Source organism: Mytilus californianus, unplaced genomic scaffold (genome assembly GCF_021869535.1).
Source record: "Mytilus californianus isolate M0D057914Y unplaced genomic scaffold, xbMytCali1.0.p SCAF_3, whole genome shotgun sequence".
In the NCBI taxonomy this organism is placed as follows: Eukaryota; Metazoa; Mollusca; class Bivalvia; order Mytilida; family Mytilidae; genus Mytilus; species Mytilus californianus.
In genome coordinates this window covers 88,822,980-88,895,068 of record NW_026262679.1, presented here as the reverse complement: position 1 = coordinate 88,895,068, position 72,089 = coordinate 88,822,980, and the positions used below count along the sequence as shown (strand labels likewise).

At 32.1% G+C, this 72,089-nt stretch overlaps 2 protein-coding genes and 1 long non-coding RNA gene across 4 annotated transcripts; 2 read left to right on the top strand and 1 right to left on the bottom strand.

The window, feature by feature from the left end:
- Positions 1 to 16,335: 16,335 nt before the first annotated feature.
- LOC127735346 (uncharacterized) lies at positions 16,336 to 22,221 on the bottom strand. The gene is made up of 3 exons (XR_007998323.1): positions 22,193 to 22,221; positions 20,071 to 20,248; positions 16,336 to 16,569 (listed from the first exon to the last, which is right to left on the bottom strand). It is a non-coding gene; the product is annotated as an uncharacterized LOC127735346 (long non-coding RNA).
- Positions 22,222 to 24,821: 2,600 nt separating this feature from the next.
- On the top strand, positions 24,822 to 45,826 carry LOC127735338 (uncharacterized protein C2orf42-like). Of its 2 annotated transcripts, none has more exons than XM_052245500.1 (9): positions 24,822 to 24,910; positions 34,293 to 34,989; positions 35,484 to 35,613; positions 37,002 to 37,163; positions 37,969 to 38,097; positions 40,076 to 40,174; positions 41,165 to 41,373; positions 43,172 to 43,328; positions 44,486 to 45,826. In XM_052245500.1, exons 2-9 carry the CDS (start codon positions 34,294 to 34,296, stop codon positions 44,662 to 44,664), a joined length of 1,761 nt encoding a protein of 586 aa, XP_052101460.1. In that variant the 5' UTR covers positions 24,822 to 24,910; position 34,293; the 3' UTR covers positions 44,665 to 45,826. The 2 variants fall into 2 exon arrangements, with proteins under 2 accessions (XP_052101460.1, XP_052101459.1); XM_052245499.1 differs by having other exon boundaries at positions 44,471 to 45,826.
- A 7,071-nt stretch (positions 45,827 to 52,897) lies between these two features.
- LOC127735334 (trypsin-2-like) lies at positions 52,898 to 63,814 on the top strand. The gene is made up of 8 exons (XM_052245490.1): positions 52,898 to 52,968; positions 55,077 to 55,136; positions 56,463 to 56,664; positions 58,177 to 58,234; positions 59,290 to 59,407; positions 59,871 to 60,020; positions 61,394 to 61,533; positions 62,364 to 63,814. Exons 2-8 carry the CDS (start codon positions 55,082 to 55,084, stop codon positions 62,523 to 62,525), a joined length of 885 nt encoding a protein of 294 aa, XP_052101450.1. The 5' UTR covers positions 52,898 to 52,968; positions 55,077 to 55,081; the 3' UTR covers positions 62,526 to 63,814.
- Positions 63,815 to 72,089: the final 8,275 nt, after the last annotated feature.

Below are 72,089 nucleotides of genomic sequence, written 5' to 3'. Positions count from 1 at the left end.
ATGTTGTGATGTTACACTATTGTTTCAGGTTAGGGTGAAGGTTGGCACCTATTAAAACGTTTAAACCCGCTGCATTTGTTTGTCCTAAGTCAGCAGGCGCGTAGCTACATTTACGTCAAAACGCCCGGGCGTACACATCAATTTTGGAGAAAAAATATTTTAATCTAAATCAATTAAAAGATCTGGCTAAAAGCACATGAGCCTTGTAGTTCTTTCTCCACTGACTTGTAATTGAATATAACAGTCGGAAGAAATTTACTTTTTAATCGAATGGTATCATATTATTTATTTGTTCGTTTTCTGTCAAAATATGAATCTACTGTGAATTATCCTCCCTTACCTATATTTTAAAGCAATTATCTTCTGAGATACGGTATGCAGTTTTGTCGAGCCTGCGAGACATTCCATAATCGGCGTTGGTGTCGTCAATATTTATGTTCAGCCTGTGGTTAAATTTTTTTTTTAAACATCTATAAATTTGTAAAACCTTTATGAAATTTTACAGAATATAGGCAGAAACTTTTTTATGATCAAAAGAGTATCCAGTACTTTTAATTTTTTCGCATTTTACTGAAAAGAACATTATTTTTATTGGTTAACAGTAGATACTGTTTTTGCGCATCAATTACTTTGTCAATACTTCATCGAATTTTATGTAAAAATGTTAACACCAACTGTACAAATTGTTTTGCACCAGATGCGCATTTCGACAATTAATGTCTCATCAGTGATGCTCGAGGCCGAAATATTTGAAAAAACCTAATAAAAACATTGGAAGAGCTGATCAAAATAAAACGTACCTAAAGTATAGCCAATTCCGGACAAAGAATCAGAGCTTTGCATGGGGGAGATATATTCCTTGATTTTAAAACGATTTCAAAACTTTTATAACAGTCAGCAAATTTAAAAATTATAAATTTTTTTTTTCATTTTTCAGTATTTTACCATTTTTTTGGGGGCAATTAACAGACGGTCTTGAATTAAATATTTTTCACCTGCTACATTTGTAAACTTTCATAGATTGTTATGAAACTTGGACAGGAGCTTATCTTCCAAGATCAAGAAAAACATTTAAAGAAAAGTTTGATTTCTTTTAAATCCTGTATTTGACTGATAAATAGATTAACTTTTTATAGTTTAACCGACAGTATCAATCCCAGGCGAAACACAGGATTCCACGGAACCCTTTGAGTATGTTTATATCACACCTGACCATCCATGAAAATTTATTATTGCATGCACTTGTCCATTAACGAAATTTGCGCATAAAAGGGGAGAAAACTAGATTAAATCATAGTAATCAAAAGAACGACACCATTGAAAATGTAGACTTGCTTTTTTTTATATTTCGAAGGGTTTGGATCTTTCGTCGATTGATTCTTTTACCCCACATCTCCTTTAAAACATATTTCATAGTAACAACTATATTGGCCATTAGATTCCAAATCAACACACTAAATAAATTATACATGAAAAAAATCAAGAAATTAGACTTTAAAGTATGTTGCTATTGATGATTTTTAATGACAGAAATAGTATCTCTCTCTCAATAAATCGTTAGCTTCCGTCGGACTCCTGCTGGGAGGCCCCTTGCCCTGTACCCGCTGGGGACCCTCAAACCCCTCGCCGAGGTTCGGGCGTTCACTTAAAAATGGCTTAGCTACGATACTGGTCAGGAACCTGCATGATGTTCAGTGGTTGTCGTTTGTTGATGTGGTTCATAAGTGTTTTATATAGATTAGACCGTTGGTTTTCCTGTTTGAATGGTTTTACACTAGTAATTTTTGGGGCCCTTTATAGCTTGCTGTTCGGTGTGAGCCAAGGCTCCGTGTTGAAGGCCGTACTTTGACCTATAATGGTTTACTTTTACAAATTGTGACTTGGATGGAGAGTTGTCTCATTGGTACTCATACCACATCTTCTTATATCTATATAAACAATTTTTCATGTCAACAGAAAAGTGCTGACTATTGGTAAAACTTTCAGGGACGAAACGACCCATTGGTTGTAAAACTCACTAACGGTACCAGGCTTATATAATATTTCACAAAGTGTTGTTGACTGACCAGTTCCCTTTCATATTTCACTATCACTATCAACGTATACATGTATCAATATTATTAGATACTTGCAACTAACCTTCCTTATTATCAAACATATTTCCTTCTGAATGGATGTCGCATATAACTAATTTCTATGGAACGCCTCAGCTGTCTTATGTGGAACTCTGATATAACTTTATGTTGTTTTATTATTACTTGATGATATTTTGTCTTTACTTAATATGGTTTTGACATTACGTAATGATGTTTTGATATAACTCAATATGGAATAGTCATTACTTAGTGATATTTCGATATTACACGATATGGTTTCGTATTGACTTGATATAGGTTTGTCATTACTCAATATGGGTTTGTCATTACTCGATGTGGTTTCACCATTATTTAATGTGGTTTTAACATTACTTGATGTGAATGTGACTTAACGTTATGTAGTTGTTTCATTACATGATGTGGTTTTGTTATTTTGTAATGATGATTTGCCTATTCTTTATATGGTTTTAACATTACTTAATGATGTTTCAAAATTTGACGATTTTACACTACATGATGTGTTTGTTTCATTATTTGATGTGGTCCTGTCATTCTTTGATGTGGTTATCCCATTACTTGATGAGGTAAAATCACGTGACCAATTCGGAAAAAACCTGTTCTATTTTTAGATAGATTTCCATGTTGTATGTGCCTTGGATGAGTGCGGCCATCCATCGAATTAGAGTTCAAATTAAAGTTAGGGTTACTGTTTGAGTAGAACTTTGAGTTAGTCTCCGATTCCGAATTCAAGTCATTATTAGAACTAAAGTTTTAGTTAGCATTGAGTTTCGAGTTGGACTTCAAGTTTGAGTCACATTTAAAGGTAGAGTTCTAGTTACACCATTAAATTTGGGTCACTTTTTGAGTTTGAGTAAGATTCGAATTTAAGTCTCATTTAGATTAATTAAGATTTTGAGTTGAAATTCGTGCTATCTTATATGAGTTCGTAATTAAATTTTCTATCGCGGAACAAGGACTTTTGCTCGGGATTCCGAAAAGAGGGCTCCGGGGTATACGTACAAAAGATAAACAATGTTATAGTATACAAAACGCAACATAGAAGTTGAAATAAAGTTAGATGTGGTGTGATTGACAATGAGACAACTATCCACCAGAGTTTAAATGCAGTGGATGTAAGAAATCATATATAGGCAACCGTACAGCCTTCAACACACCATATAGTCAGCTATAAAAGGCCACCATGCACCATGTGAAAAAATTCAAACGAAAAAACAAACGGTCTTATTTATATTTAAACAATCTACACAAAAAAAAATGACACACATTTATACAACGACAACAATTGAACTTCGTGCTCCTGACTTGGGGCAGGTACATAAAGAAAGTGCACGTGGCGGAGTTTAACATGTATGTGAGCGCTAAATCCTAACCTTACATCGGATTGTTACACTTGTGTAACAACACAACACGAGAAAAAAATGTAAACTAGACAAAGTGATGCCCCGCACTCAACTCATTTAACCGCTTTTACCCCAAAAATGACAAAAAAAAAGTTTAATTATCTCCCCAAAGAGCAAAAGATAATAAAAATAAAAACCCTGAGTATTTATAGATCGTTAGGTTTCTAGTTTTTTACATTTTTTCATTTCGGGACCTTTTATAGCTTACTATAGGGTATGGGTTTTGCTTATTGTTGAAAACCATACAGTTTTGTTTTAGTTAAATAAAACCGAATTAAACTGTTTTGACATGATAAATTTGTAAACCTCCATGAAGTGTTTTAAAACTTGTATAGGAGTATAGGAGTTATTCTTCAATTTCAAGAAAAAGCATGTACAGAAAAACATTTTTTTTTAATTTTGTTTTTACCGATAAATGTATAGATAAATGTACAGCCGATCAACCTGACGCTTTTACACTTACAGCAGCAATATCAGGCGAGACATAGGGTTCCGTGGAATATTTTACAAATTTATTACAAAAATACTGCTTCCGTTTGAGAACTTAGGATAAAAACAACAAGACAAAGTGGTTTGGGGATATCCCAATTATGTAAGAAATACTGTAAACTTTTTAATACTTTTTTTCTTATTATTGTCTGACGGTTACCTTTTTCATGCTAAATAACTCTGAACAACCACTCGAGCTTTAATTTGAACTTTAACTCAATGGATAGCGATACCCATCCAAAGCACATTAAACAAATGATATACTGAAATCTGTTTAAAAAAAGAACATATTTTTTTCCGAATTGGTCACGTGGTTTTACCTCATCAAGTAATGGGATAACCACATCAAAGAATGACAGGACCACGTCAAATAATGAAACAAACACGTCATGTAGTGTAAAATCGTCAAATTTTGAAATATCATTACGTAATGTTAAAACCATATAAAGAATAGGCAAATCATCATTACGAAATAACAAAACCACATCATGTAATGAAACAACTACATAACGTTAAGTCACATTCACATCAAGTAATGTTAAAACCACATTGACTAATGACACAACCACATTAAATAATGGTGAAACCACATCGAGTAATGACAAACCCATATTGAGTAATGACAAAACTATATCAAGTCAATACGACGAAACCATATCATGTAATATCGAAATATCATTAAGTAATGACTATTCCATATTGAGTTATATCAAAACATCATTACGTAAATGTCAAAACCATATTAAGTAAAGACAAAATATCATCAAGTAATAATAAAACAACATAAAGTAATATCAGAGTTCCACATAAGACAGCTGAGGCGTTCCATGGATTTCCTATGTTAAAGACGTTTGTAGTGTATGGATTAAAATAGTAGCTGGTGTTACAACTGATATATAGAAATAGTTTGGAAAGCAATCTAATTCATACATGCAGAGGTACAGATATCCCTTTTTACTTATTTTAGAATCTGCTCATTTCATTTCGTAATTATCCTTTTACCACGTCTGTAGACTTGTTGGTATAAATATTCCTCTGATTTCTCTTATTATTTTGAATTGGTTTGTGTGAGAAATTGCATTTGTTACTGAATGATTGATTGGTTTTACGACGATCTAGTGTCGATCTTCTAAAATTACCATTATGTTGTCAGTATAGGTATATTCGATGCATATGTACATTTATTTTCTATAACCGATTTGAATTACTATAGTATGACTAGAATCCATAGATAGCAATTGATCATCGCCTTGTCCAATGCCATATGACTATTGTTTCAAGTGTAAGCCCTCGCCTTTCTTTAGACACTCATGAAAATATCTTCAATGTCGCTGCAATCAAAAGAAACTAGAAGTATGTATTCAATTTTAGGGAAATATCAAGGATATGAAGCAAAACTTAGACAGCGATTGCAAAGGTTTACTTGAGGTAAAAGTCAGAAAGAAAGTATTGTGTGGTGTTTTTATTGGTATAAATATTATTTTTTTATTATCAGTAAATTGAAACCAAACTAAATATTATTGTCATAAACATATGCACATTCACGATTCTACAGTCTGTCGGTACCTATAGTTTGGCATTACACATGGTCATGTTTTTCTCTGACTGTTAATGACGTCTTTACACTAAATATATTGAAGATTGGAAGTGTACTGACTGGTATATTAGTAGGAGGGTTTGAAGCCAACACACATGCTAAACCCCGCCTCATCCTGTATGTGCCTGTCCTAAGTCAGGAGTATGTAATTCAGTGGTTATCGTTTGTTGCAGTATATCATATTTGTTTTTCCTTCATTGTTTTGTATATAAAATCTGGATCTTAGTTTTCTTGTATGAATTGTTTTACATTTGTCATTTCGGGGTCTTTTACGGCTTACTATGTGGTATGGATTGTACTCATTGTTGAAGGCCATACAGTGACCTATAGTCACTGTTGTAAACTTCATTTGGTTTCTGATGGAGAGTTGTCTCATTGGAAATCATACTACTTCTTCTTATCTTTATTGTAATTCATCAACACTATATAAAACCAGGAAATATATAAATAGATCTCCAGTAATGGTCCTTAGTCTTGACTTGATAAAAAACATTTTATTGTCCATAGTCTACACATGATCTTAATTAAGGAAATGTGGGCTTTAAGACCCCATATTGACCACAATTTCGAAAATTGTGAAAGTCTACTTATCTGATATGATTTGTTTATTTTTCCGTAAATGGTAAAATTGAGAATGGAAATGGGGAATGTGTCAAAGAGACAACAACCCGACCATAGAACAGACACCAGCAGAAGGTCACCAACAGGTCTTCAATCCCGCACCCGGAGGCGTCCTTCAGCTGGCCCCTAAACAAATATATATACTAGTTCAGTGATAATGAACGCCATACTAAACTCCAAATTGTACACAAGAAACTAAAATTAAAAATAATACAAGACTAACAAAGGCTAGAGGCTCCTGACTTGGGACAGGCGCAAAAATGCAGCGGGGTTAAACATGTTTATGAGATCTCAACCCTCCCCCTATACCTCTAGCCAATGTAGAAAATAAAACGCATAACAATACGCACATTAAAATTCAGTTAAAGAGAAGTCCGAGTCTGATGTCAGAAGATGTAACCAAAGAAAATAAACAAAATGACAATAATACATAAATAACAACAGACTACTAGCAGTTAACTGACATACCAGCTCCAGACTTCAATTAAACTGATTGAAAGATTATGTCTTCATCATATGAATATCAGGCACAATCCTTCCCGTTAGGGGTTTAGTATCATACCATCATAACATATATGAGAAGAACATAACCCGTGTCATGCCAACAACTGGTTTTTAAATAAATGTGTTTAGTGCCGATGCAAAGACCCTATAAGTGAATCAATATTAACGCCAAAATATGCAATCTTTAATGACCTGACAACAGTATCGTAACTATATCCCTACTTAATAAGTCTATTTAAAGGTTTTGTTAGCTTCAGAGGTGAATACTGACATTTTTGTGCTTTATAAAGAATATTTCCATAAAAAATTGGATGTGAAATACCTGAACGTATAAGAAGTCTGCATGTTGAGCTATATTTACGAATGATGTCCTTATACCGATGATAAAATTTAGTAAATGTTTTGACTAGTTTGTGATATCGAAAACCCTGGTGTAATAATTTTTCAGTAATACATAAATTTCTCTCGTTAAAATCTAAAACATTGTTACATACACGAGCGAATCGTACAAGTTGAGATATATAAACACCGTAAGATGGTGACAAGGGAACGTCACCATCTAAAAATGGATAATTAACGATAGGAAATGAAAAATCATCTCTTTTATCATATATTTTAGTATTAAGCTTTCCATTAATGATATAGATATCAAGATCGAGGAAAAGGCAGTGGTCATTGTTAGTATTAGCTTTATTCAAAGTAAGTTCAACAGGATAAATTTCTTTAGTATACATACTGAAGTCGTCATTATTGAGAGCCAAAATATCATCCAAATATCTAAAAGTATTATTAAATTTGTGTATCAGATGTTGTTTCGATGGGTCTTTGCTGATTTTTGTCATAAATTGTAACTCATAGCAATACAAAAAAAAGGTCCGCAATAAGTGGTGCACAGTTAGTCCCCATTTGAATTCCGATAACCTGACGATATACGGAATCTCCAAAGCGAACAAAAATGTTATCTAGTAAAAATTCAAGGGCATATATAGTATCAAAGCATGTCCAATTGACATAGTTTTTTTGTTTATTGCTACTAAAAAATGACCTTAAAGAGTTTGAACATATATATTCACATTCTGACTTTTTAAATGCCCATTTAATTAGGTGTGTTAATTTTTTCTTAATGAGAATGTGAGGCAATGTGGTATATAGGGTAGAAAAATCAAAACTTTGAACAGATTCAAAATCACCAATATATGCATGTAATTTATCAAGTACTTCCAACGAGTTCTTGACACTCCAAAAGTAATTAATTCCACTATTTTCGAAGGCCTTATTTGAACAATTTATTATCAGGTTTTTGATTGTACCAAGTGTACTGGTAAGAAGAATAGACAATTTAGTAGTGGAACAATGGCTTGAAGACGAAATAAATCTATATTTGTAAGGTGTTTTGTGTAGCTTCGGAAGCCAATACATAGTTGGGACTTTCATTGTATTTGGTTCTGCTTGTAAAGCGGTAGCTAAAAGTTTATGTTTGTTACAGATGTCGTTTTCTGAAAATGGAGTCAGTTGGAATGTTGGTGAATTGGTGATTTCTTTTTTCAGAACCTCAATGTAAAATTTACGTCAAACAATAATAATATTATTAGCAGCTTTATCGGCCGGGACAAAAACAAATTCCTTGGCTAGTTCTTTTAGTTTATGTTTGATACGAGAAATAGGTTTATTGTGGTTATTGTTAAGAGTAAAATGTTCTTTAAAATGTTGAATACGTATATCAACTATGTTCATGTCTGAATTAAAAAAAGAGTCCAAAGATTTTTTGTCAGCTTTTTCCCGTTTTATCCATTTCAAACAGTAAGTATGGAGTGAGTCGTGGATGATATTACGACACTCATTCCAATTAATAGTTGACGGGGGACGATATTTAGGTCCTTTACTGAGGAATGGTTTTAACTCTCGGTCTTGAACGATGTTAAGATCTCCTGTTATAACATGGGAAATGGGTCCATAAATGTATTCGGAATTACTGCAATTACATGAAGTAGGTGTATTTTCACTGATATTAACATCTTTACACAATTGGCTATCATTAAACACAAATTTCCGGGTAGATTTCTTGTAAATATAACAAATAAGAGGGAGCTCAGTATTATCAAAATATCCCGGAATTTGTTCTTTAACAGAATGGTCGTTAAAAATACCGGCAATATTTACAAAATCAAAACCTTTATTGACATACTTTATTTTAATAAACTGTTTTTTATGATCTTCAGGGCGATCAATTTTGGGAAACAGTTTAGAATAACAATATGCAATTATAATTTGAACGATTTCATACTTAGGACTGCTATATGAAATTGTGTTGCAATCCTCTAAAATTTTATTTAACTTATTAACCGGTAATGAACAGAGCTTTGTTAACAGATAATGTCTGCCGTTGTTTTTTGAAATAGAAATTAGGTCCGAAATATTGGTATGATTGGTCCGAAATTTTCTTTGATTGCGATTTTTTCTACGACCATGAGAACGGTTTTTACGAACAATTTTAGAAACTATATCCAAAATGTTAACAGAATCGGTTCTTGATATATTACCAATTCCCATGATATTATCATTAAGACCGAGAGGGTAGACTGTCTGTAATTTTTTAATCCAATTTAATTCAATTATTTTCCGTGATCGTACAAACTTTGAATGAGATTCACCAGGCTGCTTATTTACTACTTCTAAAGGTTGAACTGCTAAATATTTAATAGGATGATTGTGCTTCTTACGGTGTTGATAAATGATACTTTTGAATTTATTGGGTCTTTTAAAACGATACAGATGTTCTTGAGTGCGTCTAGATAAATATCGTTCAGTTTCACCTACGTACTGAATACCGCATCCCGGTTTGTTTCATGTGAGTAAATAAATAATACTGTTTGTTTTTCAAGTTATATCAGTTTCAAAATTTAAAGAAAATGTGCGACCATTAAACGTGGACCTTGCCGTATTGTTGGTGGAAAGACGGGGACATGTAAGTCATTTTTTGGCATGACACTTATCGATAGAAGGGTAACCACGATTTTTATTGTTAAAAATGTTAGCGATGGTTGTATTTTTAGATAAGCGATTTTGAAGATTGAGACGTGTAGATACCCTTTGAACGAGTTAAGTATTCAATATTTTTCCATTTCTAAGCTTCATATTTGTTTTTTGTTTGTGAATTATATTAGAAAGGAGCAAAGACTGGCGTCCAGAATATGAACCAGCATACAATGAATTAAATTATGTAAAAATGATAAATCTGTTCGGCTAAAGATGTCAAACGCTATCCATATTAATTACCCGAAAAAGAAAGGGTATATCAGGGTAGCGACTGACGTCTGACTAAATAGTAGAATGGGGCTGAATATTGAAATACTACTTTTTGATAAATATTCCTAAAGTTATGAACTAGACACACACTCCATAATCTAGTATATTATAAGAGCATAAACCTGAAGCACGGGGAGGCACTCTACTGTCTCCACACGGCACTAAAGACAAACTCTGTAAAAAATAAAATTGAGAATGGAAATGGGGAATGTGTCAAAGAGACAACAACCCGACCATAGAACAGACAACAGCAGAAGGTCACCAACAGGTCTTCAATGCAGCGAGAAATTCCCGCACCCGGAGGCGTCCTTCAGCTGGCCCCTAAACAAATATATATACTAGTTCAGTGATAATGAACGCCATACTAAACTCCAAATTGTACACAAGAAATTAAAATTAAAAATAATACAAGACTAACAAAGGCTAGAGGCTCCTGACTTGGGACAGGCGGGGTTAAACATGTTTATGAGATCTCAACCCTCCCCCTATACCTCTAGCCAATGTAGAAAAGTAAACGCATAACAATACGCACATTAAAATTCAGTTCAAGAGAAGTCCGAGTCTGATGTCAGAAGATGTAACCAAAGAAAATAAACAAAATGACAATAATACATAAATAACAACAGACTACTAGCAGTTAACTGACATGCCAGCTCCAGACTTCAATTAAACTGATTGAAAGATTATGTCTTCATCATATGAATATCAGGCACATTTCTATTTTAGAAAAGAAATGCTTATTTTAAGTATGTGACGTCGTATTGCAGTTTTGATACCAGTTCACGTGCATATTTGCTGGCTTTTCTCAGCTTTTTTCCTAATTTTACAAAGATTTTTTACGAAAAAAAAACTAGCGCACCCTCGCCCAAATAAAAAATCAACAACAAAATATCTAGACGTGATGTACTAGTTCATTTGATTGTTTTTAGTCCCGAGTCTCAGAAAAGAGGTAAATTAATTTTACCGGAACGGTCAAATTTTTGTCATCAAAACCCACGATACAAACAAAGGCAACTTTACTGACGAAGAGTGTGATTTTGAAATTTTCCGATCGCGTATTTGTGATCTCTGGCAGTATCATTTTCAGGGCCTGCGTTTTTCCCTGATAGGTGTTTCTTGCTTATTCGAACTTTATTAGCAGGATCGTTTTCCTTGCACAAAAACCGCTCCAACAGAGTTATGAGGGAGAACGACTGCAATCGACACTACATATTTTTACGGACACCATCACGAATTGGTGGAGCGATACGATCACTATCAACATATATATCTGTATTATTAGATAATGCAAATAACCTACCTTATCATCGACATATTTCCTTCTGAATGGATACCCCATATAACTGATTTCCTTATTAAAAACGTTATAGTTCATGGATTAAAATATGAGGTGGTGTTATAACGGATATATAAAAAAGTACAGACATCTTTGCATTATTTATCATATGTTCTTTAACCCTTTTTTACTTCTTCTACTTTTCAAACGAGAAAACGAACGGCTTAGTTCATGTACAAAATAATGAACGAAAAACAAATATGTAACACAGCAAGAAACGACAACCACTGAATTACAGGTTCCTGGTTTGGGACAGGCACATAAAGAATGTGGCGGGGTTAAACTAGTTTGTTGGCGCCAATCCCTCCCCTAAGCCCATTTCTACTGATTTTCATAGTTTGCTTGTATGTAGTACTGTTACACGACTGTACCAGGTTAGGGGAGGGTTTGGAGCCAACAAACATTCTAAACCCTGCCAGGTTCTGTATGTGCCTGTCCTAAGTCATGAGCCTGTAATTCAGTGGTTGTCGTTTGTTGCTGTATATCATATTTGTTTTTCTTTCATTGTTTTGTATATAAATCCAGATGTTTGTTTGTTTTTCATTTGTCGGGACCTTTTATGGCTTACTATGTGGTATGGATTTGGTCATTGTTGAAGGCCGTACGGTGGCCTATAGTTGTTAATTTTTATGTTATTTGGTCTCTTGTGGAGAGTTGTATCAATGGCAATCATACTACATCTTCTCATCTTTATTGTAATTCATCAACACTATATCAAACCAGGAAATACATCAATAGATACTCCAATTTCGAAAATTTTGAAAGTCTATTTATCTTATATGATTTGTTTATTAATCCGTAAATGGTATCTATTTTAGGAAAAAAATGCTTAGTTTAGTTTTGTGACGTCATATTGTAGTTTTGACAACAGTTCACGTGCATATTTGCTGGCTTTTACCAGCTTTTGTCTCATTTCCCAAAGATATTTGACAAAAAAAGTACCTGCCCTTCCTCGCCCAAATAAAAAAAATCAACAATAAAATTTCTAGACGTAATGAACTAGTACATTTGACTGTTTTGAGTTTAGCCGTCATGTGAGTAAATTAAAGTCTACACGTGGTATGAATTAGTTTTATCTTCCCAAGTATTAGACAAGATGTGAATTAATTTTACAGGAACTGTCAATTTTTGTCATCAAAACCAACGATATAAACAAAGACCACCTTATACTGACGAAATGTGTGACTTTGCATAAACAAAATCTGTTCCAACAGAGTATTGAGGAAGAGCGACTGAAATCGACACTATATACTTTTTACGGACACCATCACGAATTGGTGGACCGATACGATATATCTGTATCTAAAATCACTAGCGACATATTTTAACAATGAAAGATCTCTAGATGGCAGAAGAGTCGTCCAATCTGTAATTTTACCGTTTGGGTTTTTATATGTTATTTAAGCTGTTTAGATTAATAACCCCGGCTTGATATATATCTAAAATGGAAGTAACATTGACTATACATAAAATATTTGAAAGTTTAAAGAATAACTAACTTCAAACATGAGAAGACGTACCCTTGTTATGTCTCTTAATATACAGCTCGTGTCGATGGTGAAGAATAGCCCAATTGGTGACCGAAAAACAATGCGCGGGAACCCGATATGAATGAAAAGTTAATATAGGACAACTAAGCTGTTTCTGGTTCGATCATATGATGTGTATTAAACCAATTAAACGTGTGCACAAACTTCCTCTCTCGTCGATTGAGACCTTTAGTCTTAAAAATAAAACAAACAACAAAACAACGATGCATAAAGATGTATGTTTCATGTGCATGCTGTAGCACATCAGAAATTCCTTGATTGAAAAATATTGTAAATTGTTTTGGGCAAAAAGGGTTGTTATTTTACATAAGCAAATATGTACTGAACGTTTAAGGTTTTGGTCAATTAGATGGGGAAATAATGCTACCAGTTTTGTGACATTTAGGAGTAGACATTAGTTTCATCAAGCGATAACAGTTACAGTTTTCGTAGGGGTTCAATAGACAATGGATTTTTCTAAAACAATTAAGACAATTTATATGCATTTGGCAGTTTGGATCCTAATGTTAACATCCTAGTGCAGGGTTATATGTTATTTTTCAAATGTTTTAAGAATTTACCTTGGTGAGGTTTAGGAAATTTTGGTAAATGTTCGAACTCCTTGGTTTTTTTCCTACGATATAGGGTAAAATATTTTGCCGCATTACACCGATTTTTCTTTTCATATAAGACTTCAATAGCTCATAAAAGGTTGTTTACCAAAATTAAAGCAGATTCTAGATTTCTTTTCTTTCGATTTGATACTCAAACAATACCAATGCAAATATAAAGGTAAAAGTCCGAGACAGCCTTTTCCCGCCATTTAAAAAAAATTAAATATCCCCAAAAGGAGCTCCATAAACTATCAATATTTTTAGCTTAGTTTGTTCCTTAACTTATGCTCTTCTGACTTAAAGTGTCAATTTTAAATTTTAGATTTTTTTAATTTCACCTAAGTAAATCCTTAAATGCATACAAACTTTTGTGAAAATTCTCAATATTGCCGTTTAACGTATATGTTGCCTTAAATATAAGTAAAATGTGTGGTAATGTACGTTTATGAGACACAAACTCGACAACAACAAAAAAAAGAAAAGATTATTTAGCAAAATGTCTGGAATGCATAATATTTGCAATATTCTTTTGACATGTTGACCGACTTACATCTTTTATGAAAAGCTTTATTTAATATCCATAACACTCATACAAGGATCTTCCAATAAACGAAGGAGCTACGCATGCAATATGAATACTTATTTTTCACAAGCCTTGTCAATTTCCTACCAAGCCCATCTTCAAAAAAAAAGAAACAATGTCTGTTATATATATAAGGGTTCTGATTAATGTAACTTGCATTACCTTCAATTATTTCTAGATTTACTTCTGTCTAATTACTTGATGTGTTTTGTGTTGTAAGAAAAATCACAAAAGTTCTATCAAAAAATTAGTTATGGAATAAATTTTTGCGTATTACAAATAACCTAATACCGGTGTGTATGCATTTATAATTTAACACTTAAAAGGTTTCCCATTTTATGAAAATTTTAGATCACACAACAGGCCACACCAATCACGCACATCCGACTGCTTCGCAAAACGAACGTACTCACGAAGGAATGACGAGCAACAAATGGTCCAGAAAGTGCATAAAAAGTGGTTAGATTAAATCAGTGTTACGTGCATACCCCCCCCCCCCCCCCCCGCCCCTCTTTGCCTAACTAGACCATATATTGTAAAAGTAAAACACATTAAAAACCTGCGCTCTCCAGCTACCAACATAAAAACCACTTACTCGAACAAACGATAAAATGATGGTTCTTGATTTAAGAGGCAGTTTTAAAACGTGCTCTCTACTACAGGGAGATGCGAATAGATGGATGCAAGTCAGTTGATCACAAGAAGTGATTCGCTGACAGCGATCATGGTGTTAATCATTCTAATAAATTAACTCATCATAGATACCAGGTTAAAACTTTTTTACGCCGGACTCGCGTTTCGTCTAAAAAAGACTCATCAGTGACGCTCGAATAAAAAAAGTCAAAAAGGCCAAACAAAGTTCGAAGTTGAAGAGCATTGAGGACCAAACATTCCTTTTAGTTTTGCCAAATACAGCTACAGTAATTTATTCAGAAAATCCTTAGTATTTCGAAAAATTCAAAGTTTTGCAAACAGTTAATTCATAATTATGACCGTGGCAAATCAGTGATAATTCATGTCAACACAGAAGTGCTGATAACTGGGTTGATGATAACTCCGATTTTACAGTCGTTTCTGTATTTTGAAATTTCTCAATTTTGATATTGGTCCCTACTCACATTTATTTTGTTGAATTATTTATTATTTTGTGATTTTAGAAGTTAAAACATATATACAGATACTGTTTTATCTAAATTGTTCCTAACACAAAATTATTGTAGAAACTAGCTATATATATGTATAACAAGTAACACAAAAAATACTAACGATACTGGTGCCTCCTTTACATATACACCAAACGAGTAACCTTTCTTTTCTAATATATTTTGCGTTGTTTTGTTTTTTTTTTTGTTTTTTTTTTTTGTTTTTTTTTTTGTTTCGCTGTACGTTATATGATTGTCGTAGTCACCATCAAGTCATCTTTTCCTCATTCCGACATCACCAAATGAGACTTAATCATCATCGAATTTGTAGTACTATCAGCTACACGACGTTGCTAAAACTTAAAAGGATCTGCTTATCCTTCCGGATCACCTGAAATCAAGTGGTGGATTCGTGTTAGACAGTCTTTAGACTTTTTTTTTTATCTTTTCGTCGTTTTTCGTTTTTTGTCATGGTCTTGTCGGTTTCCATTTGACTTATAAGTTTTGATGTTCTCTTATGTATTTTCAACCTCTTTTGTTTGCATAAGTGAACACTATTCAAAAGGTTTCTGATGAAAAAAATTAACACTATACAAAATAACTATCCATTCTTGAAATATATAGCCTTTGATTAAAGTATTTACGTCACATTTTAACCCTATAAAAATAAGGAGATGTGGTATGATTGCTAATTAGATAACTATCCATCCAAGTTCAAATAAAGTGGATGTATGCAATTATAGGCAACCGTACGGCCTTCAACAATGAGAAAAAACCCTACCGTACAGTCGGCTATAAAAAGCCTCGATATGAAAAATATGAAACAATTCAATTAAGGAAACTAAAGGCCTTATTTATAACAAAACAAATATGACAGACATGAATCAACGACAACCACTAAACTACAGGCTCCTGCTTTGGGACCGGCACATAAAGAATGGGGCGGGGTTAAACATGTTTGTGAGCGCTCAACCCTCCCCTAACCTGGTACAGTGGTGTTACAGCACAACATAAGACCAAACTATAAAAATTAGTTAAAAAGGCTTAACTCATCAGATCGATACAAATTTATTTCCCTCAGATCATATAAAATAACAAGGAAATAAATGTTTATGCTCAAGTAGCTTCTATTTCAAATTTAAAAGCAAAATGTTCATAAAGTAGTTTTTAACAAAAGGTATGCATTTCTAATTTTAACACCAATATGACGAAGGTTATCTCTCTGTCCATCCAATTCTTTGCTCATTAATTCGGTGATGGGTTTGGTGGAATGACATTGGTGATCATCTCATCACCACCCGGAAGCAACAGAAGAAGCATGAAAAAGAGTTCTGAAACAAACAAACAAATAAAATTAATAGCCAGAATAAATCAATACTTCAAACAACAACTATGTTCTTACGACTGTATTATCAACAATGCTTCCTGTGTATGTTTTTATTTACTATATTTGGCATCCGAGTTAGCTTGCGACTATAAGTTATTTTGGAGTCAAAATTATAGCACTGTTATTTACTGACTAAAACTGTTGTAATTGTATGTAAGAATATGAGTGTTAAATTTGTCTGTTTGTTTACATAAAGTTATCAATCGTAATTGTTTGTTCTCAACTTCCTACAAGATTCACGTATATACTTTTATTTCAATTTTGATTTTTGACTTAGACACAGCTATGGTCATCGTTATTATATATAAAAACACTTCGTGATGTTTCTATAAATGACCTTTCTATCATATATACATGGTAAACATCCAATTCAAACGAAATGTATATGAATCGAAACCGTGAATAAAAGGAGACGTTAGATATACCAGTACGTGTGTGTGACTCGATATAGAAATGTATACATGTACTACAAAAAATACAAAGAAAAAAGTGCAATTTTAGGTAAAATATAAGATAAAACAAGACTGAGTGAGTGAGAATTCAAGTGTAAGTTGTATGTTCTGTATCTTTGTGTTCTGATAAAATGATTGTATTGACTAAAAATAAATGTGTATTTTGCTAAATGTGAGGTCTCCGTTACCATCCAATAGAAGTGAATATGAAATCACAAACAATGTATCTCTTGCTTCATTGTGGATAGACCACTCGAAAAAAAAAAAGATACAATCTTCTATAGGATTCACAGGCAGCTGCAAGCGGGATTAGGTTTGATATAATATATGTCGCAATGGTTTAAGAAAATATTAATTTTTGTCTCCGCAACAGACGAAGAAGGGTAGCTGTATTTAGTAAGTTTTCATCTTCCGTTTTAATATTTTGATATATCCGTGTGTCAAGATAAAGGCGACTGAATTCTTCATTAATAGAAATGAACAAATTTGTAGTCCAATATGATTATTGCAATTCAAATCTGAAGAATTGTTGTTCATTTTCGATGAACGTCGAATTACAAACTGGTGGAATATTTGAGAATTTTCTTCGATTATAATCCCTTGTAATAATCCATCTGAAGAATCGGATAGTGTATTGGTCATATTCCGTTCGTTAATATCCTACACTCATTTAAAGCTTAGTCAAAAGGTTTTCGTGACGTGACAATTCCAAAATGTGCTTAATATCTGCAAATTATAAGATTTTGGTTAACGATGTTCTTGGCACATGATTTTTGTCCAGTTCTACCCTATCACTTACACTCATTAAAAGCTTTACCGTATGTGCATTTAAATGTCGTAATTAATTCCAAATGGGACAGATATTAGAAGATTTTAATCATATATGTTCTACAAGGCTTAAAAATTGTGTACGCCAGACGTGCGTTTCCCTTACATGAGGCTCATCAGTTGCGCTCGAATCAAAACATTTGGAAGACTAAATCAAATACGAAGTTGAAGATCATAAAAAACCGAAATTGCCAAAAAATTGTGCTAAATACGGCTAAAGCAGTCTATACCTAGAGTAGGAAAACTTGTTTTTCGAATGATTCAACATTTTATCAAGAGTGAATTTATAGAAAATCAAAATGAACAAATAGAATATATTTCATGTCAACACGAAACTGCTGACTTATGGGCTGGTGGTACCATCGGGAATGAAACGACGACCAGCAGAAAACGGTGCATTTATTTAGCTGAGAAATTTATTTCATGGCATGCACAGTTTCGCAAGCCATCAATACAGAAATAAGTTCAAATAAACTTGGTCAGTAGTAATATTTAAATTCTATGCATATATATATACAGGCATATACCTGTCCTAAGTCAGAAACCTGATGTTCAGTGGTTGTCGTTTGTTGATGTGGTTCATAAGTGTTTCTCGTTTCTCGTTTTTTATATAGATTAGACCGTTGGTTTTCCTGTTTGAATGGTTTTACATTACTAGTAGTCATTTATAGCTTGCTGTTCGGTGTGAGCCAAGGCTCCGTGTTGAAGGCCGTACTTTGACCTTTAATGGTTTACTTTTACAAATTGTGATATGGATGGAGAGTTGTCTCATTGGCACTCATACCACATCTTCTTATATATCTATATATGGCATTTTAAACACCTGTTCGAATTTGTTTGACATCAAGATCTGAACTCATTATTAAATTCTAACCTTTTTATGACATTCAATATTTTTTTTATTATTATCTAGAGACAATTGTTTTATGGGGCTCTTCTGTGTTTTAGTCTAAGACAGCTATTATCATTCTTCTTCATATCATAACTTTAGGCATGATAACACATAGGCTAGTTTATCTAAAATTCCTTTACATAAAAGAATAACGTTGTCATATTTTGACATACTCTCTGGTAGCTCCATAGAATATAAATGGATACGTATGTGCATTAAGAACAGGAATTAAATTATAAATTGAACAGTTTTATATCCCAATATATGATAGAAGGTAATTGTGAAGTAATTTAAAAAGTAATTTCAATAACAGGATATTTAAGTCTGTAATTACTTACACTATATTTACATGTAATGGAAACTATTGTCGATTACACATAACTTTCAATTTCTTGAAAATGGTGATTAATTTCAGCTAATTACAATTACATTTTTCAATTATAATAATACTGGTCTAAACAGAAGATACATACCCAAACACATCGTTTGAATGCTAAGTTGTAAAATTTTAGTGTGCATGAGATTTCTTCGAAATACTGCTAAAACTTAGTTTTGATGAGTAATTAATCTCATTGTATTGTTCATACATTTATGTAATCATTGTACCTTATAGTTATGTTCTCTATATCTACTTAATTGTAGTTTTATGAGAAATAAAGTCATTCGTTTATTCATGCTTAAACTTAGTTTTGACGAGAACGGCTTGCCATAAAAAAGAGGCAAGAAAAAAAAAAAGACAACCCTGTTGCTAAAAGTTAAACGACGTTCAGACAAGTAGATTGCCCACTAAATACTACACAGCAATATAAAACACGAACGTGTTCACAAACTGCAGAAAGGTTATCCTACTCCACTAGTGGCACCTTTAATGTTTTCCATTAATGTAAAATATATAAAAGAGTCTCTGTGTATTATCATGTTCCTTGTCAAAACCACTAAAGATTCCATGGTCGTAATCTTGTACGCCAGACGCGTTTTTTGTCTGTATAACACATATATTGGCCTCGAGCATCACTGAAGAGACATTAATTGTCGAAATGCGCATCTGGTGCAATAAAATTAGTACCGTTTATGTTATCACCAGTGGCATTCGAACAAAAACAGTTTAAAAGCCAAATGAAATTAGAAATTGAAGAGCATTCGAAAGACAAATATTCCATATAATTGTGCCAAATGCGGCGAAGACAATAATGCAATTGGGGGTTGAAAACATAATGTTTTGAATAATTTAACAGTTAATATTTTAACCAATATTCATAATGAAATATGTTACCGTATTGTGGACCCTTCCGCAGAAAATAGCACTCATCAATAGGATAATAAGCGTCTGTATAATATGGAAATATTGGATAATCGAAACAATACGTCTTCAGTTGATGATAACCCGGTGTCATAAATACACACAACAGTATCATTGCAAAAATCCTCATTTCTAAAACCCGACTGACATTCTAGAATTATAAAAAGATAAATAAAACTAAATTTTATAAATGAATTTAAATGTGCATTGAATTAACATCAGTATTACTTTTGTATACCTCATGTAAATATTCAGCTTGATTCAGAAACTTGTATTGTATTTTCTACATCTTCTGATTTTCAGATGCATATTGCATAAGGTAGTTGTTTTCCATTGAAATACATATTTTGTTGTTATAGTTATAATAACGATGTATTTAGGTTTCCAAGTTGAGAATTCAACGAGATAAGTGTTTACCCCTCAGGATATATATACATGTACATCAGTATTATTCCATGTGTAAACGTGTAATAAATTTCCCGTCTCTCTCACATATAAGGTATTGATACATGTCAAAAAATATTGTACAATGTAAAGCGGTCTTTGGATTTTACTTAAACAATTCTGTAAACTACGCAGTTTTTACAGGTTAACTGTGAAAATTAACCTTGTTTATGAGAATGTTTCGGTCCATAGGTAGGTTAATGTATGTCTTGCCCATATAACTGATATACTGTTAGTATTCTCCTGTTACAATCATCTTACTCCGGTGATAATTCCTATTTTTGATAAAGTGGTATTATAGTCAATTTTTCCCTGTAATTCAAGTCGGAATGTTCATAAACCAAATGGCTTTTTCTAATATGAAAGAGATTCAAGCGTAACTCTAGACTGAGTGTCAATTGAATGTAATTTCTAGTAATTGATTGTCTATATTGCAGTGCTGTTTGCATTTTGTGAATTTAATGAATAAGTTTAACTACGATATGTGGGGTTTGTAATGTACACATAGTGATATAGAATTATACACAACGACCATACGATGAAGGGAATTCTTGCATTTTTAAATTATATTTCACTGCGACTTTTCTTTTTATTCACAAAATGACCAGTATTATCTACTATATGATACAACTCACTACATATAATATGAATGCATGCACTAATAGCAATATTATAGTATTAACAGATCGGTCATATAGCTCTCCAACTGGTTCGGTTCTATACACCTTTGCAATGGCATTCAAATACTATGTATTCGGCTTTGAGATTTCCTGATGACGTAAATCCAGAAAAGCGCTCCGGACGCGTTAAATTCATAATTTAAAGTATTGTTTGTAATTTTTTTTTCAAAACAATTGTTAAAAGGAAGCCGATTTTGTTTCGGTCTACTCAGTGACTAAAAATCAGAAAATCGTTAAAAAATTAAAACAACTCTTTCTAAATTTCATGTGTCGAAGCGCTTTTTCTGGATTTAAGCTTTATTTGGTTAAGATGTGATCATTAATCATATTCATTAACAAGTTTTTGTTCAAAAAAAAATAACCCATTCCTTATAAATCCGTAAATAGATATAGGAAGATGTGGTATGAGTGCCAATGAGACAACTCTCCATCCAAGTAACAATTTATAAAAGTAAACCATTATAGTTCAAGGTACGGCCTTCAACACGGAGCATTGGCTCACACCGAACAGCAAGCTATAAAGGGCCCCAAAAATTACTAGTGTAAAACCATTCAGACATACATAAATAAAGCATACATCTGGTACATATATGTATATGTTATAGTTTTGAAGGTTTTGAGAAAAGAAAACTTAGATTTTTATAAATAAAATTTCATGAAATGTTAACTGCCTTAAAATTAACTGAGTGATTGTTGGATTGACAAAACATGTATTTGGTTTCTCTGTGACATGTGGAATTGAAAATCAACAAAGTATTTTCTATGCTCTGAAATTAAGCGTTTATGTACATAAATTCGATCTTTAAATTAGATAGACGGATTTACACATATTGTTATTGTTTGGGGCCTTGTTTTCTTTCCCGTCTACAATCAACTAACTGTAAAATAAAGAACTCAAGGATGTATCTTGATTTTTTTTTTTAATATACTGTTTGTAATAAATTCAAATTCAAATTAAAAACTATACTTACGATGTCTAAGCAGCCGGTCGTTTGATGATATTGGTCAGAACTGACAAATTTGACCATATTATTCTTAAGGGTAAATATGTAAGTCAATACACATTATATGAACGGACATGGACTCTTATGTTTATAAGGTCAAATCTATAAAAACTCCTTAGGGGATTTATATACTATACCATTCATTCTTCAACAGGAAATATTCCATTCCTTGCAAATATATTTTTATATACAAAATCTAACGTTGGTATGTGCTTTGTTATATCAAATTCGTACTAAAAGCAGCTGCATTTTTTGTCTTGTACCATTGAAACAAAACGAATTACTAGGGTCAGTTTTAGGGTTCGAGATTGGAATCATTTTGATATGATCGATGTCGAATCAATTAAATTGTGTGATAAAATAAATGTAATAGGACTGTTATATGTGTTAGGACCGAATTAAGATAACAAACACAGTCCCATTGTCACGCGTGAATAACCGTCTCCATTTTTACAACCATTTTTTTTTTAGAAATCTGTAAAATTATAGAATTTCGGGTGACAAAGCAATTTTCTTTGCATTGTACTTATTGTTAGTGAACAGTTGTACAACCAATGCTAGGCAACAGGACTAGACATATCTCAAACAGGCAGAAATCGATTGCAAGTTTCAAATTTGAAAGGCATCCTGATTTATTGCATGTGCATGTGTTCTTCTATTTCCTGTACAGATAATTTATTGAAACTTGGTGCGAGGAATACCTCTTTTACCGGTGCATTCCGAGCAGTACTTCTAATTCTCTAAAAGGGCCTAAATAATTCGATATTTGACGATTTCTACTGACATATCTTTTTCGTAGCGACAAAATGTGCAATACCCACATGATGCCGACCCCAGTCCCCATATGTGGCATTGGACATAGCGGTGTGAATGTCGCTACAATAATAACCAAACAACCTGTCAGCAAAATTCGACATATAATCACTTGTGAATACAAAATGTATATGCTACCAAACGAAGATATTGTTTGCTTGTGTTTTTCTTGTACTTAAGTTATTATAATCTATCAAAACGAGGTTGTACACTATTATACTATTGTGTTTATTACTTGTTTTTTAAGGTTAAAAGGAGAAGGGTTGATCTAAAACAAATTGCAACATATGTTCATATATATAAATATAAGAAGCTGTGGTATGCTATAGTAAGCGCTAATTAAGTTTCTGTTGCAAGCTATTTTTAAAGTGTCAACAGTCGAGTTAAATATTGAATAATTCTGATTTCTTTTCCTGTGATCAGTTTCACAAATAAATCTTACGACTAAACAAGGACAGTCTATACTTACATAGAAAGTCCCTGGACTAAACTTGATCGTAAAAGTATACTGAATTTTTCATAAAAAAATACGATCAACTTAATTTAGTCATAAGGTTTTTTGTGAAACGGATCAATGAAGTATAAGGTACAAAGGATATTTAAATGTGTTTTCTTCGTTTCTTGGCCAGAACTGGCTAACTGCTAATATTTGTTTTACTTCAGTATCGATGTCTGCTGATGAAATATAGTTAACTTCAAATTTGCCATCACCTTGCCGTTGGCTTTCAGTTTATTTTCGACTTATGAGTTTGAATGTCCCTTTGGTATCTTTCGCTTCTCTTCTAAAGCTTTTTGTATGTCAACACCCAATGAGCAGCCTACCTGGGAATGCATACTTTCTTTGTTTTACTTACTTGATTTTATGAAGCCGTTTTTAACATATTCCGTCTTTTTGTTATAGATCATCCGGACTGGTATTGTGTACATTGAACAGCTTTCTTCCTGTTATTTTTTGGCGGTTGCATTTTGATGTATATGCTTCCAACATATCAACATTTATCTGGAAATATGCTTTGATCTTTAAATATCCAATTTGCGTTGCTTAATATCTACTTATTATATGAGAAATTTTGCAGTTATTGTTCCAACCGCTGTTTGTTTTCCGGAAATGTTCTTTATAACAATTTCTTTGTCTTCTTTTAAATGGGATATTGTGACCTTCTGTTGTGGTTACTTTTCTGTCTGATGTTGACTTTTGAAGTCATTTGGTGCGAATGCATATTTTTCTTCACATATCATTATGCGCTCTAAGCTGTGAAGATAGTTCAACAACTTTCATACAATCCATTGGAAATTTGATATAAGTATTGTTGTCCATGTTATTGCAAACACTTCATGTCAAACTTTATTTCGGGAACTCGCAGTCAATTACTTTAGTCAGTTCTTCTTTTGTTTTTACTTAAACTATTTAGTGTTGGTTTATGTTGACTTTCTTTATAAAAAAAATGGAACTTGGCAAATTACTTCAACATATATCAAATTGTATAAACTCAGTTACTATCCTCAAACTTGTGACATCATTGAATCTTTTATTTTGCCGTCAGAGCAAATTTTTGAAAAAAAATCGTTTGACAAAATTTTTGTTTTGATTTTTGATAAGTGACAACTTCCTTGTTTTCTTTTTGCATGCATTTGTGTGTGAAAAGGTTGGTAATATTATTTTTTTTCATTGATGACTTATCCGGAAAAAAAGATGCTTATCCGTCACGACAAGATATCCGTTTTTCCAGTCAATAATGATTATCCAATCAAATGAGGTCAAAGATCATGTGTTAAATTCTGACCAATGACAACAGTCGTCTTGACGATCTTTCGAGGGAGAAGACATCATGGCGGAAAATTTCTAATATAAATCTCTCCCCAGTTTAACAAGTAAGATAAAGGTTTTCCTCACTATTCTCAGTGTCATGCATCAAACCTAATTGCATGAGATCACTTTCATTCTGAATTTCAGTGGAATATTTCATTTATTTATAATTGGTATCTGCTTAACGCCCACTGGAAATGAACTATTTTGTAGCACAGCTCATATCAAGATGTGTTATAATTACATTGTTCCGAGTTCTTCTTCGAATTTATTAGTCCCTCTACATGAAGGAAAGCGTCAAAGATCAAATTGTAAAGCAGTTTTTAAATGAGATGCATATAAACCGGTCCGGAATAACCATTTATTGGTGGAATTTATACCTCAATTCACATATAATCCAACAGTCGGTCTTTTCACCACCGAACACCACCGCACACCACCGAACACCCAAAAAGACCACTAACCCTTAAGAAAAACAGTAATGTTACACAATAAAACAATAAAATCGATTAAATTACGTATAATTTAATCCTATGGTCATGTTTTTTCACATTTTTATGTGCATTATGGTTTACTTTTATAAATTTTGACTTGGATGGAGAGTTGTCTCATTGGCACTCATACCACGGATCTCCTGTAGTTGGTGATCGCAATACTGGTATACCAGTATTGTCCACAATACTGGTATAAAAATTTTGTACCAGTATTGTAACTTTTTTTTTAAAAACAGCAATACTGGTACATTACTGATATACCAGTATTGTAGTTGTATTGTTCACTATACTTTAAGGTGTATAATGAAAAATGAATTTTAAGCAAAATTAGATATTGAAGATCAAAGGGAGATTAAATGAACTCAAAAAGATTATAGAGGATAATTGTGAAATCAATTAAAAACCAGTTAAAAATAATTACTATACTTGTACAAATAAACTAAAGATTATTGTAATTAAATCATCTTATTCAAACAATTGCTAATTGTATAAATAATTGCTAATAATTTTATCATATTTCTATATTTTATTTAATTCAATTTAGATAAAATAAAATAAAAGCTTTATTATCAGAGTTATTATTTAATAAATTCAAGCAAATTATTACACTATAACTCTGTAAATTCAGCATTTACATGTATGCCATCGTATATTTTTTACAGATATTTAAATACATGTATACTAAGATTCTAAGCATTTGTTTGTCTTTATTTTCTTATTAATCTTTCACAATAAACATGATAAAAGATATCAATATCCATTAAACATAAAAAGTTGCTTAATAGGGGAACCTGATTATAATCAAATTAACTAGTTTGTCTACTTGAATGTTAAGGGTAGTTAAAGCAGTTGATTCAGAACCATGGGCAATACAATTTGTATATATAGCAGATATATCTACTGATACAAATACTCAAATACTAATACTAGACAAGAACTCCTACAGTAAGAGAGCCGTACAGGTGCTATCTAAACAAGCTTGTAATCTAGTAAGCGTAACAGAAAGTCCACAGACTGAATACCTAAATATCAATATAGGAAGTGGGGGTTGCATCTGAAGAAGAAATAAACAATACCAATGCTGATGATACAGAAGCTATTACAGCATTAATGTCAATATAAAATTCACTAAAATATACTATTGAGTCGTGGAAAGAGAGAGCTGGAAGAAAACATAGAAGAAAGTAAAGAGTTTGTTAAAATGCTGAGACAGTACGGTTCCCTTGAGAAAAAAACATCAGAAGATTTAAAACTTTCTTTGATTTACAGATTACAATCACAGTGTACCATCAATGGCATCATCAGTTAAACATACAATCATTCCATATAAAATTGTCATGTCATATGTTAATATCATTATGCATATATATGTGACACCTTTAATAAAAGATTAATTACCTATATGTATTGTTTATTTTAAAAAAACACAATACTGGTACAATACTGGAATACAATACTGGTACAAAATTTTTATACCAGTATTGTGCACAATACTAGTATACCAGTATTGCGATCACCAACTACAGGAGATCCCATACCACATCTTCTTATATCTATAAGCATGATTAGTGATGTTAAAGTTGAGAATCAAAATAAAAAAAAAAAACGCTTCCAGATCCAGCAATATTTTTTCCGGATTTACATTGTCTGTATTTCATTGTATATAATCTTATGGTCTTTCCTTTTTAATTATTAGAAATAAATCGTTCAAATAAGTTAAAACATTTTATTTAATGTGAAATTATCACAATAATTATATTTAAAAAAATGTTTGACTTGAAAGTGTACTGTTCTGACAACAGCCCTGCAAGACTGTTCTTTTTGGTTCTCTTCAGTTATCATTTTTTATTAATTTGTGTATATATATGTAACACTCAGAAACGTGTCCTTTCCCCCAAACGTGTCCGATTCCCCCAAACGTGTCCACACGACGTCACTGAACTGCAAAACATGTCTAAATGTAAAAGGGCGCCAAAGCGTGTCATTTGTCTAAACGCCCAAACGTGTCCATTCAGTTTTAATGAACACCCAAACGTGTCCATATCAAGCTTAATTTTTTCTTTTACTGGAACTATCATTCGTGTCCATATTATAAATACGTAGGTTATTTTTAGTTATTTTTTTTTCATTAACGTATACTCATTTTACTATTTCATTAAAAAATAGAAATAAATTACTTTAGGTCTTTTTTAAACCGGCAGTATAACCTGGTTAAAAGTGGGGGCGTCTGTTCGGCTATGTTGGATGTAAATGTAAGCAGCCATGCTCAGTTAAATTGTAGATCTTAAATCAGATACCTCGTGTAGGGAGAATGTCCCATTCTCTGCGCATTAAAACCTTTGTAGCAATTCACTCTTTCATGGTGCCATCAGTTGTATTTTGGAAGGCAACATTTTTTTTTTAATTTCCGCAACTTTTATTTAAAACGGCCTCTATTACATAACAGAGATTGCAGTAGTTTCTTACTGAAGTCATAAAAAAATCGGTCTTCACACGCTCTTAGTTTTTTTAGATTATAATCCCAACTAGTGTTAATCCCGAATAACCATCAAAATTTAGGCCCAATCCTAAATTCCCGGTATGATAATAGAACTTATATACAGTATTTATTGTTTACATGATGTCGTTCAAATAATGCATGAAATATTTGGCACTGGACGTTATTTCTCTTCACGGTTCGTGTGTCTTTAGTGATGCTCGAAACCTAAAATAATTAGAAACCCTGAAGAACCAGTTTTTGATTTGAAGAGCTTTTAAAATATCAGAACTGTTGAAAAAAAGGGAAGTCAATTCTGCTGAAAGCCCGCCGTCGGATTAATATAAAAGGCATTATCAGAGTTTATTAGTAACACATAATTTACATAGTAAACGATTAATTCAACTACACTATAATTATTTGTATGTTCGCTCTAAATGAGCATGAAATACGTGACTTGCAACTGGACAATAAGCAAATTTAGTCAAAAGTTAATTCATATGCTACATATAAAATTTGCAATTATAATAATCATTAACAACCGGCATTGAACAAACTAATGCTAATAAATTACTACCTCATCAACTGTTTCCCCCATCATAGAATTGCCGTAAACGTAATTGATTTTATTTAGGACATACATATATTAATTGGCGCTAAAAGACGTGAGACGTTCTGGCGTTTAACAGTGGACACGTTTTGGCGAATAACAATTATCGGACACGTTTGGGCCATATTGAATATTACGGACACGTTTGGGGAGAATAGACACGTTTGGGGGAATCAGACACGTTTGGGGGGATGGACACGTTTGGGAGTGTTACATATATATATGTATAATTATATTCATTCTCGTTCAGAAGGTAAGTCAAATATATAAATAAAGATGAAAACAATATATTTATCAGGGCTCGACAATAACGTTTGTCCGATTGTCCGGTACCAGAGGAAAAAAAGGTCGGACAAGTAAAAGCTATATCAAGCTTGTCTGATGGGACAAGTAAATTTATTCTGCATAAAATAAATTTAATCCAACTTTGATGAACAAAGTAATTATAAACAAAAAAACAAGAAAAGAAAATAAAAACAAGTATTAATTTGACATGTTTACTTGCAATCGATAACTTAAAACTGGTTCTTTGTCGGGAACTTTTTAACAGGTAAAAGGCATACTTATTATCAGAAACCAGTCTTACTGATCCGAATCAGCCATGGGCTTTGTAGATGGATAACTTTACAAAACAGTTCGTCTCCAGCTTGGAACAATTCAGCTCCAAGTTTAATAGGCAGTTTGGCACCGTAGGAGACATATTTAATAGACATGATAAATAGACAGTTTGGCAACGCAGGAGAAATTTCCAGACCAAGACAAATCAGTACCTCGTTTTCCTACCTTGATTCTGTTGCTTTATAATAAATACCAAACCAGTAATTTTTAAACAAAAATATTTTTTAAATAAAAATGAAGAAATTATTTACCATAAATCAGATTTGATCATATGTAGAAAAGAAAACAATACTTGCAATACTGTGACCTATAGTTGTTAATTTCTGTGTCATTTGGTCTCTAGCAGAGAGTTATCTTATTGGCAATCATACCTCATCTTCTTTTTTTTATTGATTGCATTTGAATAAACTTTTTTTCAGCTTAAAAAAACAGGATACAAATCCAATGAGTGTACATTGACAGGCCTATCAGACAGTGCCTCACGTGCAGAGTCTGATGAGACTTTGGCATTGATGAAAACTAGAACCTTAAAGTCCTGTGACATGACTAGATTCAGTTGTTCTCGACTCATATTTTTGAAAAGTATATCAAAAGATATAAAACTAACTTCTGTTATATTGTTTTAATTCATTTTGTTCCTGGAATCAACTTAAAATGCAAAAAAGGTTATTATTAAGATTTTTTTTGGACAAGTTACAATTTCATTCGGACAAGTAAATTTTGGTATGTACTTGTCCTACTGGACAAGTTGAAAAAAAAGTTATTGTAGAGGCCTGTTTATGTGTGTTAGACATGTTAGATGGTATTTTATTGGTTCGGCGGTGTGCGATGGTGTTCGGTGGTGAAAAGACCTACCGTTTGACATATAGTGAGATAGAACAGATGAAGTATAATGCAGCTTTTATCGCAACATTTGTTTAACAGATATTCAAGCATCGTTTTGCATATACCATGTTAAGCTTTGATGAGTACTCATTAGTGACTACAATGACAGCGGCAGAAGGGTACACAACAACTCTAGTCTCTACCTTTGCCAACTCATACCCAATAATTTTTCTAGCACGATTGTGGTGTAGAATAGAAAACTTTATTTTGATTTGGCATAGCATAAAACATACAAACATAAGCTCTGGTGAGCTTTTTAAGGAATATAAAAAAATGTATACAAAACAAATAAAACAAAGCATCATGCACATATAAAACATACAACAGAAAAAAGCCAAGCAACAATCAAAATTTCAGATTTCTAGCAATTTTTATATAAATTTATTTAAAAATTTTAAATAGAAACAGTACTGTTTGACCAAAAACCATCAGCAGCTCATGTGGCAAGTGCCTCTATGGGTCACCTGACAGCGAGTCAGCAACGGTAAAAGAAATTTAAAATTAAGATAAGCGCTAGATAAAAAAGCAATTCATTTAGGCTAAAAAATTTGAGTTAATAAATAAATATAGAAAGCAGTATAATAATAAACTAATTTAAAAATGAGAAGACTTTATACTAATATTGAGTACGAGATGGCTAAGGTATGAGTTGACATGTATCCGCTGCAGAACCCTACCCCTACCTTAGGTCCTTCTGATATTTTTTGACAATTTGTAGACCATAGGTCACACATATCCATTGTTTATCACCCTTGCATAGCTTAACAATGTGTATAGTTATTTCTTTTGAAATTTTTCTGTGATATGATGTACAAAAAATGTATCTATTTATATTTGAATATTTATTTCCCTGACGCTATTATCTAATTATTTCTTATTGTATATGGCTCCGCCTATTTCATTCAGCCATTTTGAATCTTGTAACGTCATTAAAAACAAGAACAGATAACTTATGTAGAAATTATGCTAACTTTATTCCTTTGGCATGATCAGTTTATAAAATTGAATGATATTGGTATGTTGTATAAACTTTTAACAGGAATAATGACCAGGGCTCACACTAGCAGGCGACTGGGGCGAAGAAGTCGCTTTCAAGTCCGTCACTTCGCTTTGCCCGACCGTCAAAAGCGTTATCTATTCGCCCGGATGTTCACAATAGTCGCTTTCAGTTGCTTTCGTCATCAGCAATTTTCCATTTTTACCAAGTTGTTCAAACTGCAATTTTTCATTTATAAGTAAAAAATTCAAAGACATAAATAATTTATTTCTTTAGAAAACGTGGGGAAAGCATTGATTTGTAGATTGGTCGTATGTTATTTCAAAGAAACAACTTTTTATGAAGTTTTTTTTTTTTCACTTCCAACACTTGTTTCTTAAGAGCGTACATCAAAAGATCCTGATTCTCCGCAAAATAAATGTGTTACTACATTAGAACGTAATGAATATTGCCTTCAGTTAATGTTTGATCCATTTATTGCATTACGTCATATTCCTTTCCAAATCACTTGTCAAACATCGTTTATTTTTGTAAATTTTCCTTCGTCCACCATTGAAATATATACGAATCACGGATCGGATACAGACCAACTATGAACGAAATCCGTATTCTTACGATAATAACTACAGACGCATGAATGGCACTACTGACAGAAGAATATCTATCACAAAAGTGAAAAATACGCATTCCACATGCATTAACAGAAATTTGTTTGGATCCCCTTAGTTAAATGTATATATTTCAATGCAAATGCTTTGTTTCAATTTATTGATTTAAGTTGCTTAAATTTATTAAATTTATATACCTTTTTAATGATAAACAATGAATATCATCAACAGAATAGTTTTCCTCATTGGAATTTAATTGATAACTGATAGTTTCTTTTTGGTTAAAAAAAAATCTTTAAATAGGGCTAGACATTTAGTTATTAGTTTGTGACAAGTGGAAAAAAATGTAATTGTGTAACTATAAATGAAATTTAAGACATAAACTGATACAATTGTTACTGTACATGTAATGGTATTCTCAGTTATGATTTGAACAATACAGAAAAGAATTGAATAAATAGGCTACATATGGCCATATATATTATTGTAAAAACCAAACATTATAACGCCCTGAACGCGTGAGCACTTCCTTTTAAGTCTCACCACTTCTATCAGTTTTAAAAAGAGAAGTCTCTTCTCCCTATGATTCTGAAGTAGTGTGTGCCCTGTGTATATGATTAATATTTGATAAATCTTTATTTGACCATGTTAATGAACAATTTCTTAAACTAAACTCCGTTTGGTGAACCAACGGCTGTGTGAATCATTTCTATAGAGTCCCTGAAGTGGATACCTTGGTATGCAGGGTTGTTAAATTATTCAAATGAATGCAACATTTAGATAATACTCAAAATTGACAACAACACTTCAAATGGACTGCAATTTTATTTGGTATGGTCTACATGTTTCGCCTGCAAGGCAGGCGTCATCATGACAATTTTCATACAGAAATTAATTACTGAAGTACTCAAAGTGGTACATTGAATTTGACGTCGTCAAGGTGAGAGAAACAATGAAAAGTTAAAGTAGCAATAAAGAGTTATAAATAGATAAGATAAATATAGAAAAATAAAGTTTGTTTACAATGTAACTTGAGTTCGTTTTACTTTTATATGATACATGACATTGTTCTAAAGGCTTGGTATCTAAATGGACGAACTTCCCATGGTTCCTACCACATCACAAGGCTTCTCTTCCAACCTGGCCATTGTTGGATGTTACTACTTCCTGGCGCGTCGGCAAAGATGGGAAGGTTTTGGTCGCCGCTAATGGAAAATAAAATTGTCAAAAATTGTTCCCTTGTTAATTATTTGGTATATATATAATTTTTTGATCGTCTGCTGTAGTTGGTCTGTTTATCGGCATGGTTGTAAATTTATAGTTCATTTATGTTCTTGCAGGCGAAACATGTAGACCATAGCAAATAAAATTGCAGTCCATTTGAAGTGTTGTTGTCAATTTTGAGTATTATTTAAATTTCTTAAACTGTACAATAAATTGATCTTTTACATATAATATTAAAGGAATATTTAAAAATTTTCCCTTATTTATTCAAATATTTGTTGACTAATTAATTGTGACTTTTCATCCTTGTACAATTAATGTAGTAAATAAATGACTTTCTGGCCAATGACTATATCTGTTCATTTACCCAGTAATTGACCTGATAGGGACTGGTTTTTGTCTCGCCTTGACGGAGTCAATAAGCGAGAGATAGGTATGCTGTTTCAGGCGGCTGCGTCGTCAACAATGTATTAGTTTGTGATTAGGTCTAGTTCATGGTGAACCACTAGTGGTAGGTCAATGATATTTGGTATGCAGTTGTATTAGCATTGGCACATCTCATTATTATGGAGATTATTTGGCCCCGCCCCCTCAGTCAAGATCTATTGACTTTGAAACTTTGCTTAGTTTACATGTATTAGTTTGTGATTAGGTCAGTTTATGGGGAACCACTAGTGGAAGGTCAATGATATTTGGTATGCAGTTGTATAAGCATTGGCATATCTCATTTCCATGGAGATTATTTGGCCCAGCCCCCTCATTCAAGGTCTATTGACTTTTTCATGTATTAGTTTGTGATAAGTTCAGTTTAAGATGAACCACTTATGTTAAGTCAATGATATTGGGTATACAAATGTATTGGCATTTGCAAGTTTCATTTCCATGGAGATTATATAACCCCACCCCCTAATTATGGTTCATTGACTTTGAAACTTTTACATAGTTTACAAGTTAATGTTTGTGTTTAGGTTTGTTTAAAGGGAACGACTTATGAAAAGTCAATGGTATTTGGTTTGCAATTGTATTAGCATTGGCACATCTCATTTCCATGGAGATCATGGAGATTGTTTAGCCCTGTACCTTCAGTCATGGTTCATTGACTTTGAATATTTGCATAACTTACATGTTAAAGTATTGCCTATTTTAATTTCAACATTTGCATTATCAAAATAACAAATAGGCGAGACATATCTCTGTGTAAACAGTTTATTTAGTAACGCCCTTTAAAAATTTCAATTGACCAGGATTTCACTGTATTTTTCCCAGACTGGTATTAACTGCTTTTTTGCCAACCTTGTCCATACTACTTTCAGTCAGCGTTTCGTTAACATTCAGGAAGTGTACATACATTGTTATGGCAATGTCTGTATACATGTACATTATATATGATTCAGGCAGTATTGGTTTTGTTCACTTTTACGTTACAGGGACTGTATGTTGCATGAATCATTCCTCAATTCAGTAGTGCTGTTCAGTTCTCAAGAAAGCTGAAAATATAAGGTATTTCCTCTTATGATTATTATTTCTTTTTTCAGGATGGCTAGTGCTTCAACGGAGAAAATAAAGGCATTGTTTGAAGATCTTGGTAAACCAACATTGCGTGGTGTCAGAAAATGTCCTAAATGTGGGACATACAATGGAACGAGGGGAATAAGTTGCAAAAATAAAGCATGTAATGTTGTCTTTAAAGAAAAAGAAAAAAAGAGAGGCCATAGTGCAGATGCTGTAAAAATCATAACTGGTTCAACAGGACAAGTTTTTTCAGTTAGATTAAGAGACCGTGGTCCAGACTATCGAGGATTTGTTCAGCTTCCACTTGTACAGGATTTAGATGGTAATCCAGCCCCAGTTGTTGACCCAGCAATTCTGTACCAGGCTGCAAGGTGTTTTGTTGACAGCTGTACTCGTAGTTCTCAACAAGGAATACAGGAACAACCATGTCCTCACATCAAATCAGCTGTTGAATGCACAAGTGAGGCAACACCTCTGACATTGAAAAACTCTGTTCTTAACACGCTGCAGGTCCCAAATGAAATCAAACAGGCAATCTGGTTATTGGCTACAGAGACTACTGGGCCCCTTGTTCAAAGGGTTACTAAAAACATAATGGTTGTCAAGTGTAAACCTAATTCCAAACAGCCATTAGGATTTTTACACTTTTCCTTGTTTGAAACAACAAGAAATAGGTCTTCACCAGAACACAAGTTTCATTGTTCTTGTAAGGCCTTTAAGGTAATCATTACCTAATCTTTTTTATCAACCAAATCAATAGTGACTGAAATTTTGAGAGAGCAATTATACCACATCTTCTTATTTTTTATATTGAATAAATACTGGGACTGGTAAGCCTAACACCAACCCAAAAATAAATAAGTGTAATGTCAATCTGTTAAATTTTGTCCAAATATGAATAACCTTAGCTTATATCCTTCTGTCAGATTTCATGTAAATGTTGTAATTGTAAGTCACTCCTTGTATTTGAAAACTGCATATAATCATGATAATGCATACAAGAGAGTAGAAGAGCCTCCTCCCTAGCAGTAGTAAACCTAGATCTACATTATGTAGACGTGTACACTAATCTACCATGTTTTTTGTTTAAGATTTTATTTTTGAAACTTCTAGATGTCTTTAGGTTGTGTTTTTTTCGTCACAAATTACAAATGTCCTTACTTTTAAAGTTCTTGATTTTGAGCATGAATAACATATGTACACATATTTTTCAGTACTCTAAACCTGGTGCTGTAAATGACTCACAGAAAAGATGTGTACACTTTTATGCCTGTATATGTGCATTTGCTAGTGACGAAAAGCTTAGTGAGGAGTTTTCTTATTATATTAACTTGGACAGCCAAGGTTTGTATTTCATATCGCATTTCATCTTTGTTTACGTGCACAAATACAGAAATTTGAGAAACTTGAACTTGTTTAAATACATCACAATGGAAGAAAAGAAAACTTTGCTTGTACTATTTTAAAGATATTGTGTACAATAAATATATATCAGAAAACAAAGTCTGCTATTATTTGTAGTTATTCATAATTTGGATTTGTCTGTTACATTTTTATGTGTAATAAACAAAACTTTTCCTGTATTCAAACATATGAAATGTCCTGTCTATGAGTATAAAAATGAAATAAAATAGTGAAACAATATAATAGCCCAATGAACATGATGGAAATGGGAAGTAGTACAATAACATACATAACCATACATAAAATTAATAAAATACATGTATATTAGAAGTAACAGTGTGATGATTAAGATAGATACATACACATGTTAAGAAAACCATTTTGTCTATTCAAGGGCGAGAAGTGTCACCTGTTATCAATACATCAAAAATCATGTCATTTGTTACACAATGACAGGAATAATGTTTCAGTAGAGTTGCATAATAAACATATTTAAGGTGTTAAATTCTTGTTCTTCTATAAATATTCCTTTGACAGACTTTCTTTTAGATTTCTTCATTTTCATTACAAATACAAAAGTTAAGTGATATAGGTAAGACACTTTTAATTATTGCAAAAATGATGCATGGCTTTTACAAATGTGGTCCTTTAAATCTCCTTTAAGATCTTTCAGACTTTTTATCCCTTTGAATAATGTAGGATAGAAAGTCACAGGACAAAAAGTCAAATTTTTGTTTTGAGGTTTTTTATTGAGGAAGAACATACTTATTTTTCTTATATATAAATTAAACAAATTTGTAAACAAAATTTATTGTCAAGTTTCATAATGGCAATTAGTTGTTGAGCTAACAAGTTGTCATAGTGCCTTAAAAATATATCTTTTGCATTATTAAAATTTGATTAATATTCATTTATTTAGAATGCCAATGAACAATTTCCTAAAATTTTGAATATATTAATCTTATAAAAATTAAATATATCAAGAATTTTTTCTTTATTTTTTTTTACCTTACTAATCCCTTTCAAATGGGTTTTCCTTTTTTTCAGGCAGCACAAGTTTAATCTCATTTATGTTTCATTTACTTACAATGTATGCATAAGAACTTGTCAAGTGGTCCAACTTCAACTCATATTGTTACATTTGAAAAGTGATAAATAAAAACCACACACACTTCAATGTCAATAAGATGGTCATGCTTAAAAAATTACATAGATTTGTAAATTTTCTTTTAAAATTAAGTGTATTGCAATGGCAGAGCATGCATGTCCAGTGAATGTGAGTAAAATTGTAACTAAAGCTTACTATTTTATGTGTTTTATTTATGTAGAAGAAGTCCAGCAGGAGTCACCTGAAAGACAAATCGTTACCATATACCAAGCACAGGATACAGGGTTGGACACTGGTGATCCTACAACACTGGAGGTTGTTGTCACAGAGGATGAGTTGTTAGAACCTCCTGGCAAAAAACAGAGGAAGGATGACCAGTTAGGTACTGATAACCCTCCCATTAAGATTACCCTGTTGTACAATTTGGTTGTCAGAAAAGAAATGATTTCTGCATTGGAAAAGCAATTTATAACACAGTTAATTTCTGACTTGATTTCGAGATAATATGTTGACAGCTGCTTAAAATAAAAGAAATACATGTACATACACAAAAATTGAACAAAACTCAAAATTACATCTACTGGTAGAGACAAAAAAAATTAAATCTGACGGGTGTGAACCTTCCTAAAAATACTTTGAAGTTTGTGGACATCAAAGAAAAATAGCAATTATAGTGTACTGAGATCATGAAGACTCGAGGACTCGCTGAGAAGAAAGAATTTATTTATGACAAAAAATGCATGCAAGTTATTTACTTATAAAATTATTGAAATTTCTCGTACACATTTTAAATGATTCCTAAGACATTAAGAAAGATTTAGCAAACAATGCTATCAGAAATAAAGTGTTATTTCCTCTGCACAAACTAAAAAAAAGAATGCTTCAGCATGCAATATGAATAAAACGGTATGGTTCAATATTATTTTTAATTGGGTAAAGAAAACAGTTTGATACATATACTTTGTAAATTTGTATTTAAATGGCTTTAGTATACAGAAGTTTATTAAGGAGAAATCTTGCCAATTGTTGCAAGGGGAACAGTGCATATTACATTTATTAAAATGTTCAATTAATTTTGGTTTCACTGTCAATGCAAGGACTGTTTAATGGTATATTTAAATGAAATTTTCTTGGAATATTTGATTCAGGATAACCTAAATATATAAAATCTTGATATTTATTTTCAGTCCAGGCCAGTAATGCTCTTTTGACACTGCAGGAAGGAAATGCAATACAGAGTCCACCTAGTCCTCGTAAAATAAGTCCTCAGAAAACACAGACTAAATCTATCACTCCAAATAATAAAAAAGTCCCAGGTAAGTATAGCACAAATTAATAGCTGCACAATGATTAAACTACAGTGATTAGGATATTGAAACTTCATTGATTTTAACCTAATTTCTGATTCCATTTCATGCACATTTAATAAAACCACTGATTTCTTGGGTGAATTGTAAAGGAACATTTTGCTTACACCCACTTCATTTGAACTTTGGTGGATAGTTGTCTCATTGGCAACAATACCACATTTCCTTATTTGTACGCCTGTTTAAGGGACGTATTATGGTATACCGTTGTCCATCCGTCTGTTGTCAACATGTTGGACAAAAGCTCAAAAACGCTCTAACCAATTTGCATGAAACTTTGGTGAATTGTTTATATTTATTGAAGTGAGCTCCCTTTCGTTTTTATAAATATTTGATTTTACGTTTCCAAGTTATGGGGTTTTATTCATTAAAAAATGGGATTTTCCAGTTTTCGGATAATAACTCAAAAAAGCTTTCAGCAGTTTTCATGAAACTTTGGTGAATTGTTTACATCTATTGATGTAAGCTCCCTTTTGATTTGTATAAATTTTAGATTTTATGTTTCTGAGTTATGCGATTTTATTCATAAAGAAGGGGTGATTTTCCAGTTTTCAGACAATATCTTTAAAGTGCTTTGAGCAGTTTTCATGAGACTTTGGTGACTGGTTTTTATCTATTAAGACAACCTCTCTTTAGTTTTTCATAAATTTCTGATATGACATTGAGAAGTTATTGAACTTTATTCCTTAAAAAAGGGACAGGCTTATCATGCACTCATGGCGCAGCTGTTTATTTTTAAATATAAAATGTTAAAAAGTAGAAAGCTGATATATGAATCCGTATAGGAATATAGGACTATACCACACAGAAAAAATATTGACACAATGTTTAATACAAAATATAGGACCATACCACACAGAAAAATACTAGTGACACAATGTTTAATACAAAATACAGGACCATACCACACACATAAAAACTATTGACACAATGTTTAATACAAAATGTAGCACCATACCACACAGAAAAAATATTGACACAATGTTTAATACAAAATATAGGACCATACCACACAGAAAAATACTAGTGACACAATGTTAAATTCAAAATATAGGACCATACCACACACAAAAAACTATTGACACAATGTTTAATACAAAATGTAGCACCATACCACACAGAAAAAAAAACGATTGACACAATGTTTAATACAAAATATAGGACCATACCACACAGAAAAAACTATTGACACAATGTTTAATACAAAATATAGGACCATACCACACAGAAAAATACTAGTGACACAATGTTTAATACAAAATATAGGACCATACCACACACAAAAAAACTATTGACACAATGTTTAATACAAAATATAGGACCATACCACACAGAAAAAAACTATTGACACAATGTTTAATACAAAATATAGGACCATACCACACAGAAAAAAATTTATCGACAATGATTAATACAAAATATAGGACCATACCACACAGAAAAAACTATTGACTTAATGTTTAATACAAAAAATAGGACCATACTACACAGAATAACTATTGACACAATGTTTACTACAAAATATAGGACCATACCACACAGAAAAAAACTGTTGACACAATGTTTAATACAAAAAAAAATTTTTAAGTCATACAAGACATTAGTCAATTAAAAGATAAATATATGTTGCCTTTGATTGCCAAATAAAGAGAGGTGAAAATGTTGTCAGGACTAATATCCCTAATATTCTCTGGGATGAGATGACATCCATGTTTCTTGAATTTGATAATAGATGGTTTCAAACCAATTTTTTTATGGAAATATAAGTTGCAAAGCAAGCAACTTGAGGAATTGTTCTGGTCTTTTTCTATAATTTTGCTGAAAAATTTACATTAAAATGATGAAACTTGAAATAGTGTGAAAGAATGGATTATTCAAATATACTGTTATCCTGCTGTAACTCATGTTCTCATTATTTTTTTTACAGTTCAACAGATAGATGAAAGTCAGATAACTATTTCATTTCATCAGTGGTTAGCTAGTGTTACAGAAAGAATTAATCAGACCATGCATTATCAGTTTGATGGTTTGTAGTTTTTAAAAGAATAAAACACTTGAGTAGATTGTCATTATCATCAAATCAAATGTTATAATAGGTCTAACATTAAGATATGTGTGTAATTCAAAGATTAGCATTGTATAGAATCATGTTTTGATTAGAAAACATGCAAGAAGTTAGAATTTCTAAAAAAAAATGTAATAAAATATACAATTGCAACTTTGATGAATATATTTTAAGTTGTTGAATTCATACATTTGTAATACCATCCACATCATAATAAAATCAAACAAGAGTAGTCTCCCTTGTGTGAAAATTTAAAAAAAAAAATATATCTTCTGCTTTAACTGTATATAAAACAATTTGTCATTTAGAATTGATGTGATTTGATATTTTAGCTTATTTTGCATGAAGCACCTGCATTTATAAACTGAGTGTAAATGATAATTACCTTTTCAGTACTTACACTTATGATGACATAAAGTGAAGTTGTTTTTTTTTTCAGTTAACATTTAGATACAGTCTAAGATTAACATCTTTTAGATTATCAATAATTTTGTGAAACCCTCATGGAATTTTTTGAAACTAGGATAGAAACTTCTTTATGTTCAAGAGATAACATCAGTCTGTATCAGAATTTTGACATTTTTTTTTATTTTTGTGTTTTTTACTGATAAATGGATTTTTTGGAGGTTAACATTTTAATATAGTCTTCGGTTAAGGTTTTTTAAATATCAATAACTTTTGTCAAAACTCGGGAAGAAGCTTATAGAAAAATCAAGAATAAAGACAACAGCCTTCAACCATGAGCAAAACCTTGTTTTTTGAGCTATATAATTGTTGTCATCAGGGTCCTGTGATGTCTGGTGGATAATTGTGTTATTGGTATTAAATCCATATCGCCTTAACAGTGTTCCTGCAGATTTTTTCTTCATTATTTGGTTCAGGAAATGTTATTCCAGAAGAGTGCAAGAAGGGAAAAACAATGTAGTATAATAGTTTTATTTGCTTTTATAGGCAATCCAGATCCTCTAGTCTTTCATGCTCCACAAGTGTTCTTTGAATGTCTTCAGCAACGCATATCTTCAGGGAGTAAAAAGAAGAGACTGCCAAACTTTACGACAGGCTTTGTTAGGAAAGATGCATTGCCGTTGGGAATGTTTACCAAATACACATGGCATATTACAAATTTGTTTCAAGTTAAAATGATATTTGATACCCCAGAGGTAAATACACTTATGTTTATCACAAAAGTTTTTAATAGTTTTACTGGAGTGCGATAAGATATTTTTTCTGGAGGATGTTAATATTTTCAGATATATTGCCTGGTTGTGCATATTACAATATTGTGGATACAACATGGAAGTCATTTGTTTGTTAGACGTGTAAGCAACACACAAATCTAAAGTCACATCATAGATCCTCATAGAGTTTTCAAATGTATGGTAGTGACACATGTATCTTTGAAAATTCTGTCATTTGATATTTTGATTAAATTTGTTTCTTCAACTTTTGTTCAGTCAAATATTGTTATGTTTAAAATACTCTTCATACTGGATGTTTTTTTCAAGAAAACCAAGACCATTTAATGGAGACCACAAATAAACTAAAATCTTCTGACAATATGCATTTTTATGCTCCCACTGTGGCACAGGGGGCATAAAGGTTTACTTTTGTTCGTCTGCACAAAATGTACGTAATCCCGAAACATGTTTCTATTCTCTTACTTTAGTTTGCCAGATTTTTATAAAACTTATACTATAGGTTAATATCAGCAATATCTCGGACAAGTTCTATAATGGTGGACGATCAACTTATTAAAAAAGAGTTATGCCACTTGGAAATATAAAATATGTGCAAAGCGGGGGACATAGGAACTCTGTTCTTTTATCCAATTTGAAATGAAATTGTGAAAAAGGTCATTGACCTTCTCTCTGCTTGATAGAATTAGATTTGTTCCAAGACAGTAGACAATAAAGAGAACACCTTTTTATTTTTATTTATTTGCTCCTAAATTTGTAGATTGATTCAATCATAGTAGGAGCAGGGATTAAGGAGATTGATATGTAAACATTTTCAGAATTGCTTATCAAAAGATGATAGATCATGTTCTATGAATTTTTACGTTATTTGTTTACCTGTCTTGACATTGAAGAAATACTCATTGTAGGATAATATGAAGTTTTAACTTGTGCAACTACTTCATATAAACGTGGTATAAAGGATGTTCACCACCTACAACTGAATGTCTTTTATGGTGCTATTTGAACCTTAAGTTTTACCCTTGTCCATCTGTCCCAAAGTTGGTTTCCGTTCTCTAACTTTAGTTTGCCTCAACCAAATGTTACGAAACTTAAACACAATGCTTATTACCACAAAACACAGATCAAGTTTGAATTTTGGTGGCGTCACTTTAACTGTTTTAGAGTTATGCCCCTTTACAAATGGAAAAATTGCTGAATTTTTCATTTCCGTTCTTTAACTTAAGTTAGCCTCAACCAAATGTTATGAAACTTATACACAATGCTTATTATCACAAAATACAGATCAAGTTTGAATTTTGAGGGTGTCACTTTTATTGTTCTAGAGTTATGCCTCTTTACATATGGAAAAATTGCTGAATTTTTAGTTTCCGTTCTCTAACTTTAGTTTGCCTCAACCAAATGTTATGAAACTTATACACAATGCTTATTACCACTAAATACAGATCAAGTTTGTTGGGGGTGTCACTTTTATTGTTCTACGAGTTATGCCCCTTTACAAATGGAAAAATTGCTGAATTTTTCGTTTCCGTTCTCTAACTTAAGTTTGCCTCAACCAAATTTTATGAAACGTATACACAATACTTATTACCACAAAACTCAGATCAAGTACAAATTTGGGTAGTGTCACTTTTACCGCTCTTCATTTATGTCCCTTTATAACTTTATATGATATGCAAGCAGGGGCATCATCTGTGTCCCATGGACACATTTGCCATTTATTATCTTATGTTCTAAGACAATTAATGTCTGTTTATTTCAGATGTCTCTGGATATTACGAGAAACTTTGTAGAAAACAGAGATGGAACTTACGACTTGTATGAAGTGCCAAAGGTTGATGTAGAGAATGTTGAAGATGGTAAAGCTAACAAGCAAATGCCTATCAGACCATTTGAATTGAAAACTTATCTTAAAGTTGGTATGTATACAATCTCAAAGAAACTTTAAAAAAAAGTTAATTAAAACACCAAATTAAAACTTGAATCTTGTGTTGCCTGTTAATATATGGATTCATTAATGGATGTTGTTGAAATTTAAAATAACAGCATTTCATAAACGATGTCTTTTTTTTGACAGATGATGTATTATATATCAAAATAATGGATAAATTAAGATAGGTTTGTGTGTTTGTTTCTGATACATAACCTATTGAAAGGTAACAATATTTGGTGGATAAAAGTTGTCTCTTGATTTTTCATATGAATTGTTTGGGAAAAAAACAAAGGTTCATGCTTTTCTGCATGCAGTTGTTAGTTATCTCCCTTACCTATCAATTTTATGATATGCTTTTACAGATCTGGTAGATACCTACTTCTTGTTTTCTGATACTTTGAATTACAAGTTCTGTATGCTGAGCACAAGTTATCAGGAAGTAGGTGTTTCAACAGATCTGTAAAGTGTACAAACTTTACAATTTATCACTTTCAAGCTGATGACCAAATATGAAGCCATTCTCTTCAGTATTACTGCAGAAAATATTTGATTTCATTTACCATATTGAAAATTTCCTGTTTACCAGGCTTTGCAACATCAAATACCAAAATTGTGTTTCCTGGTATACAGTACTTTTTTTACTGCCAGACAGTCAGTAAAGCAGTCAACATTTGCAATTTAATAAATAAATCTTTAAGAGTATAATTTGAACTGCTTAATAAGAAAACAAGAATTACCAAAAATATAAGATAGCAAAACAGAGCACACCAACTACCAACACTCGACTTGTCCGAAAAAAATGTGAATAAGTACAAGCAAAATATGTCAAGATAGTCTGACTTGATACAGACACAATCATTTTGTTGAGGGAAAGCAGGTTTACTTCATCACAACTGCATGTAGAAGTATGAAAGAAATACTTTTTTTTTTAAATTTTGTGTGATTTGCACGAGTTGATAGGAAATTTAAATTGGAACAGGAGTCTGTGAGTGAGTCAACGTCTTGACAATATTGTTGGAGTTGGCTGACAGTATGTTTAGAATGTCATACTTTTATATCCTTAAAATCCGAAAAGTTTACATGTATACCCAGTGCAGTTGAAAAAGAGTTGATCTACATATTTTGTAGGTGCTGAATCGCCAGACCAAAAAGAACCAACACCTTTTATTATTGAATGGATACCTGATATTCTACCAAAATCTAGAATTGGGGAATTACGTATCAAGTTTGAATATGGACATCAGAGAAATGGCCTGGTAGAACATCGAATGATTCCACAAGAGATACCATTACAAACCATCCATGTTCAAGAATTTAATTAGACTATCTACATGTATAATTGGTTTTGGTTATGGAAAATAAGCTTTATAGCTTAGATATGAGTTCTGTCAGTATCAACTTTTATCATATGGATAATTTTCAGTGTTTTTAAACAAAGCAATGCTATCAAGTTATTTAGTAAATAGTATTTTAAGCTTAAAACATGAAAAAGTGACATGAACATATAGAGCAGACTGCCCAATGAAAAATTTGTCAGTAACTTATTTTGAATCTGTATTGGGTTGTGATGGATGGTCTCCATAGACCAGTTTGATAGCATCATGGTAAAATGGCTTCTTTGGTATTAAATAACATCATACCAAAATTACATGCAACTGTCATGGTAACATGCTAAAAACAAGTTGTGAAAGGCAAAGTGCTGCATATTCATGTAAAAAATTAACAAAAATAAAACTTTGAATTTTTTGGGAAAATATCTAGTTTTTCACCTTTTAGCAGATTGAGCATGCATTTGTATAATTACTGTTGGAAATATTGAGCACTGAATAAGAATGTTACTACAAAAATTCTTAAAAATGAAATAGGTTTTTAATATTGAATAAGATTGAAACATCATAGTGTTTGTTGTCATACATAACATAATTGCTACAAAGGAATTGAATTATGGCAGTATTAATGCTGATATAAAATACCATATGTATAGTTAACTGTTACCATTATCCCACACCACTGTAATATATTTGCACTGCTGGCAAAATATTATGAAGAGAAGAACTTTAATAACACAGCAGTAATTATTAAAAGTTACAATGGTTCTGTTTAATAGAAAAAAAAGTTATTGTAATAAATGAATTATGCATAATGAATTATACATATTTTGGAGACTACAAGTATCAGAACTGGTTCAAAACATATTTTGTCAATTTAATATCATTTGTGCTTATATCAACAATGTACAATGGTATGAGATGAAGAAAATTCATGTAAATATATGTTCTGTTGAATTATTTGACCCATATTAGGTCGTTACAGTATGAAATATTGTTTGTGAATGCTATGTGTGGCTGCAAGAAGTACCTGTATGTGTAATTGACAAAGAAAGACAATAATTTATTTTAGGCATTTGTGATGTCCTGTCTTGCACATTAACGGGATATATATTTTGATTATGTGTTATGTTGTTAAATAAATTAAAAATACTCATTTGCTTTTTTCTCTCAATTTAAATTCAGGTAGTTGTTGATGATACTATATTAGTTAAAGAACTTTGTCCGGTAGACAGAAAAATGATTTAATATTACATAAAAAGAATAACAGGAACTACCTTAAGTATAGTACAGTTTCAAAGACCACACCAACAACTCAGTCTTCCCTGAAAAAAAAAACATACATTTAAAAGAACAACAATTTACTACATTGGTCCAGATAGCATGACTTTGTACTGGAACAGAATGTAATGAGGTTAAGCCAGTTTTACATGTGCATAACCGTCCTTGACCTCAGTTTCATGGTTCAGTGACTGCTTGAAATAAATGGATAGTTTCTCGCCTACAACAAAAATCACAGAATGTTAGACATACCAGTTACTTTCTGGCAGTGGTGGTATAAAGTTTATAAAACTTTATATATTTAAGAAGGTAGAAAACCTGGATGCTTCAAACCTTGTATGCAGATGCCTTGTGTTACTAATATTCTGTCTGTCATATGTCAATTGTACTCAACCTTATTTTCATGGATCAGCAGCTGCTTGAAAAAACAATGTGGTTTTTTTTGTCATGTGAAATACTCACTGATGGGTAATAGGATAACTATATCTGGTTTAAATGATCCTTGCAAGGTCTAGATGTCGGTCAGACAAGTTCACCTGACCTTGATCTCATTTCATGGATCAGTGATCAAGGTTAAGTTTGTGTGGTCAAGTTCATATCTCGGATACTATAAGCAGTTGGTCAATTCTATTTGGTTTATGGAATGATTGTAAGGTGTACATTCTTGCTTGACAGGTTTCATTTGACTTTGACCTCATTTTCATGGTTCAATGGCCAATGTAACGTTTTCACGTTTTTGTCCATTTAATGGATACTATAAGCTAAAGGTCAACTATATTTGGTTTATTTAATGACTGTAAGGTGTTTATGTCTGTCTAAAGGGTTCATTGACCTCATCATGGTTCATTGTTCAGAGTTATGTTATTATGGTTTTGTCTATTTCTCAGATACTATAGCAATAGGTCAAGAAGATTTGGTGTATGGAATGACTATGGTGTACATGACTGTCTTGCAAGGATCATCTGACTTTGACCTCATTTTTATGGTTCATTGGTCAATGAGCAATTTTTATACAACCTCAAAAAATTTTTGTGGTCATATATTGGTATGACGTTGGCGTCTTCGTCGTCGTCCGGCATCGTCGTCGTCCGAAGACACATTGGTTTTCGCACTCTTAACTTTAGTTCAAGTGAATGGATCTCCATGAAATTTTACCATAAGGTTCAATACCACAAAAGGAAGGTTGGGATTGATTTTGGGGGTTATGGTACCAACAGTTAAGGAATTAGGGGCCAAAAAGGGGCCAAAAATAAGCATTTTTGTAACTTCCAGACATAACTTGTGTGTTAGTGTATGAATCTCTCTGACATTGTATCACAAGGTTCCATATCTCAAAGGGAATGCTTGGATTGATTTTGGGGGAAATTGCCTCAAAATTTTAGGAATTAGGGGCTAAAGAAGGGGCAAAAAACAACTATTTTTCTAGTTTCATGACAGAAACTTGTGTGTAAGTCTATGGATCTTTCTGATATTGTACTACAAGGTTCCATATCACAAAGGGAAAGCTGGAATTGAGTTTGGGGGTAATTGCCCAAAACCTTTAGGAATAAGGGGCCAAAAATAAGCATTTTTCTAGTTTCCAGACAATAACTTGTGTTCAAGTGTATGGATTTCTCTGAAATTGTACTGCAAGGTTCCATATCACAAAGGGAATGTTTGGATTGATTTTGGGGGTAATTGCCTCAAAATTTTAGGAATTAGGGGCCAAAAAAGGTACAAAAAAAAAGCATTTTTCTAGTTTCATGACAATAATTTGTGTGTAAGTCTATGGATCTTTCTGAAATTGTACTACAAGGTTCCATATCACAAAGGGAAAGCTGGAATTGAGTTTGGGGGTAATTGCCCAAACGTTTAAGAATAAAGGGCCAAAAATCAGCATTTTTCTAGTTTCCAGACAATAACTTGTGTTCAAGTGTATGGATCTCTCTGAAATTATACTGCAAGGTACCATACCACAAAGGGAAGGCTGGGATTGATTTTGGGGGTAATTGCCTCAAAATTTTAGGAATAAGGGGCCAAAAAAACAAGAATTTTTCTAGTTTCCAGACAATAACTTGTGTTCAAGTGAATGGATCTCTATGAAATTGTACTGCAAGGTACCATACCACAAAGGGAAGGCTGGGATTTAGTTTGGGGGTGATGAATCATAAGGGGGTTCAAAAAATTTGGGGGGGATTTTTTTTTCTTTAAAATTTTCCATTTTAAATTGGTTATTTCTGATTTATATATAAAAGCAAATAATAATGATATGGTTTGAATAGGTAAATTAAAATTTTTTAAGTTCTTAGACCACATTCATTCTGTGTCAGAAACCTATGCTGTGTCAAATATTTAATTACAATCCAAATTCAGTGCTGTATCAAGCTTGAATGTTGTGTCCATACTTGCCCCAACTGTTCAGGGTTCGACCTCTGCGGTCGTATCAAGCTGCGCCCAGTGGAGCATTTTATTGTAATTGGGTATGTTTCTCTGATTATATAAGCAATATGCTAACTACATTTGGTGTATGGGATCCTTGCAAGATCTACATGTCAGTCAGACAGGGTTAACCTGACCTCATTTCAACGATCAGTGGTCAAGGTTAAGTTTTCATGGTCGTCTGTATTTCAGAATTTATAAGCAGAAAGTGATTTAATCAAAAATAACATTTTTTCATGGTTCATTGAATTGGTTAATGTAACGTTTTCATGGTATTGTCTTTATATTGAATGCTGAAAACTAAAGGTCAACTAATTTTATGTATTTAATTATTGTAAGGTTGAGTTCATCTGACTATGACCTCATTTACATGGTTTATTTGTTATGTTAAGTCATTATGGTTATATCTGTTTCTCAGATACTATAAACAATAGCTCAATTATATTTAATGCACATGTATGTCTGGCAGGGATCATTTGACCTTGCCCTCATTTTTATGATTCACACCAATTAGGTCTGTTTCTCAAATTATATAAACAATTATGAGTACATTTGGTGCATGGGGTCCATGCAAGATCTTAATGTCCGTCAAGAGGGAAGTTACTCTTGCAAAGAAAGTGTTCCACTTTTTTTGTGATGCCTTAACCAATGAATTAAAAAGTTACATACTGAGTTTTGAGTTTTATTCCGGTTGAATGATTATGCAGAACCTGTGGTCCTACAAAAAATGCTTGAACTATTAGTTTTCCACACTTTTTTCAGTATTGCTTGAACCAATTGATTAGATATAGGATTTCCTATCATAAGAGATTTCTGATTGATATGAAAATAAGGAGATGTGGTATGATTGCCAATGACACAACTATCCACCACAGTTCAAATGAAGTGGATGTAAGCAATTATAGGTAACAGTACAGCCTTCAACAATGAGAAGAACTCATACCGTATAATCTGCTATAAAAGGCCCCTACATGAAAAATATGAAACAATTCAATTGAGAAAACTAACGGCCTAATTTATAAAAACAAATATGACTGAACTACAGGCTCTTGACTTTGGACAGGCACATAAAGAATGTGGCGGGGTTAAACATGTTTGTGAGCGCTCAACCCTCCCCTAACCTGGGACAGTGGTGTAACAGCACAGCATAAGAACAAACTATAACAAATCAGTTGAAAAAGGCTTAACTCATCAGATTGATACAAAGAAAAACATCAAACAAAAACACAGACAAGACATGGCAGGGTATATATCCATCCCTCATCCCTAACAACAAAAAAGACACTAAGTACAGATCTGAGAGTACTCACAGTTACTGACTGCTAGTTCAAAGCCAATAACAACTATTAAAAAAATCATGTATCTTAGACTTAAATATCAATCAGTACACATCCAACATCCAATGGATTTAGTGTTAAGACGTCGTTTACAGTCAGAGAAAAACATGACTTTGTGCAATGCCAAAATATAGGTATCGACAGATTGTAGTACCGTGAAAGTACATATGTGTAATATTTAGTATGGTTAAATTTACTGATAACAAAATCAATATATACCAATAAAAACAATAATCAAAGATTTAATTACAATGTTGAAATCTAGTAGGTAACCTTTTAGAATAAGTTTATTTGAAGGATTGATAAGTTTACCCGGATCGTATCTAAATTTCCGGGATCGGTTAACAACACCATCGTAAAATTTAGGATGTGCTATTTCGTTTGAAATAAAACGTCACTACAGACACGAGCATAGCGAACGAGCTGGGATATATAAACACCGTAAGACGGTCCCAAAGGAAAATCACCGTCCAAAAAAGGAAAATTAACAATAGGGAAAAAAATCATCCCATTTGTCGTAAATTTTTGTGTAGAGTTTCTGGTGAGATTGAATTTCGATCTGGTTGAGTCATTGCAGGAGTTTTGGTACTTTTACATAGAAACTTGCTTGAAAATATCAGTCCTGAACTTTTTCTTCGTCGCCTTAATCAAATTTAGATATTTGGTATATAGTCCTGTCATAATAAGTAACATACATGTATATAGATATTTTGGTTGAGCTGGTGTTGTGGTTCTTTGACATAGAAAATTGCTTTAAAATAATAATTGATAAATAATAATAATAATAATTATACATGTAATTATAAAGCTTTATTTAGAGTCGACATTTATTGTTTTGAGTGTTTGTTTATGTGTTGTGCTATTGCACCACTGTCCAAGGTTAGTGGAGGGTTGGGCGCCTACTAACATGTTAACCCCACCACATTCTGTAGGTGCCTGTGACAGGTCAGTAGTTTAGTTTTCTCGTTTGAATTGTTTTACATTTTGTGCCTTTTATCGCTTTTTATGTGTTATGCGTTTTGCACATTGTTGAACACCGCCCAGTGACCTTTAGTTGCTAACTTCTACGTCATTTGGTCTCCGGTGGAGAGTTGTCTCTTTGGCAATCGTACCACATCTTCTTATTTTTATATGGCTACAAAGCAAGGACATAAGATAAGCTTTACTGGGCATATTGCATGCAAATAGGCATTACAATACAAACAAGAGTGCAATAAGTTAGATAAAATCACATATGAAGCACTATAATTTTGCATGGTAATAGTAAGCATAATCTATAAAAATGATAAGCTAGATACTAAAGATAAGACAATAAAAACACACAGAAATCATTATTAGAAATAGTAAACGCATAGCATAAAAGATAAACGGTGAATATGATCTAAATTGGATTTTTAAAAAATGTATTATTAATCTACACATGTGCGCTTACTCATTTCCATTTCATGACTGCAAAATATTTCTAAAATCATCAGTTAAAACATAACTTTTAGGGAAACCTGAGGGCTGAGTTAGAACAGCAGTTGTAGACAATATCTTTATATTAAATTGAATAATTGGACCCGGTGGACAAATTCCTTTTAAATGACCCGCATGACCCCCAGTTTAATGAAATATGATTTAATTTTAATTAAATGTTTATTCATATTGTTTTCAATAGGAATATACGTTAAAGTTCCCGACAGACAGCATATGCCGGTTGCCAAGATAAAAAACATTTAGTATTTTGTATTATGACAAAAGCTGTAACATTACTACTTTTATTAGTCTTAGTTCTGCCATTACATAATAGAATGTTTAATATGACACATTTCTTTATGGTATCATGCAACCATATATTAGATCTTAACAAAGGACATTTTTAGTTTTGTTAGATAGAAAATGGTATTTAAATAACCGGAAACTTGAAAAAAAAATATTGTAAGATTAGCCCATTGCAGAAGTAAGACAAGAATAATATATATTTGTTTCAATTAAGGGCCAAAAAGGATATAAACATTTGACATTTTTGACATTTCAAAAACATCCATAATTCAAAATTAAAAACAAAATAACAACAAAAACAAAAACAAAAACAAAAGAAAAGAAAAAAGAAAAAGAAGAAGGAAATGCGCCCTTCTTTGACCGATGTTTCCTCGCCTGCTTATAAATGGAAGGGATTTGAATAGATTTCTTTTTCATCATTTAAGATTTGGAAAAGCGACTTTTGATAGTTTTTAGAGGAGACAAAAACTAAAGTCGAACTACTACTAGTACAAAAAAAATCACAGAATATAGGTTGATATGTATGTATAGAGGGTTTCTAGTATATAGAGGCTACAACAGGAAGGGTTAAGAGGTATACATATATGTACTATGACATTTCAAGTATCCACTATGAATTGTCTTAAGCGTCACTTCATATTCATTAGGCCTGGCGTCACAGAATTATATGTTTAACATTTATTGTCATTTCAGCAGAGAAATACATGGCAAAAGATATCACAAGGCCACTTTTCTGGCTGTTCGATTTCGGAAAAAGTATAATAAACCTAACAAATAACACCCTTCAAATGTCACAAGACGATACTCTTTCGGATATCAGTATTTATATTTTGGAATGAAAGATATTTAGCTCAGTAAAAAATGTATTAGACAGAGATGTTGATGTGAGGAAAATATCATTTTCAATAAGGTTGTACAGAAATTTGCTTTTACCAAAAATATGTGTAAAATGAAATTCTAGGTAAAAGCTTAATATTGACGTGTTTTTAAGTCAACGTGACAAAACTATATTATCCTGTTTATTTTCATCAATAAAATTAACAAAATAATCAAGTTGAAGAATTCTTTTATTTTTGCAAATTCTGGTTCCAAATCATGTTTCATATATAACATTATATTTCAATTAATTTTTGATGCTGATCAACTATACGCTCTGCATGCCTATATGTGTGTTGAAAACATACATCAAAGGTCGCGAGAAAAAGAATTGCAGGACGTGGTTTTTTTAATGAAAGTTTTGATCATTTGTCTTGTTTTTACCTTGTACAATGTTGATAAAAAATTAAATCCAAAGTATTGGCAACATATGCATTTGAATATTTCAGATTTCCTTTAGTTAATCTTTCTTCTTCTTTACTGCTTTCTATTGATACTTAAGAGTGTTAAACAGAAAATAAGATTTAGGTTAGGAAATACCCACTTCATTCATTATCCTTAAATTGACAGTCCTTTCCTTCCATAATTGTCGGTATAATAATATAGATCACCAGCAATTCAGGTCAGTTTACAGTAACTTTGATTTTTTTTATCTTTTGAATGGTCAAAATTCATTATATTCTATCATAATTTATTTTGGAGACCTGAAATAAATTTAAGCTTGTAGTAAAGCAATGTGTATCGTAGTGTGGACTACTGTTATACCTAGAAATACATATATATTTTAAAAAAAAGACCCAGGAGCTACTTTGAATAAATCGACATAAGTACACATGTATATGGAACCATCACAGACTTTGCTTGTTCATATTTATATTATATAGAACCATCACAGACTTTGCTTGTTCATATTTATATAGAACCATCACAGACTTTGTTTGTTCATATTTATATAGAACCATCACAGACTTTGCTTTGTCATATTTATATAGAACCATCACAGACTTTGCTTGTTCATATTTATATAGAACCATCACAGACTTTGTTTGCTCATATTTATATAGAACCATCACAGAATTTGCTTGTTCATATTTATATAGAACCATCACAGACTTTGCTTGTTCATATTTATATAGAACCATCACAGACTTTCCTTGTTCATATTTATATAGAACCATCACAGACTTTGCTTGTTCATATTTATATAGAACCATCACAGACTTTGCTTGTTCATATTTATATAGAACCATCACAGACTTTGCTTGTTCATATTTATATAGAACCATCACAGAATTTGCTTGTTCATATTTATATAGAACCATCACAGACTTTGCTTGTTCATATTTATATAGAACCATCACAGAATTTGCTTGTTCATATTTATATAAAACCTTCACAGACTTTGCTTGCTCATATTTATGTAGAATCACCACAGACTTTGCTTGTTCATATTTATATAAAACCATCACAAACTTTGCTTGTTCATATTTATATAGAACCATCACAGACTTTGCTTGTTCATATTTATATAAAACCATCACAGACTTTGCTTGCTCATATTTATATAGAACCATCACAGACTTTGCTTGTTCATATTTATATAGAACCATCACAGACTTTGCTTGTTCATATTTATATAGAACCATCACAGACTTTGCTTGTTCATATTTATATAGAACCCACAGACTTTGCTTGAAATTACGGTGCATATTTATAGTATTAAGTTGGTTTAAAATACTTTATAGAAACAGGTTTTTTATTCGGGTTTATTCTATTCAAAATCACGTGGAGTTGTCTGTATTGATGCAATACACTATTTCATGGTGACGATTGATTTTCGAAAATAGCGAATTCAGTATTGTTGGTTTCTATTGCAACCCCAAAACCAATAGCTTAAATATTTTAAAAGACGACAGGTCTGATAATAATTCTTGATGTTAGTTACCATATTATTACAACATTATGCTTAAGCTTAGACGGGACTTAATGTCTTGCAACTGGTCAGCTACATTTATTTCTACGTAGAATTATTTAGTTGCTTGAATCCACGTCATTTGAATGGATTATTGTTTCATTGGAAACCATAACTCATATCCTTATTTAAATAGAAGTTAAAGAAAGAAAGGGGGAATTCACCTGAATCAAACCGTAGGATCCGAGCAATGTTGATTTCATTAGCAAACACATTTTTCAACAGCTCTAATGAAATTTCATTCAAGAAAATAGTTTACGCCCATTACAGTTTAGAAGAATTTGACAGAAGATATTTTCTTTTTATTCAAAGGAAGAAAAACAAAATTGCAAGACAAATACAGTGTAGAATGACATTTGAAACCATTTTCAGTTCTAAAATGAAGAGGGCATAGTTAACCAGTTTACTGGACGCCAGTCTTTGCTCCTTTCAATTGGAAATATATAACAAAATGTAAATCTTGTATGTTATTTTTAAATTTTGGTTCATTTATATGTTTCGGAGTTTAGTGTGACGTCCATTTTCGCTGAACTAGTATACATTATTGTTTAGGGGCCAGCTAAAGCCTGCCTCCGGGTGCGGGATTTTCTCGCTGTGTTGAAGACCTATTGGTGGCCTTGGGTTGTTTTCTGCTCTTTGGTCGGGTTGTTGTTTGACACATTCCCCATTTCCATTCTCAATTTTATTAAGATATTTTTACCGGAGGACAATCGACAAATGCATTGGACCATATAAATAATTGTTGTCTTTCATTTCAGACAAAATGATCCATATTACATTCCTTCTTTTATTACTGGCAAGTATTGTTCATGGAGATGGTAAGTAGTTCGAAAATATTTTGTGAAAGTTTATCTCTAGAATGGTTGTTCATGGTTAATTCAATTGCAGTTGTTTCGTTGGTATCTAATTGACAATTGCTATTGTCTGTCTATCTGAAGCTTTGAAATATGACGGTGCTCACGAGAATGTTTTTAATTCAAAGGCATCCTATTTCTATTTTTAACTAGCTGTATCATGATGGTTGTTGAGATTTACTTGGTAAAAAGGAAACAAAAATTGTCCCTTGACTATTAATATCAAAATGCAAGGATTTCAATACACCTTTCCAAACTTTATATTATAGTTTTTTTTAAATGAGTATAAAGTTATAATATAGTGAAATGCCATCAGTATTCCCCAAGTAGAATTATAGTCTTGTAACAGATTAGTGCATTACTCGTATTGCTGAAAAATGAATAAAATATTACATGTAGCAGATAACGAAAATATTAGTGTAGTAATTCCCCATTTAACAGCGAGTCTAAACATTGGACTATTATTGTATAAAACCAACATGTTTAGAAATATGTACAACATACGATGGAGCAAACGTAACATAAAAAAATAGAAAAGGGAAATCAACTATAGGAATCGACACTTTTTTATTTTTTATACAAATGTTCATCTGACACTTTGAAATTGTAATCCTAAAGTCAAGATAAGGACATGAATAAGTTTACGTTGTCATTAAATTCTTCATGGTGAAATTTCTTATGGAAATGTTTGAAAAGGTCGTCCACTTACAGTATGCATATCTAATTAGCCGGAATTGTGTTTACATTTACCAGTGACGTGCAGATAAGATGGATCTTTTGAAATTTTGCGAACTAACTGCAATTCATAATAATATCATTAACGGTACAAATTTTACTGCACCAGATACGAATTTGACAATAAATGTCTCTAAAAGAAAAGCGAAAAATATCAAAGGGACATTCAAACTCATAGGTCGAAGGCGAACTGACAACGCTATGACGAAAAACGCAAAACGGCCAAAAGACAAACAACAGTATTCCATACACAACATAGAAAACTAAAGGCTGAGTAACACGAATCCCACTTAAAACCGGGGGTGATCTTGGTTGCTTCGATCGGGTAAGCAGATCCTGCTTCACATGTGGCACCCGTCTAAAATGACGCTCGAGGCTAACATATTTGTAGTATTGTGGAAGAATCAAATTGACTATAACAGGTTCCACACTTAAACTCAGTATAGAGAGGGGGTAATTGGATCACACTTGACGAGAAAACTTAACAAATATTTGGTTAATCAAAAGCATTTAGCATTCATAAGAATTTAAATCAGTTTTTTTATTTTATTTTAGAAATTCTTTCCCGCCAAAAGCGGATCATAGGAGGCAAAACAATTACCAGAGGTGAATGGCCATGGCTAGTCAGCTTGCGTGGGAAAATTGTAACCGAAAGATTATTCGGAATATTTCCTATAAAGCATAGACGTGTGTATTGTGGAGGTTCTCTGATTAATGAAAGATGGATACTAACTGCAGCACATTGCTTCGATGAGGGGTATGTATAACTTTCATCATACTTTTATCATTGATAGCTATAGTAGGTCTGTGCTATAAAGTTATATGTACTGATAAACCGTATTTTAAAGCGTATTCTGTGTCGTTACACATGTATTGTAGAATATTATTTTTTTAGGATTTAGGTTTTAAAAAAAATTACATTTTTAAAAATCTTTTTATTTTTACGGTTTGTAATAAGTTAGTGCCATACGTCTGCGTTTTCTGTGTTAAAATTTTGATATTAGACTGATATCAAACATTATGTAATTATGATATATATACAATTACATTTTATGCAAGCATTCATATATGTGCTAATATTCAAAATATGACATACGATCAGTCTTTCCTGGACCTGTATCACCTTCTCTTTGGCTAGTCGTAAAAACTCATTTCACAATTGTGTGACGTTAAATGTATTCGATATGGCTTAAATATTTCGGCCCAAACGTATCACCGACGACTATTGTTAGACGTGAAGTTGATAAGTTTTACCGAAACTTAGTTATCATGTCTTTTTCTTTGTGGCCTTTAAAACTTTTAAAACAAAGAAAAAAATATTGTTTCAGTCGTTGAAATAAAATCCAATAAATTGATTATGAGATTTTTCCTGATATAAATACTGTGAAATATCAGCTGCTTGCATGGGTAAGTATACAGCTTTTCAGGACTCGCTCGCCATAAACATTATATTGTGTGTGTGACCAACAGCTTACCAGTAAATTTTACAATATCAATATGCAAAATACCCTGATAGTCATATATGATGTTCCTTTTTGTTGATATTGTATGTCCGAATTTTGCGACTGCTATTTCAGGGTTTCATCGCAAAATTGCATAGCATCAGGTCTATTTGGAATCATATTATTTCAATACTGAGCATTAATAGTAATTGAAAGTAGAACACAACACTGCTAATCATTAAAAACTTTCTGAAATGTCTACATTACATTAATATTCAATTATGCAGTTACGACTGGCATACTCTATTAAGGAAACAGTGCGACAACTCTTTGAATGTCCGGATATGGCCTGTTGAAATGCTTAATTTCTGCCCCAAATAAACACAATATTTTCCCGTTGGCAGTTCAAATTTGCTGCTATTCATCCACATCGACCTACTTTGCAGAATCTTAACCTCTTGGAATTATTTTTTTATAGATTGAATATGCATGAAAAATGTGTACCAATAGACAGCAAACATCATTCAATCAATCATTACCACTCTTGTACTCATTTAAATGATACGATTTATATGACAGTTGATTTGATATCAACGTTTCATCATTACCATTTTCATTTTTTTTTTATCTAAGACACAATATAGCATAATCCTGCCAAGCACAAACAAATAGAGTTTCGGTTTTAAAAGCTTCCATCGCTTAATATGTACTGATATACCACTTTTATCCTTACGCATGCATGAAGTGTTTTAAAATCAGATGAATCTCTAGAGCACAACAATTTCATATTATTTTTATTTAAATGATTAAGACTAAAGTTGTTGCAGATACCAAGGAAGAGATCCATCAAACTGGAAAGCACGTTTGTCAACAGTAGATTTAGGGGTAATGTATTGATAATGTTTATATGTTATCCATAATTCATTCACACGAAGCAATCAAATTGTACATATGGAGTGTAAATGTCAAAACGATATTAACGACAGTTCAGAACCTGTATCCCATCTCTGTATTTTATTGATAAAAGGGTGAATTTAACAAAAAGTCTGCACAGATAAGGGTCTGTAAAGGTAACTAGTACTTACGAAGGAAGTATACAGATAATAGTCTGTAACGTCAGAGGAAGAGCTCACTTTGATAATTGTTTAATGGTTGTTAGAAGTTGAATCCAACTTATACAGTATCTTTACTCATACGAGAAAAAAAAAACTACCGAGGTATACTATTAATATTGTCCTTGTCAGGATCAATATTTTTTTTCTTGTCCGTGCACATGGACTTGTTCTGTGGGTTAGACGAGGTTTTGACAGTCGTCTGACCCACTAAACAAGTCGCTGTGGTTACATCATTCAATGAAGATAACACTTTATAACTTTCGTGCGTTTGAAGTGCTTTTTCTGGATTTACCTTAATCAGGAACTCTCAAACCTTAACACTTGAAATTCAGGGATGTGTAGATAATTACATAGAATTTTAAGGAGCTATATTACCTAAAGGTACATAAACAAATCTCATTTAAGATCAACCTTGCCTGAGTAGGTTGGAACCTTAGTTTCTTAATAATGTCTTAATTTATAAACGGTGAATTTTAGAAATATATGTTGAAAAATCATGTCAGTACCGAAGCACTGAGTACTGAGCTGATAATACCTCTGGGACTAACAATCCAGGTGTCGATCCTGTATTGGTAAATGAAAATAAAAAAATTTGTGAGTCAGAAGCGCTTTTTGGATTAATCTTCTCCAGGAACGGTTAAACTTAAACATCGAAATATAGAGATGTTTGAATAAGTACACATATAAACGTTAGGAGATAACTGACCAAAAGGAACATTAAAAGAGTAGTAAAATTCATTTTAGTTCAATTTTGTCTGTGGGAGTTAGAACCTTGATTTCGTAATTATTTCTTAATCAATATATTGCTTTACTTTTATGATAAAGATAAATTTTGTTGATGGTGTGAAACATGTGTTTGGTAAGCTCTTTGGCAGATCGGATTGGAAACAGTTGATCATTGAAGCAGATAGGATTATAATGCATCCCGGATACAATACAAATAGTAAGGATATGATATAAGACTTAGTATGTATTCCACAAAATGTTATGCCTACGATTCAAAAGAGACCTTACAGTATTTTATTCTTGCAAAAATACTATGATTTTTTCTAGCTAATATTTTAATAAATGACATTTTTTAAGGAGTATAATACGGTCGGTTGTAATATGCAGATATGTTGGGCCATGTACTTGTTTTGTTTTAGCTAAAGGAAGAAAACCTTTTTTTGTGCTGCCAGAGATCTCTGCTTGTCCTTTTTTGGCGCTGAACAGCGTTGAAGTATATTTAAGGAAATAACCTATGTGTTTTGTTATATTTGCAATTATTAAGTGATATTTTAATGATTTCAACAGCGTTACATTTCATGAGATTTAACATACTTTTCTCAGATAACCGAAAGAGTTAATTGGTTGTCACTATAGTTACTGTATAAATGAGTGCTTTATATAAGATTTGCAATTTTCAGATGATTGGGAAAATGATATAGCATTAGTCCGGATAGAACAGTCAGTACCTGTAGGCAGATACGTAGGTAACATCAAACTTCCAAGCAGTAGTAGCTCATTCCCAACAGGTACAATCTGCGCAATACATGGATGGGGATGCACCGCCAGTGGTAAGATCTTATCAATAGTGTCAAGATTTATTCTAAGTTTTGTCGATCGTGGAAATGTCTCCATGTCTTTGAATTCCTGGGAACATTTGGACTTTGTCGCAGATTTTAATATCTCTACTCTCTCTCTTACCTTAGTGTTGGTTTTATCTAGTCATTGACCTTGACACTTGCTATTGCTTATGATATTGGTTTCATATGAATAATAGAAGATCCACATCGCATAAACACATTTGCGCTCACTCTGGTTGTTATTCATGCGATGCATACTTTGTGTACTCCCGATGTTTGTTTTTGTGTAAAGTTGATATTTTGACTATCACTTTGGTGCACAATCGCTAGTCATAATGAAATGAGCAACCTATAACACGTTAAAGGCATTGTGCTAAATGAATTTCATCTTAATGTTCAAGAACTACGATTGATTGAACTTAAAGATCGCCAATGAAACTTCCTGTTTCGTGTACACATGTTTATAATATGAAATTTTATATTTAGATAAATAATGGACTACCGAACAAAAATATAAATTACTGATAAAAGTATTTTCATCGTTGTAAACATCAATAGAAACTTATACAATACATTATGTCATAGTTGATATATCCTTTTGAAATCTGATAACAGTCTTCCTTGTTGGAAAGATTTAAAACTTGAGATAGGCGTAGGTGTAACCTAATTTCTTGTAGAAGAAAATAATAAAATGGAGCAAAAATTGTAGTTTCAATGGCATACTTTATTTGTCAAATTTCTCTCTATTTACTATTTAATTATATGATTTATTTCTTACTTTTTACCAGCCCAGTAGTCGCCACTCTTATACTAACAAGAAATATATTCATAATGCAACCTTAATTTGTAATGGAGGATATATGATGAGGTCACTATTTCGACCCCTTGGATTCTAAAATAAATAAATTGAAATATAGTGATAAATCGGATTATGTATCAAGTCGTAAACTAGGAAAAAGGAGCTGGGATGGGTTTTTTCAATGAAAATGTTACAAATATGCATTTATGTCAGACAAAATATTCCGCAATGGTCAAACAAGTCTTGATATCATTCGTATGACTTAGAAGTATAATTAACTGCTACAAGAAGGTAAACTTAACATATTAATGAATAAAACACGTGAACATTAACAAATCCCTAAGTATCATTTTCGCATTTTTCGAGGGCAAATAATATATAATTTCTGGTAACCGTAGACAACATAAAAAAAAAGTAAACGCGCCGTATGCCCTTAAAATAAAAGTGGGTTTTTCTTGTCGAATTTTTAAAATTATGCATGACGTTTATTATCTTTTACCTAAAACAAACAAACTTAACATTTTCATATATGGCCTTTTATGATCCATTACCATTTTGTTGACAGGACAATGGTTATCAAATACTGCTATGAGTGTTAATCTGCCAGTATTCAGTGCTGAGTATTGCGGAAGATTGTTTGGCATGAAAAGCATGAATGGTAGAATGTGTGCTGGTTATATTTACCGCGGCAAAGGAATATGTAAAGTAAGTATTATAATGTATATTCCAAAAAGATAACCCAAATAGTGAGTGCTGTATTTGCTATATGTCAATTATTATTTTCATAATCTTTAACTTTAAAGTGCCCCTTTTCTTAATTTATTTTGGGCTGAACATATATATTGGTAAGATGTATGCGGAAACTCACACATCTCAAACATGAAAAAGACAATTTGAAATAAAAAGGAAATGAAATTTTTATTAGCAGGTTTCAAAAAGTATAAGTGAATAAAGTAAACAAATAAATATATACAATTTATAACATATATCATTCAAACAAATATATTCAAAATATGAAAACAATATACAAAATACAAAAATGTTACGGTAAAAAGGTTTACTACTGACAAAATGGATTCCATGCAATATAGTCGTAATGTAGTGTAAAATGTTTGGCCATATAAAATGATTACGATGAAATGAAGAAAAAACGGTGGTTATGTGGTCAAAATCATCGTAATATATGGTTGCTATAGTTTTGGAAACAAAGTCATGGTAATTGAACGAATAATTATGCGAAAGTGTAATTGTTACCGTCATGGATATCCGTGAAATTGTATGATGAGTATGCAGAAAAAAAGCGGTGTTTTAGAACAAAAACAAAATCAACATCTAGTTGATACAATTTAATCAAAAACGATTTGAGCTATAAGCAAGCTACAGACTTGTTTACTGATACTATTTAAGATTTTCTTTATTTCTTTTATGTTTGCAAATAGGAAAGCCCAATACAGTTTGTAGTTTTCCAATATGTAGGTAAGAAACAAATTGCTATTCTTTGTTAATATACTACTATGTTTCTTTGTTAAATACAGGGTGATAGTGGAGGTCCCCTGACTTGCAAAAACACTGCTGGTGTCTGGACACAAGCTGGAATAGCCTCGTTTGCAAGTCAATCAAGTCCAGGAAATTATCCTGGCGTATTCACACAAGTATCCTCATTCATGCCTTGGATAAACAACATTCTTGGACAGTAAACTGTTAAATGTGATAGACTAATTGATGACTATATGAATGTTTTTCAGTTAATTATATGAATATATTTTTTCAAAAAACCTAACTTTGTATAAAAGATTAAATACACGGAAAACATTATGATACCGAATTTGATTTAAAAGACCGTATGCGCATTTGGAACATGTTTGAAATCAAATATAGGAAATTTAATATTTTTTATTACTTGATAACAAAAACCCTCAAATAACAAAAAAAAGTATACCAAAACTAGCTCAGGTACAAATGCGCATGAGGAGAATAGCCTTATCGCTAATCATATTTTGTAACCTTTTTGTACAGCAAAAATGATAAATATTATCATTCTAAAATACAGAATTCCTCTACCAGACTGTATTCCGTCAGCTGGAATGTCAATGTACAAAATTTACATGTATCAATATAAATAGAATAATAAGAATTTGCGATTGATTGCAAATGAGAAAACTATCCTCTTGATGAAGTAGGTAGATTTAAGCAACTATAGATCAACGTACGGATTTCAACAATGATCAAAACCCATGGCTTAAAGTGTTTATAAAAGACACCGACATGACATAATGTAAAACAATTCAAACAAGAAAAATCAACGGCCTGAATTATTTTCAAAGCAAGAAACGAAAAAAAACATAACAGAGAGTAACGAAGTACAACTAATGGAATATAGGCTCCTGACTAGGAACATGCATTATAATGCGGCGGGGTTGGACATGTTTGCGAGTGCTCAGCTCCCATTCTAACCTTGAACAGTGGTGTAACATCACAACATAAGAAAAAACTGTAAAACTTAGTTGAAAAAGGCTTGCTTTTTAATATCGACACAAAGACAAACAAAAAAACAAAAAAACAAATAACAAAAGGACAACAAACACAAAGTACAGATCTAAGAGTATGCGCAGTTACTGTAAGCTAGTTCAAAATCAATTACTACTACTAAATTAATCGTATTTCCCAGATCAAGATATCAACCCGTATAGATTTAGTATAAAGACGTTAACAGTCTGTTAAATCTATGTATATTTCATAAAAGTCCAAAAAAACTCATTTTGACACTGGTATCTCCATAAGCCCGAACATCTCATGGCTGGTCACATATTTCAACCAACAAACTCAATAAAGATTAGACTGTTATCAGCCCGTACTAAATAATTATGCATATAGTCTTCCAAGTGCTCCACGAAACCTCTTTCTAAATTATTAACATATATTTTATCATCAATCAAAGCCGGGCTTTAAAGTTATTGTGAAACTGCCTATTCTAGAGGTGGCGTGAATCTGATGTGGATACTAAAAAATTCCAAAGATCTTTTAGAGTACATACAATCTAAGACTAATATCGTAGTATTTGTTGTTTTCAAAATATATATCCATATCTTTATTTTCAATAAACAAAGAAATGTCAATGGAATACAGTTTCATTTAAGACTGAGTGACTGCAATATCGAAAATTCTAATGTTGTAAAAGTTTTATGGTAAGATTTATTGCATAACAAACTGATGCTATCCATCTCTATTTCTATTGCTTCTGTCATCGTTATCATGAAATGTTGTTCATGGTATCTAAAGGATTGTTAGAAATGATGTAACGTCTTGATTTTGGTAAAGCTTCTGGTAAAGAAACCAAGCAATTACTGGATGTATCTAAAAGTTCAATATCTTTGTCGTAGTTTCTGAAATGAATGTTAATTCATTCTGGCCTAAATTCAAAGTCAATGCTGAACAAGTAGTTGGAATGTTCAGCTCGATATTATCCATCATGTTATTTAAAATATCAAGTATACAGTAATCATGGAAGAGGTTTTCTTGCAGGTATTTATATCATCGAATAGATTTGCTGGAAAATGTATCAATTTGTTCAGTTGAACAAAACGGTTGTCATTTTTCCTGACCGAAGTAAAACATATATTAAAGAATTTATGTAATTGTGAGATAAATCAATATGATTTAATTCTGACAAGTGTGATAGACGCACTGTTTGGAGCCTATTTTGTTTTAAGTTTTAATGTTTCCAGTGCTGCAACGCCTTCCAAAACATTTCAGACATCATCATCAAGATAATTATATGGAAGGTCTAAATGTTTAAGGATTTAATATTAATTTTGAAAAAACCCATGATATATTTCTGTTAAATGATGTTCCTTTACAGAAAGATGTTCAAGTTATTTTATTGTCATCAAGTACAATTTGAATATTATGGTTGTTGCTGATATAAGAAATACTGAAGTTACATATCTTATTCTGCCTTAGGTCAATGTATGTCAAAGATTTTAATTCCAGATCATTCCTATTCACAGATTATCAGTCCTGATATCTAAGGTATATATGTATTAGTTGATTCAAATTGGTTAGAGCACATGACAGAAATTCTCGAATTAAGTTATAGTCCATCTGTATAGAATAAAGCGAATTCACCAAAGGCTGAAAAATATCACATTACAAATGTACTAATCCAAGATCCTTTATATATAAATGTTTAATGTTATTTGCCCAGTAAAATTATCCGCTGGGTAGTGTTTGCAACGACCATTTTAAATCAGGTACACATGTAACTTATGAACATTTGGTAGATTCCATCCATAAAACTGGTAACCGGATAACAATTCACAACATTTTTTCCAGGCCACCCAGAGCATCGCGTTGGCATTTCTTTTCCTATCGATAACCACATCAGTCCATTTAAGAGAGGGGAAATATTTTAAGTTTATTGAAGTTTATTGAAGAAGACCATTTTAACTACTATTATCAATGCAATCTTCCAATTTAAAAAAAAGATTGTGTATTCAATACCATATTTTCTGGTTTAAAGATAACATTTAAATGCACGCATTTGTTTAAATTGAATGTTGAATCAGATCAACACAAAATTTAATATTTATTGAAAATTACACTCTGTAATTATACACTTATATACATGTTTTGAATTTACATTAAAATTGCGCAAACTATGCTGTCATTATCAACATAGTTTGTTTTGAAACCAATTCCTGACATTGAATTTAAACTTCTGGTTTTTAATTATTTAAAATATTGTCATTCCAAATGATTGGTCTTAAAAGTGTACGGTTAATATTCTTATAGAAAATTTGTTTTATATAACATTCGAAATAGGCAACACAAAATTTAAAAGAAGAAATTATAAGACTTGAAGATACATATACGATGCGAATGTAGAGAATCGACAATATGACAGCAGTCCAAAACAGAAGTTAATGAACATAGACATTTAGAGATTACCATACAGTGTTCAACGTTTTACAGGGTCCATTGTCTAGGAAAAGCTTCAAAAGGTTCAGACTTCTTGTAGTGAAATATATCTGTCACCAACATCAACTTCTTTGAAGATCCCAAACAAAAAACAAACAAGAAGTTACAGCTACGACTAGATTCTAGACTTTAGAAAAGCATTCATGGGATTAATTGTAGTGTGAAGACTGAAACCTCATATTCTATATTAACAACTGCAAAAAAGAAGCAACACACTCAGTCAAAATGCACATTTAAGGCGCGAAATCGGGGTTAAATATTGAGGTTAGAATATATGTTGTTCAATAACTCCATTTCAAACACTTACCAGGCAGTTTTTAAACGTTCCCGGTCAGCTTAGAACAGAGAATAATTGAACAGTAAGTCCTTTTGTGTTATAGTCTATCCGTTCTTTGTATCCATTACTACACCTTAATAGAAATGACTGTATTTTATTGAGACTAAGTAAATTTGTATTATAGGATCTAATGGCATTGCACACCTTTCAATTTCATATAATCCGATTAATATTGATACATAGAAACCAGGCAAATTAACATCACCAGATGAACACACAGTTTTCAGCTATGGTTCACTGTCACCATTTCAATTGTCGAAATCAACCAATATTACTGTGATTTGACTATAGTTGTTGAATTTTACCTTTACCTATTGTTCAACCAGATTGTACAATTGACAACACAATTTGGACATTTAAATTGACCAGTTGGTATTGTGAGAGTTGACGAATAGATGATCACATATGCATTTAGAGTCTACCTGGATGCTGTCCTATCACTTCACCTGTTCAATTGTTATTGTTGTAGTGTAACTGGGATAGGTCTTTCAAAAGTTATCCATGTGTCTTTCAGGCTTTAAGTTTTGTCTTTGTTAAATAACATAACACGCAAACAGTATAAATTAGTATACATAGTATAAATAAAGCTAGAATATGACCACAAGATGCAAACTTATTTTATGTTCTAATATTTGTTAAAAACTGCAGATTTTAAAAACAATTCATCTCCCAATGATTTTCATTAGATAATCCTAAAACAAGTAAAGGAAATAAAAATTATAATTACAGTCTTTTTTTCATTGAAATAAATGTATTCCTTGAAGTTATTGACCATACAATTGCCAAAGGAACACAAAATTAAGAAGGAAAAAGAGAGATTTTTATTTACTGTCAAAAATTATCAGTAAGCAAGCCAGAACAAGAATGTATATGTTTTTTTTTTCTTGCAGGGTATGTATTTAATTGCATGTCATATAATGCACTACATTTCCTCTTAATGTTTTCATAGCCAAATACTATGAGTGCTTGGATTTCCTTTATATTGTTGAAAAGACCTCTTTTATCTCTTTGGCTTTTTCTAATGGGAGATAACTAAATTTTTTTTACTCATAATTTCCATATAAATAAACTTTTATTTATTGAAACTGATATTTGATATCCCATCCAGTATTCCAGTTTCACCTTGTTGAAATGATTCTAAGATATTTTCCTAATTCTATTAACTTTTTGGAATATTTTCTAACGTTTTTCACTTTATCTTTAGATTTTTTTCTGCATCCACAGTATTCTGTTTACTTTCCCATGCTTATATATCCCAATTAAACAGGTGCTGAGTCTTTATATTAGATCCAGAAATAATTTGTAATTTTGATTATTTTCAATATCAAAATAATTATTCTCACTGTACAAATGTTTTTGGATTTTTTTTTTTTTTTTGAATTTATCACTTGCTTTTACTATATCCACAGTATTCAGTTTTTATTTCATTTCCAATGATATATGTCACAATTAAGCAATATAAGATCCAGAATTTTATCATGGTTCTTTCGAATGTCACATTCAAAATTGTTATCCTCACGTTATGAATTATTTTAGAATATTTTACTTTTATTTTTCACTTTATCACTAAATTTGACTATATCCACTGTATTCACATTTTATTTCATTTTCTATGATATAAATCCCATTTAAACAGGAGAATCATCTTTATATTAGATCCAGAATTTTATAATGATTATTTTCAAAACCCCATTTAAAAGCCACAGAAACATGTTGGATAAACGAATTTCTCCTACTTGCATTCAAGTTTTGATTTTTTTTTTACCTTTTAGATTAACTAAATCCCATCTTATAAAAGGTGAATTCCCTTGAGTAGACAGGATCTTTATGCACAAAAATCCTAATAAATTTTCAAAGATAAACACTGCAAGGTATACTCCAAAATTATTTCGAAATTTACATGTACATCATCATGCATAATCCATACAAAAACATTTTGAATGAATTATTTCCTCCTTGATACATTCATGACAATCCATTATTGTAAACAAAACAAGTCACACTTTAAAAAAAAAAAACAAAATTAATGGCATCTAAGAAGTGAATTCAAAAAAATAATTTCCAATATGCTATGCACATTGATTCCGATAGATTTCAAACACTTTGAATAATATTCCGAATGAAAAATTGGAACGGATATATGAAGAAATGCATAACAAATCCATCTGAAAAGTGAAACTGAAATCACCTGAATAGCTATTTCTTGTTTCACTAACAACTGGACAATACTATGTATAAGGTTTAAAAATTTAAAGATTCATTTATCATGTAAAAACAGTTTTAATTTTCATACATGTTAACATGCAGTTCAGAAAATCTTTTACTGATTTGGATTTTTGGGTCAAAATTAAATGAATCATTTATATTGGGGATTTTGAAACAATGAAAACCAATACTATTTTCTTCCCTTTCAATTTTATAATAGAATAACCCTAGGTGAAGAAAAACTTCATGAAAAAAGCATGCTGTAAGGTTAGGTTAGATGAATAAAAAAACCAGTACAGGTAGCATCAAGGTAGACCCAACTCTAAAAATACCAACTGGTCAATTTAAATGTCCCAATTGTATTGTCAATTTTACAATCTGGTTGAACAATAGATAAAGCTTAACAGCAACACCTATACTAGTAGTCAAGTCACAGTAAAAAAACTGATAAACCATCACAAATGGCAATAGCTGCTATGGTTGTTGATGAAATTTGTATAAACAATAAAAAAGAACAAATATTTTGTTAGAACTTCCTGAGATTTACTATTAGGGGCTCACATAAAGTGTCACTTAGTAAACTTACTATCTGTTGGATATTAAAACAACAAACCTATTATATATCCCTCTTTGAAAACGTCCAGTCGCCCAAAAAGGGTATATTAATCTACGGTGTTTACGAATATCTAAACTTTATAATGACGAAATGCGGAGAAGAATTTAACAATTACAACGTCTTGATACTGTTGCAAAATTTGCTTGACACCGAATGATTTACTGATTTCTAACAATTCAAACAGTTTAAAGATTCCCGCAAGCGCCAGAGTTTCCGGAAAGATTGTAACGTTAAAAAGAATAGACTTTTCAAACACAATGCATTCTACCTGTATGCTGTTGGACCTAGCTCTAAGTGATCATGTCTTGTGATGTTAAGATAAATAATGTAAAGTGGCAAGTAGATGGTATACCTCGCAGATCTACTTGCCGTAACTACAATCCCGTCCCTCTTTTCCCGAATGTGACCTACCGAATTAGACTAATTTGGAGAGCAATACGACGGGTGCCACATGTGGAGCAGGATCTACTTACCCTTCCGGGGCACCTGAGATCATCCACAGTGTTTGGTGGGGTTCGTATTGCTCAGTCTTTAGTTTTCTATGTTGTGTTTTATGTACTAATGTTTGTCTGTTGGTCTTTTTCCTTTTTAGCCATGGCGTTGTCAGTTTATTTTCGACTTATGAGTTTGAATGTCCCTCTGGTATTTTTCGTCTCTCTTTTGCCACTATACTTCATGTATTGTCTAACAAACCTAGATAAAAAACGACGATGAAAGGCATTATTCGACTAACGAAAAGTATAATTTCATATAGCCTTGTTATTAGAGGAGTCTATTGCTCTATACACAATGAAGATCTAACATTGTTGGGCTACATTTCATGTAACTAAGGTTTTAACTACCTCAGGCAAAGTTGACCTTAGACTGATTTGGCTATTTTTAGGTCCTTTTTTGGACATATAGCTCTTCAACTGCTTCGGTTCTTATACATCCTTGGCTTTCAAATATTCGGCTTTGAGTGTTCTTGATGAAGGTAAATCCAGAAAAGCGCTTCGGACCATGAATTTATAACGTGTTGTATTCATTTTTTATATATAAGATATGGTGTTAACCCTGAATAACTATAGGCTATCCTAATAGAAAACATCTGTATAAAAGTTGTCACATATTCAGCCGTATATACTGAAATTGATATTGATTAAAACTAATATTACTATAAAAAAAGAAGATGTGGTATGATTCCCTATGAGACAACTCTCCACAAAAGACCAAATAACACAGGGATTAACTACTATAGGTCACCGCATGGTTATGCATGAAACACGGTAGAAAATAAACTGAATAAAGTGGACAAATTACAGAAGTAAAGGTTTAGCGAATGTTCGACAAATATTTGAAAAGAAGATGACAATTGTATATAAGTCGAATAATTAAAAATGATTTGACAAACAATATATATTTTGGCATTTAGAGGCAATAAAAATCTAAAAACATTTTAGTTCATATAAACCATAACGCTATGTATTTTAAAGAACCTAATAAATGTGAACCATGTGGACGGAACTGTGCGATATGGCTGTTTGTTCGCAATACTTAAACTTTAACCAACTTTGAAGGAAAAAAATTAACGTTACAAATTATATTTTGTTCTTTTTACTGGTTCAACTGAACATAAAGCATTTCTTTTGTATACAAGGGCCAATGACACAAAACTCAAATTTTCTATGGGATATAGGCTGGCAACATCCAGTCAAGCCAAAAGGCGAACGAATGCATATCAGATGCCAAGATTTTCAGATACAGAAAGCCTTTTTTTCGATACTGCCGTTTGCATATCCATCTTTTGCATTTTCGATCGCCAACGACCATGAACTTTGAAAAGCTTATCTGAGACACAGTTGTTTGCGACTTCAGTAGCGCCTCCACTTCGTAAACTATGCAAACCAAATTGCTTTTTGTCTCAACCTATTGCACGTCTCTGGCTCTGGTATAAGATAAAGGCTTTATTGCCGCTTATTTTCTTAACTCAATACTTAAGTATCTCTTTTGAATGGCAAGGAACGAAAAATGTACTCTGAGGAATTAAACTTAAAATTAAATCACAAAAATGTTTAAAAAAACTAACAGTACAAGTCCGCATATTCCTACTTGCTATCATAACTATTCTACCTTCTCTGTAAATATCGGTCGTGCTATTCTAAAACCTTATTTCACCGTGTGTATTATGAAAAGGGGTATCATTCATTTTTATATTCGAGAGTTCTTTGTAAAAAAAAACCCATCAGCTAATACTAACATATAAAGTAACCTTAAGTTAGACAAGTTAGATCTATCATGGTACAGGTTAAATATGTGTGATTGGTTTTATTTTTATAACTGGTTGCGCCAGAATTCTGTTCCCCCTTCTAAGACAATGTTCGGTAGTGAACTGCAACAAGGGATTGGATATAAAAAACAATTCGTGATACCACTTAATTGTGTAAAAGTTAGTGTCAAGCTCGGAAACCGAACAAGCTGATTGGATTAAATATATGAGATACAAGAAAAACGTAGATACATCCGCAATCAAAAAGTTGAAATTGTACATTCTGACCCAAAGTTGAATCTGAATAACTCTGTTTAGTCATACTCATAACTGCAAAAGCAGTATAATGTAATCCAGGTTTGTGAGAGAGTTTGTAGATACTATTTCATTTCTTACTGAAAGTGATCAGCAAAAGAAATGTATAAAATGCATATCCTTTCAAGGACAGGCCACCAGGTCCACATATAAAACACATATACACTGAACTAAAGTGCGGCAATGTCCGCATAAAAAAATCTCCACTCAAAATACATTCATAAATTTCTTTAGCATCAAGTTTCAATACAAGCACATAAGAAAAAAAATCTGCTTTCATTTAAAAAAGTGAGTTATCAGCAGAACCCATGTTGAAAAATTAAGAAAAGGTTTCATACTCAACAAAATCATTCACCAAACTTTCCCGTGTCAACGGACACCAGCATCGTCCAAAAAACTGCCGATTTCCACTTCGGCCTATGTTTTTACATAACTGAATATGATTAACAGTGTGAGCTATTAAAGATACATGTGGTACAAGCCAATTATTATAGCTTAAACCAATCAAACATGAAAGCTTCGATACCTTTGGTTGGTCAAGATCAAAGAACTCTGAATAATATCTT

Bases quoted from the DNA above. Each gene is read 5' to 3' on its own strand.
- LOC127735338 (XM_052245499.1), top strand. From the start codon at position 34,294: ATGGCTAGTGCTTCAACGGAGAAAATAAAGGCATTGTTTGAAGATCTT. The intron at 34,990-35,483 runs GTAATCATTACC...CATATTTTTCAG, and splicing joins GTTCTTGTAAGGCCTTTAAG to TACTCTAAACCTGGTGCTGT. The intron at 35,614-37,001 runs GTTTGTATTTCA...TTATTTATGTAG, and splicing joins TATTAACTTGGACAGCCAAG to AAGAAGTCCAGCAGGAGTCA.
- LOC127735334 (XM_052245490.1), top strand. From the start codon at position 55,082: ATGATCCATATTACATTCCTTCTTTTATTACTGGCAAGTATTGTTCAT. The intron at 55,137-56,462 runs GTAAGTAGTTCG...ATTTTATTTTAG, and splicing joins AAGTATTGTTCATGGAGATG to AAATTCTTTCCCGCCAAAAG. The intron at 56,665-58,176 runs GTATGTATAACT...AAGTTGTTGCAG, and splicing joins GCACATTGCTTCGATGAGGG to ATACCAAGGAAGAGATCCAT.